Genomic DNA, 72,002 nt, shown 5'->3' on the forward strand with positions numbered 1-72,002 from the left:
TAACATTAGCCTTCAGCTATGTGGTTTCTGCCCAGGCAGGCCTCAGCAAAAATGTGCAACAGGTGATGTTTCTTCCTTAGACCCATCAGAAGCTACTGTAAATCCCCCTTCTAATGGTCTAGGTTGAACAGTGATGCAACAGATGCAATATGCCTCAGGTGCTATTTACTTGTAAAGTTGAACATATTCTTGATTTTAAATCTTGGTTTGGAAATTCTTTACTCTTCAAAGTTATGTTTCCAGTGCTTTGGCCTGGTAGAAATATGTGTCATGTTAGTTTTGATTTTTTTTTAACAGAAAACTGAGAGATTGGGTGACCAGTGGTAATGGCACATGTAGTTTGAAGCAAATCCAAGTCCATGTTCGTAACTACTCATTTCTTGGTAAGCATCCTCACAGGCTCTGGAATACCTAGGGGCAGCGTAACAGCAGTCTTACTGAGCAGTAAGAGGGAGGGAGAATGAGTAGGAACCTGTTTGAAGCTTTTTAACAAAATTACTTAGATTGTATAATACTGATCAATAAGAAGATGACATTTTTCTTAAGATATATTTAGTTACATTTGAAATACAATAAAGGAAATGGCAATTATCCATATCACAGAATGTTACTGTTTTTAAAAAGTGGGATTGTTTGGGGGGTGCTGGAAGCTTCTAAACCATCCCTAGCATCACCACTGTGGAAGAAGAAGTGCTCTCTTTCCTTTGGAAAATAAGTGTGACTTCTGCTTTGGAAAAAAGTCTAATCTCCAGTGCATTAGAAGACACACACACTGTACTAACTTAGTTTCCCTATTTATCTTCCAGAGAAGGAACAGTATTGTTTGTTTTGTTTTGAGAGGCAGAGGTGGTGGAGGATGCGGGGGGAAGGGGTATTAGGAGATGGGGGAGAGAATCTTAAGCAGGAACCAGTGCAGAATCTGATGTGAGACTTCATCTAAGGACTCTGAGATCATGACCTGAGGCAAAATTAAGAGCCAGGTGCTTAACCGCTTGAGCCACCCAGGAGCCCCAAGATACTGTTTATAGAAAGATTCTAGGGAGGGCACTAGCATCTTTGTTCTCTTTCTCAGCAGCACTGGGAGGTGGAAGCAAGTAATAGGCAGAGGGCTGGAGGGAGGGCTAAGAGGAAAGGCAGGAATGTGGTCCATTAGGGAGGAGGATGGGCTGGGCTGTGTCTCAAAGGCTCTTGAAGTGGGAGAGGGGGTAATGGGGAGCTCCTGGGGGTGAGCACCATAGTAAGTATGAATAGCGGTACCAGAGGTACTGGTACAGCAGAAATAGTGTAAGGCACGGATATATGAGAGGGGTTGTGAGCCAGGGATTCTGTACATCAGAGCCTGCAGTAGGTCAGGCTGGGCTTGTCCTGGAAGAGCAACATTTGACCTGGGTTAAGGACACAGAGGACAAGTTTTATCTGTTGATTTCTGGCAATGCGGGATGATTTATGGGTGCTTATCTTCATAAGAGCCCTGCATTTGCTCATACTTCTCTCTTGGGAAATAGTTTGCTGCACAACTATCTGCTAGTTCTTCCAAATTCAACTGGCACACCACCATGAAAACTTCCTAATATTAGACACAGATCACAGTACTACCAACTCTGTTAAGTCCCTGCCTCCTGTGTTCTAGATGGTGAAGTCCTCAAGTGTGAGACCATGCCCTAGTCATCTGGTGTTCCCACCATCCAGCACGGAGAGGATGCTCAACAATTGTTCTCAAGTGAATACATTGGATTTGGTCTTGGATTTTGTCATAAGCATTAATTGTGATGGCCATTTCTTGGCCCGAAGCTTCCCTCAGTTACCCTTCCTCCACTCCCCCCCACCACCCAGCAGCCATCTAATTTAGCCAGGAACACCAAGGAAGAGGGCCTGAAATCCTCTGGTTATACAAGATATGACCCATGATTTTCTTTTGGTATTGTTACCACAAACTTAAGATGGGCATCCCCAGCTGGAACCAACTGTCAGAAAGAAGTCCTTGAAGGATTTTTGATAACATGCACTGAGACCCATGTGATGGATACTGAAGAGAAGACAGAAAAAGATAAAATAATTAAAATGAAATGAGAGGTCAGAAAAAAAAAGTTACCACAAACTTTGCACCTTAAAGCAACACAAATTAATTTTATTTATTTTAGAGACAGAGAGAGAGACAGAGCCCATGGCAGGGTGTGGGGACAGGAAGAGGGAGAGGAAGAGAGAGAGAATCTTAAGCAGACTCAAGATGAGTGTGACACAAGGCTCTATCTCACGATCGTTAGATCATGATCTGAGTTGAAACCAAGAGTCAATCACCTAACTGACTGCCCTACCCAGGCAGCCCAGCAACACAAATTTATTATCTGACGTTTTAGAGGTCAGAAGTCTGATGTGGGCTGCCTTCAGGCAAGGTGTAAACAGGGCTGTGTTCCTTCTGGAGGCTCAAGGGGAGATTCTGGTTCCCTTTTCTGGCTTCTTGATCCACCCACACTGCTTCCTCATGGCTTCTCCCTCTTCCTGTTGCTTCTTCCAACAGTGGGTCAAGTCCTCATGACACTATCTCCCTGGTTTGCCCTCTTTTGCCTTCCTCTTACATTGGGCCAACCTCAAATGTAGGACAATGTCCCCATGTCAGCTGATTAGCAACGTTAAATCCATCCGCAACCTTAATTTCTTTTCAGCATGTAACCTATTCAAATATTCTGGGAAGTAGGATGTGGAGGTCTTTGTGGGGAGCATTATTCTACCTACCGGAGCCTGTGATACATTTTTAAAAAAGATTATTTATTGATTTATTTTTGAGAGACACAGGGGCAGAGACATAGGCAGAGGGAGAAGCAGGCTCCTCGCAGGGAGCCCGATGTGGGATTCGATTCCTGAACTGGGATCATGTCCTGAGCTGAAGGCAGATGCCCAACTGCTAAGCCACCCAGGCAGCCCTGTGATATATTTTTGAATCTCAAATGGGGAGTCTTTTGGTTACTTGCCTGTCTTAGTCTGTTCAGGCTGCTGTAGCAAAATACCACTGACTGGGTGGCTTATAAGGAACAGAAATTTATTTCTCACAGTTCTGGAGGCCAGACCAAGATCAAGGTGCTCAGAGACCGTGTGTCTGATGCAGGTCCACTTCCTAGTTCACCAGCAGCCATCTTCTTGCTGTCCTCACATGGTGGAAGGGGGAAGGGGGAAGGGAGTTCTGTGGGGGCTCTTTCATAAGGGCACTAATCCCATTCCTGGGGGCTTCACCCTCATGACCTAATCTCCCAAATGTCCTAACACACTGGGGGTTAGGTTCCAACATGGGAATTTGGGGTAGGGTGGGGATACAAAACAGTCAGTCCAGGTAACTACCCTTAGCTCTCTTTTATTCCTTTGAATAACAGAGTTACTTGCTTAAGGGTTTCCCATTCAAGCCAACACCAGTGTTTGATCCAGAGAGAACCAGCTGGGTACTGTGGTGATCACTTTCCTTCACAAACATGGGAGTGACTCAGGTATGCAAGGCTCTGGCTTCTCTGTTGTAAATCATCATCACAAGGATGTACTTCGACCACAGATGACTGTTCGTAATGACAGCCAAGTGGTGGACACTCTTTTGCCTGTATCATCTCCGTTACTCTCATCACAGAAGGGTAGGTGTTGTCCCCAGGTTCAATGGAGAAAACTGGGGTTGAGTCAAATGGAGTAACTGGCTCCAGGTCACATAATCAGTGGCAGAACTGGGCTTAGAGTCTGGGCATATCTGATTTTATTCCACTTTTGGACAGCTCTGAGGAAATAACTTCTCTTAAAAGTCCTCTCAAACTATTTGTTAGTCCTTAGGCAAGGGTAAGTAATACCAATGGTTGGCTTCAAACTGATTGCATCAGAATCTCTGGGAGTGAGGCTTGGTCATCTGTATTTTTTGGTTCCTTAGTTACTGTGACATGTGGTTAGGGTTAAGAATGGCTGCCTTAGGAAAATTCTATCTGCTTTCCAGCACCCAGTTTTGCATCATTCTGCACCCTTAACCTCTGCCCAGAACCGACCCCCTCATGTTCTGTGGCCAAAGAGGAAGAGTTCAGCAGGTGGGATTTCTCTGATTCTCTAGGGACCCCTTCTTGCTTGTTACCGGGCCCTTGGTTAAGGCTCCCATGTACAGGGAGTTTCTCTAAGTGCCCCTTTACCCTGTCTTGACTTGGTGGCCACAGATGGATGCCTTTGCCTGGGCGTCTGTGTTTACCCATGGTGAGCAGGGAAGCAGAGAAACAGCCCCACTGAGTGCAGGGGTGATGCCTAGACTTCATGAGAATGATGGTATTTCATTTCCCCACCCTTACTCACTTCTCCCTCATTGATTTTATGGTGGAATAGTTCTCAGTAGTAACAGAAATACAGTCATTTGCAAAGGCAATAATTTAAGTTTCTCCCTTGACTTCTTTTTTAAAGATTTTATTTATTTTTTCATGAGAGAAACACACACACAGAGGTAGAGACATAGGCAAAGGGAGAAGCAGGCTCCATGCAGGGAGCCCGATGCGGGACTCGATCCCAGGTCTCCAGGATCACGCCCTCAGCCGAAGGCAGATGCTCAACCACTGAGTCACCCAGGTGCCCCTTGGTGTACCAATATTATGGTAAGGATTTTTGCATCAATGTTTATCAGACTTTGCCCGTAATTTCCTTTTCTTTTGGCCACTAAGCCACCCAGGTGCCCCTCTCCCCTGACTTCTTACTGGTTTAGTAAATCTATATAACACCTGAGAGTGGAGATACCTTGAATGCTTGCCCAGAGTGGCAGACACATGCTGTTTCTAGACAGAGCAGGCAATTGTGGTGGATTGTAGCCCCACTTACGGCACAAGTTTGCTGACTGGCTTCAGGAGGATAATCATCATTCTGTGCCTTCACCACAAAAGTGCAGACCCTCGGAGGGTGATAGGGGGTAGGATACACTTGGGGATTGCTCAGCTTTCTAGTCCAGACAGTATGTTAATATGTAAAAAAAAAAAAACTTATTTATACAACACTGCAAAAATACAGAAGATGAGGAAATGATATAACAGAGCTTTATGAATCTATTGCCGAGTTTAAACAATGGTTATTATTTTGATACATTTGCTTTAAGAGTTCTTAAAAAAGAGAGAAAGGTAAGTTAATTCCTGCACAGCTATTGCCCTACTACATCTTTTTCTTTTTTCTCCCTCCTTCCCTAAAAGTAACCACTCACTTGAACTTGCTTGTATGTTATTCTTGTGAACATATGACTATAATCTGACTGAAATGGATGTATTCATAAATGGTCATGCTATGATTGTTTTGTATTTTTAAATTATAACACAGACAGGCCTTGATTGATGATTTTTCAACTTTATGATTGTGCAAAGGCAATAGGCATTCAGTAGATAGTGAACTTCGAATTGTGAAATGCTGTTATTTTCCCAGCCTAGCCATATGCTGTGCGATGCTCTTTCCTGATGCTGGGCAGTGGCAGCATGAGGACAAAGAATTGATATATTTACAACCACTCTGTAGCTGGCCAACCATTCTTTCTCACCTTCAGTGCAGTGGTTAATTAATTACGTGAGACAGTCAACACTTTTATTATAGAATAGACTTTGAGTTAGATGACTGTGTCCAGTTGTAAGCTAATATAAGTGCTCAGTTGTAATCCATATCCCAAATTTAAAAATCGTGTATCTCTCCAATTTACTTAGTTTCTTTAAATATATTCTTAAAATTTTAAAACATAATTTTGTCCATAAAAGTTTTCATACCATCTGTTAAGTGTATTTCTATGTTCTTTATAGTGTTTGTTGGTATTCTGACATGCATTTTTCAAAATCCCATTTTTTGTACATTTCTTGCTAGTGTGTAAAAAACATTATGGACTTTAGGTATTGTTTGTGTGCCAGCAATTTTATTGACTATTCTTATTAGTCCTATCAATTTGTCTATAGATGTTTTTGACTTTTCTGTGTTAACATTATTATCTGAGTTCAGACTTTTTTCTTTCCAATGATTACATCTTAAATTTTCTTTTTCTAGTCTTACTGCTTTAACATTGACAGTACAAGTTTGCATAGAAGCAATAATACCTGAAGTCCTTATATTTTTCCTTATTTTAAGCAAGAAATTCCAATTTTTCACTATTAATTCTCATATTTGCTCTTTGTTTTTGGTAGATATTCTTTATGTAGTAAGAAGAAGTTCTTTTTATTTCTACTGAGAATTTTACCTCAAAATAAGAATTTATTTTTATTTTATCATAGCCTTTTTTTTTTTTTTTGCTTCTGTAACTTCTCTTATTTGGTTTATTATTAGGTAGATTATGTGAATAGATTTTCTAACATTAAATCTTACTAATCTTGACATACAGTCAAGATATTTTGGTAAGTTACTAAACTTAATTTGCTAATCTGTTTATAAAAATTCTCTGTGCCTATATTAGTGAGATCACCCAATGGTTTTTGATTCTCACACTGTCCTGTCTGGGTTATCTAAGAATCTGACACTCATAAAATGAGTGGGGAACATTTCCTCTTTTTCTGTGTCTGAAACAATTTGAATAAGATTGAAAATATCTGTTCCTGTGATATTTGGTAAAACTTACCCATGGAATCATTTGAGGTTGGGGTTTGTTTGTTTTTTTTTTTGTCTATATTTGTATATGTGTATGCCTGTGTACATATGTACTTGTGTGTGAATGAATTTTAAACTATTCATTTTATTTACTGATTATAGGACCATTCAAATTTTATACATTTCTTGGATAGTTTTGGGAAATTATGATTTTCTAAAATATTTTAACTTCAATCTGAATATTCTGATGTTATTCATGGTATTTTCTAATGATTTCTGAAAATCTCCACTAAAATGTGATTAGTTTCCTTTATAAATGTATTTTTTGGTCATTTATAGGCATGTGTGTAATATTTAAACCAATCACTGTTTCTTTGCTTATCTTGAGAGGTTGTTTTTTTTTTTCCTTAGTCATTTTTTAAGTAGTAACTGTTGATTTTATTGATTTTTCTGTTTCATTTTTATTCTATTTTTGTAATGAGCTTTAGAATTTTTTATTATTCAGGTTTTTAAAAAAGATTTATTCATGAGAGAGGCAGAGATACAGGCAGAGGGAGAGAAGCAGTCTTCATGAAGGCAACCTGATGCAGGACTCGATCCCTGGACCCCAGGATCATGCCCTGAGCCGAAGGCAGACGCCCAACTGCTAAGCCACCCAGACATCCCTATTATTCAGTTTTTGATCAAAGTTTACTCTCTTGTTCCTTTCCCAACCTTGAGCCAGATGCTTAGCAGTCTTAAGCTCTAACATATGTATGATATAAAATTACCTGTAAGTGCTGCTTGAATTGCATCCCCCATGTTTTGATATATAGAATTTTCATTTACTTGGAATGAAGAATATTTCCTACTATTTATTAAAATGTTTTAATTGACCATGAATTATTTCCAAACATATGAGAGTTTCAAGGGTTATCTTTTTGTTATAGGTTTTTAAAAATGTAATCTTTACTCTCAACATGGGGCTCAAACTCACAAGCCTGAGATCAAGAGTCGCATGCTCTACCAGCTGAGCCAGCCAGGCACTAAAGATTTTATTTATGTATTTATTTGAGAGAGAGAGAGAGAGAGAGAGAGAGAGAGAGAGCGGGTGCATACACAGGGGAGAATAGTGTGGGATGGAATGGGGCAAGTAGATTTTACGCTAAACATGGAGCCCAATGCAAGGCTTGATCCCTTGATCCTGAGATTATGACCTGAACCCAAATCAGGAGTCAGAAGCTCAAGTGACTGAACCACTCAGTCATCCTCTTGTTATAGATTTTTATTTTTATTGTATTATGATGAGAGAGCATGGTTATGTGATATTTGTTGTTTGGTATTTCTTAAGATGACTGTGAGTCCTAATAATGTATATTCTTTAATTCTTAGGTACAGAGTTTTATAAATGTCTGTTAGATCAAGGTTGTCAGTCACACTCTTTAAAATTTCTACAGGCTGACTCTTATACTTTTATAAAGGTTTCTATTTTTCATTAGATATTTCATTATTTTAAATACTACCTTGTTAACATTTTTTTCAGATAATAATGCTATTGCCTCAGATTCTCAAGGTCTAATCTTGTATTTACAGTGTTTTCTGCCTTCTGTTTGTGGTAGATTTCTCCTTGTGGATTTTGACAATTTTAATAGACAATTTTAATATTAATTTAAATTTAATAGTTTATCTTAGGTTAACCTTTTCCCTTCCATGAATCCTTTGTGGCATTAATGGTTGTTCTTTTAGCAAGAGCCTCAAAGTTATCACTGGCCCAGGCACTGAGGAGTTCCTAGAAAATGTGGATAAATTTGAACTCCAGGCCTGTCTGGGATTTCTAATTCCTAAAGGAGTTGTTTTGGCTCATCTAGAATTCAGACACAGACAAGACTACTTGTTTATCTGTTCTGATAGACTTTGTTGTAGCCTATCTTTTCAGAAGGGTTATCAGATTTTAGAGTTCCACTTTGAGAGTTCTTCCTTCCAACTCTTTACCTTGCATTGGGTCCAACATCATGTCTCCTATTTTAAAATTCAAACTGTTAGGTTTTTCGCTCTATGGCAACCACAGCATTATCAGCTTCTAAGCCATCACTCTGTTCCATGCTCCTTTTTGGCACCTAGAAATTTCCACTTTTTTTTGTATGTGAACCTAATAAAATATTTAATACATTTTAAAATTATACTTTATCAGCAATTCTTGGTGTTTGAAGCAAGATGTTTTTTGTTGCTAGTGGTTGTCCTCTTAGTCTTATATTTTTAGAACTAGAATACATGCTTAGTCTTTAATTGTGAAAGATGGAGATATTTCAGGGCACCACAAGACAAATGCTTCTTAAAATATTTCAACTCTTGTTTTCTCGCGAATGCAGTATCCTAGCAATATTTAGATAGTTCCTTCATTGCTGTTAGCCTGAAGGAGCCAACCTCAGGGCTGGGTTGATATCTGTGGAAGACTGTGATGGGGGCTGGCAGCTATTGTGTGGCTGCCGCAGGGAACTTCCAGGCTGTGGTTCTTTTTATACATAGAGGAGATGTTTTATCTCTTTTTTTCTTTTTTAAAGATTTTATTTATTTATTTATAAGAGACACAGAGAGAGGCAGAGACATAGGTAGAGGGAGAAGCAGGCTCCATGCAGGGAGCCTGATGTGGGATTCGATCCCAGGACCCCGGGATCACGTCCTGAGCCGAAGGCAGACATTCAACTACTGAGCCATCCAGGTGCCCTGTTTTATCTCTTTGATTAAACATCTTTCCTACAGCAGAAATAGCAGGTCCATGGTGAAATTTACTTGAACTGCTTTCCTGGTGACGTTCATGGGGAGACTGCTATGAGATTTTTCTTCACTTATTCTAGAAAAAAAGAGTTCTCCCAGATGAGAAGCGAAAGCATGCAGATTCCCAAATGAAGGACCTTCAGGAGAGGATTTTTCTGTTGTTCATCCTTCTCTGTTCAAATATACAGATATACATATAGGGAAATGTACAGAGGCCTTACCAGGGCCGTCCTTGCTTAGAAAAAGTTGTCACATTGACTAAAACTTCTATTCCTTTAAAAAGGAGTAGTTATTACATAAAGATGCCAGGAAACTCAACGGCTCTCCCACAATAGCCAGGAGTAATAATGCAGCCCTAAGAACTACAATTTCAGTGTCTCTTAAGTGCTAATCATGGTCCTGTTGCTAGGACTCCAGAGATAGAAGAAGTTAGTTTTTGCCCTCAAAGAATTTATAGTTCAGTGGAGATGAATAGATCACTAGAAAATTAAAGGAAGGATACAACTAATTTAAAAAATTGGTGGATTAGTCTCTATCAAAGTTAAAACTTTTGCTTTTCAAAAGACAATGTTGAAAGAATAAAAAGACAAACCACAGACTGGGACAAACTATATGTAGATTTTATATCTGATAAAGGGCTTGTGTCAAAAATATATGAAGAACACTCAAAACTTAAACAACTCAATTTAAAAAATGGACAGAAGATTTAAAGAGATATTTCATCAGAGAAGATATGTGAATGGCACAAGAGCACATGAAAAGGTGCTTGACATCATTATTTCATTAGGAAAATGCAATTTTATACCACCATAAAGTATCACTAAAGACATAATAGAATGGTTAAAATAAAAAAGACCATCAAATTGTTCAGTTTATTTTAGGTGCCTTGGAAGAAGTAATCAAGGTGCTATCAACAGATGGTCCATGGGAAGGTCCTTTAATTGATACTACCTGGAAGTCAGAGAAGAGGAGATACTTGACCTGAGACTTGGAATTTGAGTCTGTGTTATTGAGGGAAAGGGGATGAGGAAGGGCAAGGAAATAGTCTTCACAATGAGGCTACACCAAATGCAAAGATTCCAAAGCATGTAATTGTGTGATCTGTCTAGAGACCTGCAAGTAGCAGAGGATGCGCATGGAGGGGAGAGGAGAGGCAAATAATGACTCCGATTCCTTTCTAGCTCATGAGTTTATGTAATTCTCATTATGAGATACCACTAACTTGTGTAACCAGCTTGTCCAGGCATCCCCATCCCTGAATACAATGTGGGGCGACATCTCCATTTATATGCAAATTAGAGTGGTATGACTCTCTGACCCCCTACTTGCCCACAGTACCCCCCAATTATTCTGGAGAATATCCAAGTGGGCTTTCATATATACATATATGTTCATCAAACAGTCTGTCATGTTCTTCCTTTCTTTCCCAAGACACACATTTTGACATCTTTTCCCCAGCAAGCTGACCCAAGAAGCTGCATTCACAGTCCTGGACCTGTCTTGGAGTTCAGTCACTGGGAGGACTCCAGAGTTCACATCACGCTTCTTGAAATGCTGGATGTGCCCAGAGCAACCAGGTACCAGAACAGGGAGAAAGTCTTGTGTGCATCTGCATTATCAGCTAAACTTAGCCAAGCAAGATTTTCCATTCACAGAATTCTCTTCTTTTTATAAGCACAGATTAGTTTTGCTCACAAGAGATACTTTGAGATCTGGAGGGCAGGAGTGAAGCAGCAGCCATATTTTTTCCACTCTGTTAGTCTATACAGCAGAGTGGCAACTTGCCCCCATTTATCACTGATTTGCTATTGGGCTGGGGCCAGTCCCACCACATTTGCTGCTTCTGTGAATTCTTGGCCAGGTTCATGTGCAACTTTGTGGTGAAGGGGCCCTTTGTCTCCTGCACATCACCTAAGGCATCAAGGGAGGAGGTAGTGGGAGACCGAGGCAGGTCCCAGGTTGTTCTTGCCATTGACCACATCCAGTTTTCTTTCTTGATGACTGATTTAGCTGATCTGTGGCAATGTCCTGCATAGACTGCCCTACTGCCTCTCACAGCCAGGTGAGATCTAGCTCCTTATTTCATATCACTCACAGTGGTCCTGCTTCTCTGATTGAACCTTGACTAACCCAGGTCTCCCACCCACCCTTGTGCTACCTGGATCCAAGAGCAACATTGCTTTGCCAAAACCTTTATAAAGACCTCTCCTGAAAGCAGAGTGTCCAACGTCTGACCATGCCCTCTATTATCAGACACTAAAACCACAGGACTGAGTGGGTGAGAGTTACCAACACAAACCTTCCATTTTTCCTCTCTTCTCCCAACCCTACCCCAACCAAATGCCTTCTTCTTCCCACAGTTAATAGAAATAAATCTCCCTGCAGTAGCCTGGGTGTGAACAGATGTTCCTTGTGGACGTGAGTGCTGGTGGAGGGCTCGTTGGCTCTCCAGCCCAACACCCTCAGGGTGCTGCTCGGACAGTTCCATTACCCTCAGAAACAAGATGAACTCCTCCCTGAGTTATTGATTCTCTCCTTCAGAGAGTCCCAACAACTTGATTCTCTCCTCATGTCTTTGTTTTCACTCATTTCCTTTCCATGTTCCTTTGCCAGAGATCTGGGATGGATTACAAGGCCTCCTTGAAGATGTACTTGACTGAAGGAACACAGCGACAGGGAAGAGCAGTTTCATGGTTTTTTTATGCCATGCAGTACTGTATCTGGTAAACTCGAGTCTACAAAGCCCACAGAAAGTAAGGGAATTCTGAACTAGAAGAGGATGAACTGGAAGCAGGTAATGAGAGGCCCTGACCCTGTCCCTGCTTGAAGCTTGAATCCTCCCACATGACACTCTTGGGTTCTAGGAAAATCTCTTTCTGTTCTTCCTCTGTAAGAAGATCCTGTAGATTCACCATGTTTCCTTCCCAGTGGTCCCACAGGACACTGTGAGTATGGTGAGAAGAAGCAGCTCTGAAGTCTGGAAAGGTGTGCTTCCTAGTGCAGCCTTTTCTGAACCTGCTTGATCATTGGAACTCCCTCAGGTGGGTTACTGTTCCCCACACATGTTGGAAACCAGCACAACTTTCCAGCTTTCTACCTCCTCAAGATTTTAGGTCAGTAGGTTGGGCAGTGTCATGGAATCTATACTTTAAAAATGAAACCAAAACCAAAGAAGACTCGACAGTTTATTCTGATGATAAGCCAAGTTTGGAACCAACTGTGAACAACTAGATGTAGTGAACAACTGACCTAGTAAATTGATCCAGTGAAGGAAAGAGCCTTATAATGTTTAGGGCTTCAGTCTCCAATGCCAAGGAAAATGGAAGGAATCATCCAGATAATTCTAGGGAAAAAACCCCACATTTTCATTAGGATTATGTGAAGCATGAGTAACTATATCTGAGACACTTGGGTGGAAAGCATATAAGTGAAGCAAAGTCTTTCCCCAAATAGATTTAAATTCAGACCAAGCTTCTGGAAGAGGTGACAATGGTGGGAGATTGAGCAAAGAAGGAAGAATTGCATTTTCTGAACAGTTTTACACTTATTGTGGCCACCCTACATTCTGGATGTGCTGGGAGTCTCTGTGTTTAATACATGCTTATTGCAAAGTAGCCTCATAGCTCATAAACCATAAATCCCTATTTTTGACATGGAAAAATAATGCCTATAACTTACAGTATACCGTACTTCGGCAAATCATGAGAGAATAGATCTTGGGGCAGTGTTCCTCTTGTTTAGGATCTAAAATTTCTAATGCATCTTTATATATAAATATATACACTTAAAAAAGATTATTTATTTGACAGAGAGCGCGCTAGTGTGCACAAGCAGGCGGAGTGGCAGAGGCAGAGGTAGAGGGAGAAACTGGCTCCCCTTTGAGCAGGGAGCCTGATGCAGGGTTCAATCTCAGAACCCTGAGATCATGACCTGAACTGAAGACAGAAAACTAATTGACTGAGTATATGGCAGCCCCATATACTTTTTTTAGAGTATGGTTGTCATATAATATTGTATTAGTTTTAGGTGAAGCATAGATGAAGCATTGAATAAATGCTTCTATACATTATAAAATGATCATAACGATTAGTGTAGTTACCATCTATCATTATCACAATTTTATTGACTATATTCCCTGTGCCATACTTTACACTCTTCTGACTTATGTATTTTATGACTGGAAGTTTTTGCCTCTTAATCTCCTTCACCTACTTCACCCATCTCCCTTCCCCTCTGGCTACCACCAGTTTGTTCTCTGTATTTATGAATCTGTTTCTGTTTTGTTTGTTTGATATTTTAGATTCTATGTATAAGTGAAATCATATGGTATTTGTCTTTCTCTGTCTGAGTTATTTCACTTGGCATAATCCCTCTAGGACTGTCCATGTTGTTGCAGATGGCAAGATTTCATTTTTTATTTTGTTAATGGCAGAGTGATATCCCTCTGTGGGCATGTGTATGGGGGTGAGGTGGGGGGAAGAGTATTATATTGTCCTTATCCATTCATCTGTCAATACACAGGTTGCTTCCGTAGTTTGGCTATTATTAATAATGCTGCAATGAACATGGGGGTGCATCTATCCTGTTGAATTAATGTTTTTGTTTTCTTTGGATGAATACCCAGAAGTGGAATTGCTGGATTGTATGGTATTTCTAGTTTTTAATTTAATTTTAATTTTCTAATACTGGTTTCTACAATGGCTGCACCAACTTACATTACCACCAACAGTACAGAGTTCCCTTTTCTCCACATCCTCGCCAACACTTATTTCTTATCTTCTTGATTCTAGCCATCCTGACAGGTGTAAAGTGATACCTCATTGTGGTTTCAATTTGCATTTCCCTGATGATTAATGATGGTGACCATCTTTTCATGTGTCTGTTGGCCATCTGTTTGTCTTCTTTGGAAAAATGTCTATGTAGGTCCTCTGCCCATGTTTTAATTGGACTTTTTTGGTGTTGTATGAGTTTTTGAATTTTTTTTGGATTTTAACCCTTTATTGGAGATATGATTTGCAAATGTCTTCTCCCATTTAGTAGGTTGCCTATTTGTTTTGTTGATGGTTTCCTTCACTATGTGAAAGCTTTTTAGTTTGATGTAGTCTCTTGTTTATTTTTGCTTTTGTTGCCCTTGCCTCAGGAGACAGATCCAAAAAAATATTACTAAGACTGGTGTCTAAGAGTTTGCTGCCCATGTTTTCTTTTAGGAATTTTACGGTTTTGGATCTCACATTTAGGTCTTTAATCCATTTTGAGTTGATTTTTTATTTCAGGTCAGCATCAGTTGCCTTGTAGCTAAGATGGCTACTTGTCCCAGACATTATGGGGGGTGGGAGGTGGGCACAGATTTGTCATTCTGCCCATTGTCTCCCATTAGTAAGGTATGACCAATTAACAGCCCTTTCTTTCCTAATTTGGGTGTAGGAACTTGAGGCTCCATCTTTAGGGACTGAATGGAATGCATGCAACTCCATTTCAGGTCTGTGTTCCATGGTCTGCATTTGCCGGACAAATTTCTTAAATGCCACCTTTTCTGGGAGGGGGGACTGTGGCTTATTTTTGTTCCATTGAACGTATTAGTCCATTGCTTATTGCCTTGATCTGGAAAGTCACCCAGAGAGAGGAAAGGCAGGGGCTCTGTGGGCCCAGCATAACATTTTGTGTGAACACCAACTTAGTGCTGCCATCTCATGGCTGGGTAAACTCTAAAGGCTGCCAGCAGCTTTGGAGCAGCTTTTGGAAAAGGAACCAGGTATTCAGAATGCGTGTTCTTTGCCTGCCCAGAAGAAAAATTGAGCACCAATTTCTAATAACTGTGTGCTATCCTTGTTTTTCTGTTTCTGGAATGAAGGAAGTACCTCTTGTATTATTGAGGTCGATTCCTGCCTGTTCCTTTAAAGAGAAAGGAATTCATTATCGTTTTGGTTTTAGTTATTCTGGGATCAGCCCTTAGGCAGTATTTTGAGTGAAGGTTTGAGAAGTTTGGAGAAAAAGCTTAAAAAGAAGTATACTACTTAAGTCCAGAAAAGGAGGCAGAAAGTGGAGACAGGTAATTCTTACCTCTGGGGCGAAGGTTCTCAAAGCATGGTCCTTGTGCCAGCTGCATTAGCAACAGTGAGGGAAACTTGTTAACATGCATGTTCTTGGCCCTTGGCTTAGACCTGCTGACTCGGGAACTCGGGTGCAGCTCAGAGAACTGTGTTTTTAGCCCATTCTGAGGCAAGCTCAAGCTACCATTTGGGGGATAGAAGCTACCCCTGGACAAATGTGAAGCAGGTGACATTGGCAGCCATTGGGTTCTTCATGATACTCATCCCTCCCCATCCCCTCTGTGTGTTATTTACCGAGTAAACAAGGCATCTGTACTCAGCGACTATTATGGGCAAACCCTGTTTCAGGTGATGTTGATACAGGGGTTGGTCTGAACAAGAGCCCAAGGATTTGCATTTCTAACAATTTCCCAGGTAATGCTGATCCTGCTGGCCTTGGGGGCTGGATTTTAGGAGCTTGGTTTTTAGAGGTGAGAGCAGCAGGCCCCAAAGCCTTTGTGGTTTTCAGATGGAGCACGTATCTCAGGCTTTTCAGGTTCTGTGTGGCCGTGAGATCCACTTCTCAGCCCTTCCTGCCATTTACCATGGGCACTCAGGAGACATGGTTATTTGAATTGAACTAGTCTGTTATAAAGGGATTAAAATAACATGCTGTGATTTCACCACCCGAAGTTGGGGCAATTGAAGAGCCAAAGCAGACATACAATTATTAAAAAGCTTTGTGAAAATTGTCAATAGTCTCGGAAATTTTGGCTGTATATTGAAAGGCCTGCCTGTGCTCTGTGTCATCTTATTCTGATCAATATTCCTTGCATGAAGCACATTCACCTCTGGTTTAATTTTCCATTTATAAGTTTGGTTGGTCCAACAAATCTAAACAATTCTAATGCAAAGAGTGAATAAGCAGGACAGCAAATCAAACTGGATTTGTGGGCACAATTATACGTAAGAAATATCAGAGCTGAGAGCCATACTCTAAAGGCAGATAATACAAATGTCTGCTCGTATGTCCTATGTAGTCTCTACTGTCTGCGGACTGTACACAGTTCCTCTGATAGACCTTCTATGACTCAGTCTACCCTCAGCTGACTTTGGGCTAAGCTGCTGAGGCAACCCCAGCAACTGGGACCTGATAGACCAGCATTGTCTGGGAAGGTAAGAGCTAGGCTTTGCTTTGTAAAATCTTAAGTCTTACTGAGAGAGTGGATGAGGCAGCTTAGTGTGGTGGTGTATATGCAAAGCTTTGGGGTCAGGCAAGACTGGTCCCCCAGATCTGTTATAGTTTATGGGAAGTTATTTGATCTCTCTGGATCTCATTTTTTTCACCAGTAGATTTGGAACACTGCAACCCACTTCATGCAGTGGTTTTAGGGATTAAACGAGAAAAGGTAGGTAAGGCACATAGTAGGTGTTCAATATAGAGTAGCAAACTCCCAGTCTCAGAGGGCTGGGGCTGGAAGAGGCTGTGAGTATCCACACCTGTAGTCTTTGTGGTCTAGGCCTTTTTTCTCCCTCTTTTTTTTTTTTTTTTTTTTTTAAGATTTTATTTATTCATTCATGTGAGGAGAGGCAGAGGGAGAAGCAGGCTCCGTTGGAGGGGGTGGGGCGGCAGGGGAGGGGAAGGGGAGCCCAATGTGAGACTTGGGCTGATCCCAGAGTCCTGGGATCACGACCTGAGCCGAAGGCAGATGCTCAACTACTGAGAGCCACCTAGGCACCCTTAAGGTTTCTCTGTGTTAAAATGTGAGTATACGAGCCCCCAGTGGAGGGTACCCACAGGGCTATAAAAGCGCTAGTATTCCCAGGGCAGCAGAAATGCTGGCCTAGAGCAACAGCATCAGATGACTACCCCAGAGAAGCAAATATAAGCCTTTCCTACAGAAATGATGGAACTAGGCCTTGATGATTTGGTTAAAATGGGATGTGCTTGAATTTGAAAGGTATGCCCCATGTATGTGGTAGGTGCGTACTCACTAAGTCACTGGGTTTGTTTAATGCATTTCTCCTGGAAAAGTTTGGTGGTGAAGCAAAGGAAGGAAAGGAGGCCGGAGTGAGGCTGCTGTGGAGGTATAAAGGGTCCAGGTTCTGATGTGGTTGGGAGTGCAGGAAAGAAAGGGTGTCTGGAGAAGTAGAGAGGTTGGAAGCAGGATACTGGAGTTTAGTTTTTAATTTTTCTGAGGGAAGATTACTCTGGGTGAGTCCTACTCTGAAATACTTCTCATGAACCATGGACCAGTTCTCCCACAGCGTGACCCCATTGTTGAGGGAGTTCATAATTGAATGAGAGGGAAAAATGCATCTCATTATCAGTGTGATGAATATGTAGGAGACTGAGTTCAGGCCACGGGGTCAGATTTGGTCCTGAGTTAGAATCCCGATCTTCTTTAAGCTGAGTGATTTGGGGTTATGTAACTAATCTGTGACTCAGGTTTGACTGTAAAATGGGATTAATAATCTACCTATCTCACCCGACTGTTGTGAGGATTAACAGGGATAATGCAAGGGAGCATTGAGCAGAATTCCTGGTCTACCAGAAGCACTGGATATTAAAACTAGGGTTATGAGAAGGAGTATTTTTTAGATTCCTTTGCATGGACTTTTAGCTGTGTGACCTTCAAGGGGTCACCTGTGCTTTCTGGGACTGTGTTGCCTCAGCTTTTAAAAAGCAGGAGTAGCCTGAGGGACCTGCAGCTGGGGGGGCATGGGTTAGACACCTCTGCTCCCTGGCTTTGGATGTGCACGGAGGAAGCCTCTCGTTATGAGATGGAATCAGAGGCAGGATGCCTGAACTGGTGTGTTGGGGGTGGCTGGAAGGGGGGTCTGAAGCTCATCAGGAGAAGTGGTGTTTGGAGAGGAGTGTGTCTTCCGTTTCGGCGGAGAGGAAATGGAGAGGGCTGTGGTGTAGCACACTCAAGGCGGGGCTGGCTGATGAAACTCGGTGGTTACATTTCTCAAACGGTAGGCACAGGTCCAGATTTGCTGCCAGGCTCCGTCTGCACCTGTCACATATACCCTCAGTTGACTTTGGGCTAAGCTGCTGAGGCAACCCCAGCAACTGGGCCCTGGAAAGTGGCCTCCGTTACACGGACCCACTTCCCAAATTTGGCCGATTTTCATTTATGAATTCATCGTACACGTACTGAACATTTAGTGTACTGTAGGTGTGGGGGATTCAGCAGCGAACAAAACACATGGAAGTCTTGCTCTCCCGGACCTTGCAGTCTTGTAGGGGACGAGTAATAGCCTATGTACATGGGTAATTACGACTTTTGCCATGTAGTGAAAGTTCAGAATGCTGTGAGACTGAACAGTAGGATCAAACCTAATTTAGATTGGGGGGGTTGGCAGCCAGGAGAAATGAAATGGGTGTGCTTTTGGATAGAGAGGAAAAGACACTGACTGAAGTGGAGACAGGCTTTTATTTATTAATATTAGACACAAACCTCTCTTTCACGAAGGCATTGACCATGGAAATGCAGTTCCCCTGCTTCCTGATACTGTGTCGTCTGAATGCACATTTTGTGCTTCCCGCACCTGGACACGTTGGCCTCCCCCCTTCAGTTTTGTGTATGTTTTAGCCCTGGGCTCAGCTCTAGTCCCACGTGAGTAAAGCTTCTTACCTCTTCCATGTTCCAGGTGCTTTCATCTCTAGACTTTTCTCAGCATGCGTCTGAACTGCTCTTTCCACCTTGACTCCCTGTGGCAATAGGGCAATTTTTTGGTAACTCTTTTGTGACCCGTGTCTGCTGGTTTGTATGTCCTACATCTCTGCAAAAGTATGTGTAGTGTCTCCCCAGCGAGAGCATTGATAGAGGTAGTAGAGTGTTAGAGCTAAATGAGCCATTATAGATATTATCCTCCAAACTGCTATTTCTTAACAGGGTAAAACTGAAACCCAGAGAAGTTAAAGGGCCCCACTAGTCACTGGATGGACGTCTAGGACTTGCTATGGGCATCTCGTCTTGTTATTTTATGTTTTGTGTTTATCAGGATGCTTGTTCCAGAGTCAGAATCCAGCACATATTTTCTCATTGATTGTTTCTTCTTCTAGTTGGACCATTCCATTACTCACTCCCAGCAGTAGATGTGGCACATAGTGTCACTTAGCCCCTCTGGTGACTTGATTACCTTATTTGTCAAATGGGTATAATAATTCCAATGAACAGACAATTATTAAATACTTATTATATGTCAAGAACTTTGCAAAGCTTTGGGGATATAAAGCTGGTAAGATAGAGCTGGTCCCTGTCTTAGGGGAGCACATGATGGTAGAACTTGGTAAAGGAGATGTTAGAGCAAAAAATACCTATAATAAAGGGCTATGTAACATAAGGGAACATGGAGCAGACCAACAGATTTTTCTTGGAAGAATTGCAAAAATTCATTAATCCCTTCTCTACTCATTTCAACCTTGTATCATGAGATGCCAGTGAAAATGTGGGGGAAATTAGAAAAGAATATATGTGGGTACAATATCTACATGGATGTATTATGATTTGGGAGTTTTGGTGGAGGGTCAGAGAAAAGAATGACAGCTGGGAAGAGAAGAGGAACAGGTTTTCTGATGAACCAGCACATTTTACACAGAAAAATTCAGGTCCATGGATATAGGCCATCTAAGCTATAGCCATCCAGCTTGTAAACTGATCTTTTTGTCACAGGAATGACCAAACCTATTCATTCTATTATTTTTTTTCTATTTTTTTTCCTATTCATTCTATTAATGCAGTTGAAAGCTTTCTGTGTCCTAGGGTGTTAGTCACCATTATCTGCCCACTGGAAGAAGATGGCTGGGAAGGCCAGTGGTGGAAGAGCAGATAAGATATTGGTGGGGATTGGATCTTTGGAATGGGTTCCCCATTCCAAATCCATATGGGAAACCCATAGTGGTGTGCTATGTCTTTGTCAGAGTGATGAGTCCTGATGGGCTGGTGAGAGATTCCCCTTTCTCCCCCTGTGCCCTGCGTCCTGGAATCATGGGTATTAGAATAGTGTGTTGTTTTGAAATGAGTACTTTGCAAACATGAACAGCTGTCATAATGAAAACACAATGTTCAGGGAACTATTGCTTGGTTAAGATGTTCACAATAGCATGGGTCAAAGGACGTTGTCCAAAGCAAAATAATTATGTATGGTAAAAGTCTGACATCATCCCAGCAGGCATTCCTAAAAACAATAACAGTGACAAAAAAAAAAAAAAAAACAAAAACCTTGGTATTAATTTGTGTGATGCACTTGACACTTCATTCTGCCCCCTTTCAGGAGGGACATCCAACTTGGAGCTGAGAGGGAAAAGTGACCACAGGGCACCCTCTGGTGGTGAGGCAGGCCCACTACAATTCATGCCCTGACTGTGCTCCTGTGGGAAGGAAACCTGGATATCTCAGGTTTTTAGCATCCCAGTTGTGGAGGGACATCTTCTGTCTGCTAAAAAAAAAAAAAAAAAAAAAAAAAAAAAAAAAAAAAAATGTTCTGAGGGTCTTCTTGCTGGGGCTGGGTAGCAATAAAACAGACAAGCACTTTGGAGTCTTGGATAAATAGCTCATCTCATTATTAGAGCGAAATGTTGCAAGAAGAGCCCCGCTGTAAATCATTGTGACACATGGCTAATTCAACCAGAACCAGACCCCCGCGTCTTATACGACCGTCTCTCCTTCCTTCTTTGCTTCCTCTGCTTTGCCAACATTAACCGGCAAGGGGTACTCTTTCTTTGAAGTTGAATCTGTGTTATACTGCTGTGGAAACAGCAGTAATTGTGGTACCCCCAAACCGTTAGTGGGCTCTCTTCTTTGTGACACTGTGAGCCTTCAGGAAGGAGGGATGGAAGCAGGAAAGTTGGAAAGGAGATCATTCAAACGACCTGTTGTCCTCTCACCCCAGGAGGGATGCCTTCGGTACCAATCAATGCACAGATGTCGCATTGTTTTTGGCATAACCTTGGGTGACAAAGGGCCTGTGATCTCAGAGATCATGACTGGAGCTGTCCTCAGCTCAATTTCACAGTGGCGCCACCTGATACTTTAACTGCAGCACCTTAAAAATGAGGGGAAATATAAATGGTAGCACCTCAGTGCTGCCTGGTTTTGTCTCTGGCTAAAGGCGACTGAGATGCCCCCAGCCAGGTGGCAACATTGGCAGTTCAGCAGGACAGAGATTCCCAGTCTGTGCCCGGATGTCCTTTTAGGCTGATCATTTGTGTGTCATGACACAGCAGCTAAGCCAGTTCAGAAAATGTAATATCTGGCACCCCGACTTTGCAAACAACCGGGGCAGACTTGTGTTTATTGGAGCAGGAGTCTGAGACTACAAGTACTGGGTCACTTGAAGCTAGAATCTGGGTGTGTGTTGGGGCAGTTTGCATGCCTGTGCTGTAGCCACTAGATTCATTGTCACCTAAAGAGTCCATTCTTTTGTGATGGCAAAGAATGCCTAGTGGCTAATGGTAGATTTGCTTTCACACAAGCCTTGCTGTCACAACCCGTAGATCCTCTGAGTAGCCCTGAGTGGACTGGGGAGATATGGAGGGGGTGGGGAGTGGTCCCAGCTATTCCTGATGGTGGCATCTCCTGCAGCAGAAACAAGTCCAGGCAGTCCATGGGTCCCAGAGGAGTCCTAGCTGGCTCCAGCTTGCTTGAAGCAGAGTGTTAGGTGTATGTCTCTTCATAGGCAGCCTGGAAGGACCTACTCCTAGCCCATTTTGCTCAGGGCCAGTGGCTGTTTTGGGGCAGTAGAGCAGAGGTGGGCCTCATGGACCGATGGTGACCTCCAGTTAGGAGATACCCCACAGGGAATTAAATCAGCATTTTTTCCACAACCAATCCAAATACTTTGAACATTTCACTAATTTGTATAGTATACATTTTAAACTAAAACATATAAACCCGGGCAGCCCGGGTGGCTCAGCAGTTTAGTGCTGTCCTTTGGCCCAGGGTGTGGTCCTGGGGTCCCAGGATCGAGTCCCACGTTGGGCTCCTTGCATGGAGCCTGCTTCTCCCTCTGCCTGTGTCTCTGCCTCTCTCTCTGTGTCTCTCATGAATAAATAAATGAAAAATCTTTAAAAAAATAATAAACGTGTAAACCCAATGTCAGTGGTTGTCACATTGCAAATCATTTTTATAACCAATAAGATTTTACATTTTTTATATTTTCATATTCAGACAACTCCTGTCCAGTATATACTGGAAATCCCTATATTCAAACACTAGTGTACTGGTCTTCAAAGGGATTTTCCCACTGTGTTTTTGAAGAACATTCCATTATTGAGAAAGATCTTTCCCTGGAAACCTTCAGGAGAATCACTGAGAAAATTCCTTAATCAATGCCCATGGATGGTGTGGGGGGCTTGTACAGAGTATTTTGTGTGAGCTGCTCTGTGCCGTAATCTACTGTAGACATTTGATTATCTGTAGTGTAGGCATTAGGCGGTCTGGTAAAGTTGTTAGCACCTGATGACAACAGTTTCTTTTGACTGCCTGATAAAGATTCTCCTGTGGGTAGATTACTCGTGTTAACACCTCTGAATGCTGCTGTTCAGCTGGGAACCTGGTCTACACCCATGGTCTACACTACGGCATATTGTGAAAGTGTGCACATGATCAGTAAGAAGAGATGTTCATTTAAAAAGAGAGAGAGAGAGCGATGCCCTTTTGATGTTGAAATTTCAAGTTGACAGAGCATTCAGTATTGCTCTTCTAGATTTGTAATAATCGAGGCCCAGATTGAGAGTCCAGGGATGCACGTGTAGGTGCTCTTGAACCATCTTATCTGAGAAAGCCTAAGGGTAAAACACAGCTCTGTAACATACTTAGCTGGGTGCTCACCAGCTGCTCTTATTTGGGACATTTCATAGATTTAATCAACAAATTATCGAATACCTACTACCTGCCAGGAAGGGGGGATACAATAATGGACAATTATTTAAATTGATCTTCTCAGATACTTTGTTTTAAATGTTTATCAAAGGGTAGGGATGCCTTGGTGGCTTAGTTAGGGGTCTGCCTTTTGCTGGGGTCATGATACCAGCGTCCTGGGGTGGAGACCCACATAGGGCTCCCTGTTCAGCAAGGAGTCTGCTGCTCCCTCTTCCTCAGCCCCTCTCCCCCACCACTCCCCACTTGTGCTCTCTGCTGTCTCAAATAAATAAATAAAATCCTTGAAAAATTAATGTTTATCAAAGTAATAAATAGTAAAGAGCTTAGTGATGGCAAGAAGCAGTCTTTTGCTGGTCATTGCCTCTCCCCAACACCTGCTTTGATCTATTTATGATTTACTTCTTCTGATGATTATCTCCTTATTAATATTCTATACCTCTATTTCTTGATTTATGAGTGTTGGATAATACTTTTAAATTTCTACTATGAAAAATGAGGAATTGGCTCATTTATACATGGTCACCTATTCTTATCTCTCTTCTTCCTACTTCCCCTAGAGATTTGATAATAATTCTTACTAAATTATTATTATTATTATTCCTTTTCACCTCAAACCAAGGGAAAAAGGTCTTTATGATAAGCACTCAGAAAAAGCAGGGATCTCTGCCAGAAAGAGAGGCCAGGAAATTTTTTGTCCTTTAGGTACCAAATTTCTCTGAGTATCCTTCTTGTGAATGTTGCTTGTAGTTACTCTCTGAGCCCTGGATCCCAGATCGGTGGCTCCCATTTCACTTTTCTTGTGGAAGTTGATGACTGATTTAAACTCCTTACCTGAAAGTGTACATTGGCCTAAATTCTTGCCCATAGTATTGGAGCACAGCTTCCCCTGACATGGATCATTTACTGAAAACCTTTTCTTCCTCATTTTAGATAAGTTATTATAGGTCTTTGGGGATTGGGTGTGGGGCATGGATTTCTCCTCAACTTCAAAAACATGAACTCTTGAACTCTTTCTTAAACAAAATAGCTTTCCCTCTGTCTCTTTACTCCCTCACCCTAACTAAGTCATGCTCTCTAGTTCCCAATGGTTGACTCTTCTCTCAGTCCAAGATGGGCAAGAGATTTATCTCTGATGCCAATTTATTGTTGTTGTTGTTTTTAAAGATTTTATTTATTCACAAGAGACATACAGAGAGAAGGCAGAGACATAGGCAGAAGGAGATGCAGGCTCCCTGTGGGGAGACTGATGCGGGACTTGATCCCAGGACCCCAGGATCATGCCCTGAGCTGAAGGCAGACACTCAACCACCCAGCCACCCAAGCACCCCTTTGGTGCCAATTTGAACCGTAGTTAGTAGTGGGCACCATGATGCTGTGAAGAATGAGAACTTCTTAGGGAACCATTGTGTAATGGTTAATTGCCTAACATCCATTCTGGTTAAAATGGATGAGTTTAAAGCAGCCAGGATCATCTCCTTCCCTAAATAATTTAGGAAAAGGCAAGCAGTCTACCTTTGAGCACTGTGACGTGAGAAGAAGCCTGCTGAGGGTTTCTGGGAAAGGTAACTTTTCTCCTACAAGTGGTCTTGTATCCTCTGTATCTTGTCATCCTGGATACGATTTTTGCCACAGCCACCTTGGAACCAGAATGAATCCTAAGCCAACTTTAAACATGGCAAAAGAGACAGATGGAGAGAAACAGGCTCCTTGACAACTTCATTGACCACTGACTCAACCAACCCTCAATCTACCCCCAGTCTGGCCCTCTAGGCTTTCTGTTATGTGAGAAATATATTTCCATATTGTTTAAGCCAGTTTGAGTCAAGGTTTCTGAAATTAAACCAACTGATACGATTTCTGAAGTCATTTTTGGAATCGGTGCCAAAGGGAGCTGTGATTGACTACTATGTCAAGGATGGAGGTGTAGGTATTTGTGAACCTTTGCTCTTTAGCTCCTCCTGTTTTGCTTTCCTTAGTATGCAGAGTTGTATTTTTTAAGTTGAAGTATAATCGATGTATGACATCCTATTAGTTTCAGGTGTATGATATGATGATTTGCTATTTGTATATATTAAGAAGTAACACCATCATAAGTATAGTTAACATACATTCCCACACAGTTAAAATTTCTTTTCTTGTAAACTTCTAAGATTTATTCTCTTAGCGACTTTCAAATATGCAGTATAATATTGACTGCAGTTGCCTTGCTCTACATTATATGCCCAGGATTTAGTTATTTTATGACTGGAAATTTATGCCTTTTGTGCATCTTCACCTATTTTGCTCACCTCTAACCCCTGCCTTCACCTATTTTGCTCACCTCTAACCCCTGCAATCACCAGTGTATTCTCTACTCTGTGCCTTTGAGTTCACTTTTTACTTTAGATTCCACATATAAGTAGGATCATACGGAATTTGTCTTTCTCTGTCTAGCTTATTTCGCTTAGCGTAACACCCTTGAAGTCCATCCATGTTGTTGCAAATGACAAGGTTTCCTTCTTTCTAATGACTGAATAATATTCCATTCATCTTTATCCATTCATCACTAGTGGGCACTTAGATTGCTTCCATGTCTTGGCTATTGTAACAATGCACCCGGGAGGGGCAAGTGCATATATCTATTTGAGTTAGTGTTTTTGTTTCCTTCAGATAAACACCCAGAAGTGGAATTGTTGGATAATATAGTAGTTCTGTTTTCAATTTTTTGAGAACACTCCAAACTGTTTTCCATAGTGGTTGTACCAAATTATACTCCTACCAACAGTGCACGAGGATTCCCTTTCCTTCACATCCTCACCAACTCTTGTTCTTTCTTTTTGATAACTGCCATTCTAACAAGTGTGAGATGATATCTCATTGTAGATTTGATGTGTTTCCCTGATAATTAGTGATATTGAGCATCTTTTCATGCACCTTTTGGCCATCTATATGTGTTTTCTTGAAAAATGTCTGTTCAAATCTCTTACCCATTTTTTTTAAACAGACATTTTTTGGGGGTATTGCGTTGTATAAGTTCTTTATGTATTTTGGGTATTAATCCTTTATCAGATATATGATTTGCAAATATTTTCTACCATTCAGTAGGTTGCCTTTTCATTTTGTTGATCATTTCCTCTGTGCAGAAGCTTTTTAGCATAATGTAGTCCTACTTATTTATTTTTGCTTTTGTCGCTTTTGTTTTTGGTGTCAAATCTAAAAAATCATCACCAAGACTAATGTCAGGGAGCTTACTGCCTATGTTTTTTTTTCTAAGGAGTTTTATGGTTTCAGATCCTATGTTTAAGTCTTTAATCCATTTTGAGTTGATTTTTGTCCGTGGTGTACAGTAGTGGTCTAGTTTCATTCTATTGCACGGGACTGCCTAGTTTTCCCAACTCCATTGAAGAGACTATCCTTTTCCAAGTTGTATATTCTTAGCTTTTTGGGGGTCATAAGTTAGTTGACCATATAGGTGGGGGTTTATTTCTGGGCTCTCTATTCTATTCTGTTGATTTATGTATCTGTTTTTATGCTAATACCATACTGTTTGATTACTACGATTTTGTAGTGTAGATTGAAATCTAGGGGCATGATACCTCTGGCTTTGTTCTTCTTTCTCAAGATTGCTTTGTCTCTGCAGGCTTTTTGTAATTTCAATACAAATTTTAGAATTATTTATTTTAATTCTGTAAAAAAATTGCCATTGAGATTTTCATGGAGTTTGCATTGAATCTGTAGATCCCTTTGGGTATTATAGACATTTAAACAATATTAATACTTCCACTCCATGAACATAGAATATCTTTCCATTTATTTTTGTTGTCTTCGATTTATTTCATCAACATCTTCTAGTTTTCAGTGTATAGGTCTTTCCCCTCCATGGTTAAGTTTATTCCTAGATATATTATTATTTTCGCTGTAATCACAAATGGGATTACTTTCTTAATTTTTCTTTCTGATAGTTCATTATTAATGTATAGAAATACAACATATTTTTGTATGTTGATTTTTATATTCTGCAATTTTACTCAATTCATTGATTAGCTCCAACAGTTTTTAGTGGAGTCTTCATAGCTTTCTAAATTTAATATGTCATCGGCAAATTGTGGCAATTTTACTTCTTCCTTTCTGATTTGGATGACCTCTATTCCTTTTTTTTTCTCCTAATTGTTCTGGCTAGGACTTCCAATACTATGTTGAATAAAAGTGGTAAGAGTGGGCATCCTTGTCTTGTTCTTGACCTTAGAGGAAAAGCTTTCAGATTTTTGTTGTTGAGTGTGGTGTTAGCTGTGGCCTTGTCATATAAGACCTTTATTATGTTGAAAGTTTTATCATAGTTGGATGTTGAATTTTGTCAAATTCTTTTTCTGTACCTATTGAGAGGACTGCATGATTTTTACCCTTCTTTTTGTTAATGTGGTAGATGACATTGATTTGTGGTTGTAAAGCCATCCCTCTATCCCTGAAATAAATCCCGCTCAATCCTGGTATATGATCCTTTTAATGTACTGTTGAAGTCTGTTTGCTAATTTTGTGTTGCAGATTTTTGCATCTGTGTTCATCAGGGATATTGACCTGTAATTTTATTTTCCTGTGGCGTCCTTGTCTGGTTTTGATATCAGGCTAATGCTGGCCTTGTAAAATGAGTTTGGAAGGGTTCCTATGCAGTAATTATTGCATAAAATGAGTTTCCTGCCTTTATATCTCATTCTATGCTTTAGCTTCCTGAACTCCCCAACCCATTCTACACCTTATTTTTTCTATACCTTTTGACTCCCATGGGTACTGACCTTTTGCTTATTCCATTCTTATGACCTTCCTCTTCCTCAGTATAGGCATTTAAAAATCCACCTGGGGGATTAAACAGGAAGACAACACATTGCAGCCTATTGGAAGCACCAGATGTGTGGTGTGAGAAGATCACATGTGAAACAAATCTGATTGCCTAAGTGTGGCTCCGTCGATTGCTAGGGCTGAGCTGGCTGACCTGAGGGTCTGAATGTCCCCCCAGCCGCCGTCTGGACTTCCTTGATCTATGGGTTGCCCTCCAGAAACCATATGAATGCATCAAAGAGGATGCTCTTTCTGGAGAGGAGGAGCTTTCCTTTGGTCAAGGATACACAGTATACTGATGACCTGAAAAAACACAGCTTTTGAGCTTATCTGCTGACATTGTACTATGAGCCTTTCTTAATTTCTGGAGTCCTCAATACATTTCCTAGGTCTATAAACAAAGAGGGTAAGGGGTTGTATGGAAACAATGGGACTTCCATTTCTCAGCTTTCATTTTTCATCGAACTTGGAAACAAGCTGTAGAGATTCAACCTGTGTTGCTTGTAAATTCAACCAAGAATAAAGTGGATAATACACATGGTGTAGCCTATGAAGGAATTCATGGTGCCCTCAGCAACAGACTTATACTGTTTTTTCCTGCTTGCTAATTGATTAAAAATATGTATGTATTGCAAAGTTCATTTATTGATTGAGAGGAGAGTGAAAAGGATAGCTTCTCTAATTAAAACCGATTGGAGCTGTGAAAGTTTAATTAATTGGATGCATGTCACTTCATTTCCATGTTATGTTGTGCACAGCTCTCTGTTTTCATAATTAACGTGTTGTGTCAGGGTGGTGGGTGTCTCTCTAATTAACAGTCTGAGGGAAAAGTGATGTATGGGCCTGCTGAATAGGCAGAGTGGGTGGAAAGGGAAGTCCCGGCCAGAGTCCACAGTTTCTGTTCCCTGCGGTCGGTTTCTTGCCATTTTATCACCCTTTGTTCAATAAATGAGGTTTTGGTGGATCTTCCCAGAGACTGTTCTTTGTTTGTTTCCTAGATGTTTCTCCATCAGAGGGCAGGGAGGCTGGATGACACTTCCAGAGACTGTAGGGTGAAGACTGTCACCAGGTGGGCAAGAGTCACTCTGACCATTCTCTCCTTTGAAATTCCTCACTGTTCACTGCATTTGCTCCTTGCTGGGCAACCCCCTTAGCCAGGACAGATGTTTACTGAGTGTGCACTCTGGGCAAGGTATGGTAATGGGTGAGTGGCTTTGAGTCCAGACTCCAGCTTCTTACTAGACATGTGGCCTGGGGAAATTACCTAAATTGTCTGTGCCTCAGTTTCCTCATTTATAAAATGGGAGCACTAACACCTTCTTAGTAATGGTGTTGTGGGGCTAACATGAAATAATGTTGATGGGATCTATAGCACACAGTATTGTCAGCCTACAGTTATTGGACAGTTTTGTCTCTTTCTTATATAGTTTTTTCCCCCTCTTTTTAATCTTTATTTGAACTGTCCTTTTGCAGATTGTAACTCCTAACTGACCTCACCCCTGTGTCTTACTCCTCAAACCATACCCTATTTTGGACACAGAATTCTTTTTTCCAAAGTGAAAAGTTGATTATAGGGATGCTTTACTGAGACCCTAAAGGCACCCTCTCACCCAGAGGATGTTTTGACTCTGCAGTGTAGGAATTCTCAGCCCTGCATAAGCCAGCCCCACCGTCTACTTTACCAGCCTCACCTACAGCTCCTCCTTAACCCTCCAGCCACTGCCCACCCACCCCAATGCCTCGTCTCCTTCACAGCTGAGCACAGCATGCTCTTTTCCTCTTCTGCCTACAAGTCTCCATTTCTCAGGAAAGCAAATATCCTATTAGTTTTTTTTAGCTCAAATGTCTCCTTTTTGGTGAAGTCTCCTCTCCTTCTTCAGCATTACTTTTGTTTGGAGTCTCTCTTCCTGCCTAGACAGAAGTTCCTCCAGGCTGGGGGTGTGTCTTGGTCATCTTTTGTGTCCTAGTGCCTAGCAAGAGTGTATGTAGCATGAAGCAGGATTTTAATGATTGTTGAATGACGGATACAAAGAGCAGAAATTTTCTTCGTGCAGAATTACTGTTTAATATCTGCCTCCCCACAAGACTGTTCACTCCCTTCAGGCAGGGGACATTTCTGTTTTGCTCAACATTGTTTCCTGTTGCCTGGCACATGATAGGTGCTCAATAAATAAAATTGGCACATCATCTGGTCTATATACATCATAGATATACTTCTATGAGAAGAAATTGATGAAAATAAAGTTCTTAGCTTAAAAATTATTTAAAATACAGCAAGATTATTTGTAATAGAATAACAGTTGCTACTGATGTTATTACTATGATACACGTCATTGCTGGAAGGTGTGCCCTTCCCTTTATGGAGTAGATTTCTTGAGTTCCACAGCCTCTGGATCCTTCTATATGTCATCATCACAGCTTGGGGTGCTCTCTTAATTGTCAGAGAGGGATCCTGAAGCCTCTGCTCAGCCAATACTACAACTGAGCTGCTTGTGAGTCTCACCCTGTCCTTTTAAAAAAATTCTATAATCCTCACTTTTTCCTATAATATGCTATTATCCTACCTCAGTGACATATATAATAAATAATGCATTCTGATAATTTTAGAAAATCATTTTATTTCCAGGCACTTGTATAGAGTCTAATCAATATTTATGCTTATTCAAGGAATTTTTTCATTTCTATTTTTCATGAAGATTTTTAAAATCTTTTTATAAATGTTTGACTTTGTATCAATTAACATGTCTTTCCTCTAGTGTAAAACCAGAAAACAAAACCCAGCTGTGAAGTTCATCTTTAATGCCCCTTTTCACTAATCCAGGAGTGTTTATAGGAAATGAGGCCCAACCCCATGTTTCAGTTTTGCTAGCTCTTCACATATGAATGTAGCTCAGGAAATTGGATTACACTCTAGGCCTGCCCCCTCCAGCCCAATATCAGTGCTGTTCTATCAGCAATATTTACAGCCCTGGGAGCTGGAGATTATAAAGACCCAAGGTGATCAAAAATAGCTTCACATTGAAATGATTTTTTTCAGAGACCCTCTTCCTCCACATCAAAATTTAATATTAATTAAAACAAATTCAAGCCCTGAACTATTTCCCCAAGTATATCTTAAATCTCATAGAAAAGCAAGGAGTGGGGCCATAAGGAGTTTAGCTGGAGTAAAAGCCCTGGGAGTCTGAAGGTCTGGGTTCTAGGTGGGCTCCCATTTGTTGGCCGTGTGTTAAGGGAAGTCACTTAACTTTTCTGGGCTTCAGTTTCTGGGTCAGTTGAATGAAGAGGCTGATTTCAGTGATTCCAGTGAGTTTGCAGCTTGCAGGCAGCCGGTACACAAGGATACTTACTGCATTCTACCTTGCCCCAGTGCTGTGCTAGGTGCTGCAGACACAGCCATGAAGAAGACTCACCAGGCTAGATGCTGATGCAAGGCTCCATGTGCTCAGTCCCAAAGCACAGCCTGTGGGCCTGTGTGACTGGCTTGGGCCAAAGTCATCTTTTCCTGCCGACTTTTAGGCCTGTGAGTGAGTTGATCCCTGATCACCAGTTCAACCTCCTGCTCTGCATGGCATTGGTTTCCCTTTGCCTGGTTCCCTTTCTTGCTGACTGACTTCATCCCAACAAAGAATAAGGGGAAAGTTATAAAAACATTGACTCTGAAGAAGAGGAAGTGGGCATAGTCTCCTCCCTGAGGCTCCTTGACTCTGCTCTTCTGCCAGAGATAGTTTTGGGTTCCCAGGGTCTACATGGGGAGGAGGTTGAAGCCGGTTCCACAGAAGGCCCTTTCAGGGCAATGGATGCCTCCTTCTTTAAGTTATAGATGAAGAGGAGCCTTTAGCCTTCAAGGGAGAGCCAAAGAAAATACACTTAAATGATTAGATGCTGTGCACACTCAGAATTTGGAAGCAGCTTTTCTTTTTTTTTTTTTAAGATTTTATTTATTCATGAGAGACAGAGAGACAGAGAGAGAGAGAGAGAGAGAGGCAGAGACACAGGCAGAGGGAGAAGCAGTCCCCATGCAGGAGGCCCGATGTGGGAATCGATCCTGGGGATCCAGGATCACACCCTGAGCTGAAGGCAGACGGTCGACTGCTGAGCCACCCACGTGTCCCAAGGAAGCAGCTTTTCTTATTAAAAAAAGTTCTGCTTTGTCTTACCAGGCAAAAAGAATAGCAGCTAAGAAGGTCTCAAGACATACTAGAGGAGCAGAAAGAAAGCCTGGGGTGGGGTGGGGTAGGGCTAGATGGTGCAGACCTGGGGGGTCATGCGGTCCACTGTTGTTACCAGGATGGAGGGTCTCAAACTCTAGCAATGCCAGAATCACCTATAAGGCTTGTTCAAACTCAAATTCATTGTTCCTGATTCAGTAGGTCCGGGTGGAGCCTGAGAATTCACTTTTCTAATTCTAACAAGTTTCCAAGTGATGTTGATTCTGCTTTTCACACCACTGCACTAAGGGGAACGCTTCAGGGGAGTACAATCTTAATCAGTGCAATATTGGCTCGACCAGCCTCTTCCCTAGAATATTAATAAGCTGAGACAAAAGCCCTGGATGTATTGCATGCAGCAAGCTCTATAGCAGTGAGACTTCCGAGGGATGTTTCTCAGGTGTGGTTCCCTAACCATTTCCATCAGAACCATGTAGGACCCTGATACTCAAAATGGTTTACAGACCAGCGACGTGGACATCACTTGCATATTGGTTAGAAATGCAGAATCTCAGGCCTCACCCCGACTGAGTCTACTTTTTTTTTTAATTTTTTAAAAATTTATTTATGATAGTCACACAGAGAGAGAGAGAGGCAGAGACATAGGCAGAGGGAGAAGCAGGCTCCATGCACCGGGAGCCCGACGTGGGATTCGATCCCGGGTCTCCAGGATCACGCCCTGGGCCAAAGGCAGGCGCCAAACCGCTGCGCCACCCAGGAATCCCCTGAGTCTACTTTTAAGTAAGGTCCCCAGTGATTTGTAGGCACGTTATAGGTTGAGCAATAGGGGTTTTTCAGATGTGCCTCTAGAGTGAGTGGTATTGGGGGTGGGGCAGGGAAGGTTGGAAATGACATTATTATAATCCAGAATTCTTGCACACTAGCTTAGCCTGAGTAGTGAGGGGGGTGTGGCCATGGGTGAGGACTTCCAGGGACAGTGGCTTCAGCCTTCACAGAGCATATATTCTGAAAACCAAGCCTACAGAGAGGTAGGGTACCTTCAGTGTGTAGGCAGTCAATAGTGACAGTGTATTTTTGAAGATTGATATGCAGTGTATCGTAGTTTCCCTTTATCCATCGGAAATATGTTCCAGGACCCCAGGTGGATTCCTGAAACTGTGGATAGTACCAAACCCTATATATTTTCCCACACATATATACCTATGACAAAGTTTAATCTATGAACTAGGCACAGACAGAGATTCACAACAATAACTAATAATAAAATGGAATAATTACAGCAATATGCTGTGGCAAAATTTATGTGAATCTGGTCTCTGTCTCAGAGTATCTTATTGTGCCATACGTACCCTTCTTGTGATGACTTGAGATGATATAATGGCTACGTGATGAGATGAAGTAGGTGAATGATGCAGGCAGCATCAGGCTACTGCTGACCTTATGACAACATGTCAGGAGGAGGATCATCTGTTCCTGGACCACAGTTGACTGTGGGTAACTGAAATCACAAAAAACAAAGCCATGGTTGGAGGGGAGCGACTGTTGTATTTCATGGTAGCGAATGTATGGAAGGTTTTGGAATAGGTCATGGCTAAAGGGGAGGAGCAAGGACGGGAAGCATCAGTCTCAGATCAGGCTCCGGGAATGTATAGATAACTCCAGCAGAATCATCCACTTTCATATTTCTTAGGCTTCGGGGGTGGGTGAAATGAGGGAATGTGTTCAGATATTATTTCTTGCCAGGCATCACAAGAGCATCTCTTCAACAAGGCTTAGAAAAGGTGTTTTTTTTTTTTTAATGGCCTTATTGAGATAAAATTGACGTACCATTTACCCATTAAGTATACAATTCATTTGTATTCAGTATATTCACAGAGTTGTGCAGTGCTTACCGTGATCTAAGTTTAGAACATTATCATCACCCCCACAAGAAACCCCACGCCCGCTAGCACTCATTCACTCTCCTGCTCCTTTCTCCCGTTGCCCAAGGCAGCCACTAATCTGTCTCTGTAGATGTACCTATTCTAGACATTTTATGTGAATGAAATCAAACCCAACAAGGCTCTGTCTAACTCAAGGTCACAGAGATTTACTCCTGTCTTTTCTTCTAAGGGTTTCTATAGTGTAGCTCTTACACTTAGGTCTGTGATCCATTTTGAGTTTGTGTGTGTGTGTGTGTGTGTGTGTGTGTGTGTGTGTGTGAGAAAGGGGTTCAACTTAATTCTTTTGCATGTGGCTATCCAGCTGTGTCAGCACCATATTTTGAAAAGACTATCTCTTCTTAATGAATTGGTTTGGCACCTAGGATGGTAGATTTTTTTGTAAGCCTAGCTTTATATTAGACTTGCTTACAGAATGTTAGAAAATATACCCACACCTCGTTGGTCCCTCCTCGGTCCAATTGGATCAGAGTCTCTGAGTGTTAGGATCCCCAGGCGATTCTAATGCACAGAGCTGAGAGCCATGGGCTTAGGGTGTGGTTCTCAAAATGTGGTCTCCATAATAGCAACATTGGCAAAACTTGTTAGAAATGTACGTTCTCAGGCCTCTGTTCAGACTTGCCGGAATCAGACACATCAAGAGTGAGGCCCAGCAATCTGTGTTTCAACAAATCCTGCAGGTGGTTCTGGTGTACACTGACATTTGAGAACCCTTGGCTTTGACCAGAGGTTTTCCCCTACTTTAAGTGATAGCAAGCTGCCTTCTGGCAGCAAACTTACCTGCTCCTTACCCACTGAGGGCCCAGAATGGGGCAGAGCTGATAGTCTCTCCCTTAGGGTCCAGTTGGCTGATGAGAGGACTCAAAACAGGGGTTCCTAGATAGCTTCAGGATGGCGCTGGTTACTAGAGAGACCAAGCCTTGGTTATAGGGTTGGAAATTTCAGCCCCACTTCTAAACTCTAGAAAGAGGAAGAGGGCTGGAGATTGAGTCTAGTCATCAACCATATGTATAATGAAATTTCTATTAAAACCCCCTAAATGATGGGGTTCAAAGAGCTTCCAGGTTCGTGAACACATCCAGGTGCTAGAAGGGTGGCATCCCCAGAGAGGACATGGAAACTCTATGCAGGCCCCCTATACCTGCCCGACACATCCCTTCCATTTGACTGTTTCTGAATTGAATCCCTTATAATAAACCAGTAATAGTAAGTACAGTGATTTCCTGAATTCTGTGAATTTTTCTAGCAAATTACTGACCCTGAGGCAGAGATTGTGGGAACCCCTGGATGTATATAGCCAGTCAGCCAGAAGTAAGGGTGGCAGCCTGGGACTTGTGCTTGGTGTATGAAGGGGGAGCAATCTCATGGAACTCATTCCTTAGCCGGTGGGGTCTGCACTAATTCTGAGTGGTTAATGTCAGAATTGAATTGAATTGTTGAATACCCACTTGATATTGGGAAATCAGAGAATTGGTGTTGGAAAAGGCACCACATATTTAGTGTCAAGTGAAAAAACCCTCAGGTGGATCAGTGGAGGCTGGTGTTCAGAAAGCACATGCCCACTGTTTTCCTCCTCCCACACTGGATTCCAGATCTGCTAAGGATTCAATCTCCTAAGGGATTGATGAATCCCGTGGGCATTACAGTCTGATAGAATACCACCTTCCTTCCAGTCCCGGATATTGCAGCTCAGCAGGGAAGTGGTTCATAGTTTGACAGAGAGAGTAAAAGTTAAAATCTGCAGTGGACTGGAGGAGTATAAATGGATATAATTTTCTTTGCAGCTAGTTTGGTGCTATGTATTGACTTAAACATTTTCATTCACTTTGGCCTAGTAATCTTAAGTTTTGGGAGTTTTTCCTGTGGAATGACATATGTGTTAAGCCTTAGGTGAAACATTATCTCTCAAGCACTATTTATATTAGGGAAAAAAAGCCATGAAAAAATGTCCAACATTATGGAATTGATTAAATAAATTTCAACATATCAGAAGTCCCTTGGATAGAATATTATATTACCACTAAAAATTATAAAGAGTTTAAATCCATGAGCAAGTGATATATGTCAAGTAAATAGCATATTCACTTAATATAGAATATTTCTGAATTATACTAGCCAGGCTTTAAAATTTTTTTTTTTTAATTTTTATTTATTTATGATAGTCACAGAGAGAGAGAGAGAGAGGCAGAGACACAGGCAGAGGGAGAAGCAGGCTCCATGCACCGGGAGCCTGATGTGGGATTCGATCCTGGGTCTCCAGGATCGCGCCCTGGGCCAAAGGCAGGCGCCAAACCGCTGCGCCACCCAGGGATCCCCTAGCCAGGCTTTAATAAAATGATTGGAAACATACCAATACAGTAACGATAACCTGATTAGTAGGATAATTGGTCTTTAAATTCTTTTCCTTCTATTTTTCTTTGGTATTTTTGATTTGTCTAGAAGGATGCTGTCACTGTGTCTAATGTCAGGGTAAGACCCAGAAGGGCAAGAAATATAGTTCTCCTTTTATAATAAGGAAAAAAGTTAAGGCAGTTCCTCAGCAGTACCTTCTACATATGTTGAATTTTAGACTCTGCTCCGTGGAGCTGTCGGGGAGGTGAGGGAATGAGAGTTTATGAGCTGCATTGATTTTGTACTCCTTTCTTGCTTGTAATGTAGCCACATGAGATGAGTCCTTTTAGGAAGTGCCAGTAGGATTTACAAATCAAAGGCTGGGACAAGAGGGACAAGGCCTGTCTGCTCTGTGAAGGAGGGCAGGGGAACTGGCAATTCCCCTGGGTAGGCTCAGCGGGGTTGAAGGACCTCATGTGTCTTTGAAGTCTGGGGGGTGTAAACTTTCACCATTTGAGCAATTGAATTTAAATCACTGCCGAGGACAATGGAGCCTGAGAGGTTTTTGTGCAGTGGTTCTGTGCAGCCTCCAGCTTCTTCGGAAGGCCAGTCTCTTGAAGACCAAGGCTAGCAGAGGGTGAGCTTGGGGTTGGGGGAATGCATCCCTGTGTTTCCTCCTTTCCTGCCCTCTCTCAGTGAATGCTCGGGACTCCTTGTCTTTGGGATCCCACTGTGTTCCCTCTGCCCTGTTACTCTTCTGGCTTCCTTTGGGTCCTACAGCTTCAGCAGTATCCCTAGTCCCTGTGTCCTGGCAGACTTACACGTCCACCTTTAGTAGCTCTGATCTCTGCCAGTCTGGCACACACAATGGTGGTTCTGGGAATACTGGCTCATACACTGTACTCCCTTCCTGGACAGTGCTTGAATTTGCATTGAAGTCATGGCCCAATGTCCAGTGGCAGGCAGGGACAGCAAGTGGGACCTCCGAGTCCCCTACAGCCCTTTCCTCCATTCCACACTCCAGCCTTGACTGTTCCTGTGTTATCTGACCTATTGTGAGGGAGGAGGACTACTTCCCAGAGAATCCAATCCTATCCCTGGGCTTCTAGGCTCTTCTAGATATCCATCTTTCACTGCTTCTGGAGAACTATAGATTTGTCTTTTTCTTTCTTCCTTTAACTCTTTAAAGTATATAATGGTTTTGAGTAGGTTCAACTTCAAAAATTACAAAAGCATGGAGAGAAAAGTCTTTGGCCCACCTCTGTTCCTTGTCTGGGCACTTCTTCACTCCTTCCTCATCAGAGAGGATGGAGGTGTAGAGCCGGCTTTTCCAGATATCTGCTGAGTGATCTCAACTCCCATTTTCTCCACTTGATATGAGAGGATATTATAATGTCCTGTATGTTTGGATCTGTTTCTGGACTTTGTCTTCTGCTTCACTATCTATTTCTATGCCAATATCACTGAGAATGGAGAAGAGGCAGCAGCTCCTCAAGCCCAGGGGAAGGTGGGCTTCTCTTCCATGTTCTTTAGTTCTCCTTTCAGACTTGATGCTGGTATTACTACTAATATTCATAGTGAAGCCTGTAGTACATACATTTCTCCCCATTTGATGGATAAAGACAATGAGGAACAGAGAGGTTGAAGTTACTTGCTCAAGGTCACATAGCTAGCACGTAGAAGAGCACCAGGAGTCCTGAAACAGACAACTATCTATCATAATATCTGTCCTCTTTTTCAGGATATTATTATTTTAATAAATACTAATAACTACTGTTTATCGAGAGCTATCTCTAGGCCTTGTGCTGAGTACTTTGAATTCTGTGCATGTATGTAGTGTCTCATTTAGTTGGCTCTCCATAATAACTCCACAAGGTAGGTATGACCACCAGATTTACACAAATGGGAAATTGAGGCCCTGAAGGGTCATCTAAACTGCTAAAGGCCACCTGGCTAGTATGTGTTGCTCTGAAGACCTCCTGTCTTTATAATTACACTTTACTGAGTGTGGATCTTCACATTCATACTCAAGAATTTTTTCATATTCCTTCAATATTGCTTCCTTTGTCAGTCACCAGACCTCAGACAGTTTCTAAAGGCATAGAGGCAGGGATGTACAGGCGTGTAGGGCTCCTTACGGCTCTCTTCTCTGAATTCCTGAGGTGAGTCCACTCAACATATTTTTGTACACACTTTGCTTTCTTAGGCTATGAAACTCTCTCAACACACAAACTCTTAGAGCAGGGTCTTCGTGTTCCAAGGCAATCAGTCAATGTGTTGATGTTGAGAAGAGGGATATAGAAGTCTACATTAGATTTAAAAAAAAAAAGAAAAAGGGAAGTCAGCTAATGGAGGATCTTAAAACCCCAACAGTGAAATTCAAACTTGTTGGCACAGGTAATGGGGAGCCTTGGAAGGTTCTTGAGTGAAGAAATAAAACATAAAAAAATGGTCTTTAAGGAAAGTAGTGAGGGCTCATAAGCACCCAGTATAATCCCTGCACAGAAAGGAAAGAACCAGGAAAACTAAAGCCAGTTAGCCTTCTCCGTAAAGGCCTCGATCTTCAGGACACTTTGCTTTGTCCATCTGATCTAAACACTATCATCTGAATATCCCGACACCCCCCTTATTTTCCTCCGTGGATCTTTGGGTCCTTATGTCCTGAGTCTAGAAGGACAGGGCAAGGCTTTTTATTTTAGACTAGTCTCTTTATCACAAAGACTTGGAAGAACCTGGAGCGGACTACAGAACCCTTAACTCAGATGACTGTGTCCTTCATGGTCTCACTCTTGCCTTATCTCTCTGGCCATCATCTTCCATCTTTTTTTGCTATGCTTGCGTTCAAACTGAGCACTTTCAGTCTCCAGATGTGCCATGCCCCATTTGCTCCTGGAATGGTTTTTGCCCCTTCTTGTTTAACTTCTCCTCTTCCTGAAGGTTTGGCTGAGATGTCACCTCCTTATGAAAGCCTCTTTGGGGCCTCTAGGGTGGGTTGGGTGCTCCTTCTGTGTTTTCTGACTGCATCCTGGTGTTTCCCAGTCCTTTTTGCTGCCTCTGTGATGGTTGAATAGCTTACTTGTTCCCCTGGCTTCAGAGCTCCTAACAGGAGAGGGTCGCTTCTCAGTTTTCCCTAGCCTGGCACACAGCAGCTGTCCAGAAGATCTTGGCACATGAATAATAAAGGAACATTGCCATGGGCCAGCTGTCCCCATCTGTTGCACCAACTGACTACTTGGGGCTCTCAGCTCTATTAATCTCCTCCTTGTCATCCCAACAGAAAAACCTTTGCTCCCAACTAAGAAGCAAAGGAACTCTTTCTTTCCTAGGAAGAACTTTCCTTCTGGATTTCTGATCTCATGACCTCCTAAGTCCTGGCTTTCCCAAGAGATCCCATCTCCCCAGCACCACCAGCAGTACCCCTCACTGCCTCTTTTCTGTGGGCCAGAAAATCAAAATGCAATACTTCCATTGGCCATGTGACTTCCTAAAGATACCCGGCTACTCTGAAAAGACTCTCTCTTTGACCAAAGCTGAGTGAGGCTCCTCTGAGGCTTCCTCTTGACTAAGCCTTGAACTTGGACTATGTCCTTGGCTTGCTTAGTCCACTTTTAGCAAGAATCCCCCCATGCTTGGTGTCTGATCATCCTCAATATCTGATCAAATTCTTTATCCCCCACCTTTGATACCTAATCATCCCGGCCTGCCCTCAGCGAGAATCCCCCTCACCCTTGATGTTTTCCCTTAGTGCTCTTCCATCTACTGACCCCTATCCTGTCACTTTGCTACTAATCTTCACTTGACCTTGTATTTGGTGTTGAGCCCCATCTCTCTCCTACTCCAAAACCCCTTGCATTGGTCCCTCTTGAAAAAGTTGTCCTTACTGCCTTTAACAAGCATCATGAATCGTTTTCCTGAATAGCATCCTCACTCCCCATCCTGACCTTGTAAACCTCTGCTCTTGTGACTCTGTCTTCTCAGGCACTGAAAGTCACTTCTCCCTAGTGATCCCTGCCCTCATATCTCCTCCTCCTCCTCCTCCTAACAGCACCTCGGACTTTATTTACCTTCTATGTTAATTACTCCCTTCTTTAATCTCTGTGATTTTTTAAAAAAAGATTTATTCATGATAGACACAGAGAGAGCAGAGACACAGGCAGAGAGAGAAGCAGGCTCCATGCAAGGAGCCCAATGTGGGACTCGATCCCGGGTCTCCAGGATCACGCCCTGGGCTGAAGGGGTGCTAAACCATTGAGTCACCGGGACTGCCCAATCTCTGTGATTTCTCAGCATTTGTCTTTCCTTCTCTTCTATTTTCTCTCCAAGCTGGTACCTGTCCACCCATTTCTTAAATAGATTTTTTTTTTCAAATTTGTGTTTTTAACCCTTTGCTCCCCTTGTTCTTCACACAATGCCTTTCCAGTGAGTGACCCCCATGACCTCAAAATGGATAGTCTCAGGGTGGTTGGAGCCTCTTAGAAAATGCTCATGGGTTGTCTAGTAGTCCAAGCACAAGAGTATCAGCACTGCCCCCCACCCCCACACGAGGATCCTTCATCCCTTGGGATGGTAGGCCTGGCCTCAAGTATCTCTCAGAGCTCATCTGCATGAATGGAGGAGAGTCTGCTGATATGGCCCACAGTTGTGCTCTGAGCTCATCTACCACTTGCCTCACTCTGGACATCCTTCTGGCAGCTAGTTATAGTGACCACCACTTCCCATTGAAGACAAAGGCCCAAGGAACAGTGGAAGGAGCTGGCATTCCAGGTGCTCATGTTAGAGCTGGAAAAGTTAATGTCCTAGGAAGCCAAGGAGCAGGGGTTGCTTATCCAAGGTGTGGGCCAGTCAAGGTGTCCTGGTGGTACAACTCTAAGTCTCTTTACCTATGCTGGATAATTATTTTTGTAGCTTCTATACCCTTATAGTGGCATCCAAGCCAGTTGTAAGCTGATTGTCCTAACAGTTCCTGTATATTTTGAAAATATACATATCATCATTATGTTGAAATACTTGGCATGAAAAATTTGATTGAATTTGAAATTTGCTTACATTATCACAAAAATGTCACTATTACTTGTCAATGAAGGAACAGTTACTAGATTTATTCCAACATAAGTTTTCACTGTAGATTTTTGAATGGTTATAAAAATGATTTAAAAATTTGTATTGCCTCCTTGTGTCAACAGATTTACTTGTTGATGGAGATCATCCAGAACTTGAAGAGATTATCATTAAAAAGTGTGATTGTAGAGTTACATGTAACAATTTCCAACCTGTTCCCCGCAAGAGAATGGGCAGAGGTTATGAAAAGTTTGTTCATTGATACAGATTCAAGTGTTTCACTGAAATACTTGAAAACATTTTATTTGGAAGTCTTACATAAGTTTAATATTTAATATCTTTCTGAAACTTTTGTATTTTATTGTTCCTGTATTGAGATAAACAAAGTATAGTGATTTTTTTTCCCCATTAAAGTCTAAATTTCCTTCAGTTTACTCCAGGGCATGATATAAATGCTGTCATTTTCTCTATGTTCTCACATAAAAAAAGTTGGGAGTTTTTATTTTTTATTTATTTATTTTTTTGTTGGGAGTTTTTAAAAACAACTTTATTGAGGTGTAATTTATATGTGAAACTGCTCACCCATTTTCAGTGCACAACTGATGATTTTTAGTTAATTTATTGAGTTGTGCAACTGTTGGCATCCGTTTTTAGAACATTTTACTCATCCTGATATGATGGGATGCTAGTTTTGAAGGGTGGTGAGCGGGACCAAAAGGCATTCCTTTGGGTCCTGAGCAGCCAGTGGGCAAGTGTGAAGGTGCTGATTCCCAGGAGAAGCACCCCCGAAGGAGGACAGAGAAGACCAAGGAAACAGCTGTTGCTCTAGGGATGAGGGGGGTAAGGGGTACTTTGGATTCTTCATGTGTGGACCTGCTGTCCCTGCTAGACTGTGAGCCCTGCCCCTGCCTCTCAGTCCTCGTAACTTAGCTCCGTCTCTGGCACAGAGAAGAGGCTCACAGTCAATGTTTTCCCCATGAGTAAGTGTGTTCCAGCTCTTTATCTTCCCCTCCAAGGTTGCTGGAAGCTGACCAGAGGCACACGGGGGAGCTTCCTTGGCAAATGACAGTGACCAGAGCCGAATCAAGCTGTCTCAGCAGGTGGGACAACAGAGAGAGTGCAGGCCCCGGGGCTGCAGCCCTGGCTTCTTATCTGGCTCTGCTTCTGACCCTTTGTTCCTCTCCACTGTCCGTTGCACCTTTCAGCTGTTCCATCTCCTTCCAGGCTGCCGGGTGACCACACTGTCCCAGTTGCCTTCCAGCTATAAAGCCCCATGATCGCGATGGTGCGTCCTTCCCCTGGTGTCTAGTGGAACTGCCTGTATTTGAAGGGGCCATTTCAGGGGAGCAAGGAGACCACTGCAGGGGCTCTAGCCCCTGCTCTGCCTGAGGACTCGGCGTGGCATTGCCTGAACTGCTGCAGCCCATCCCCAGATACCAGTGAAGGCAGCAAGCAGGAGAATTGCCTTTGCCCCCTCATGAAGCAGGTCTATTGGCAAGACGGCTTCTTTGGGCACAAGAAGAATGAGGAGATGTAAAGCAAGCACATCAAGCTGCTTTTGAGTGCACTTAATCGCTGCTCGGACCCGCAACCCCCTTTTGAAAAGCAGAGTTACCTTACTACTAGAGCTCCATTATTCTTTATCACTAACTCTCAATTCCGCTCCATATTTCCCTTTGGTGTTCTCCTCCTCACTATAAACTCAGACTTACACCCCACATCACAGCTGTGATGCCATGGGAAAGCTTCCTGGTGGTGGCCTGAGCTGGCAAAGTGGCTGTAGCTATGACAGAGAATGCTTCCAGAACTGGTCTTGTTCTCAGGTGCCTCAAGTGGGTTTCTGGGTTGGGGTTGGAGCTGCTTCTTGACTCCCAGTTGAAGGAGTTTTAGAGTTTCTGGTGTCTTCTCCAGGCTCCCAACCCCTTGGCGTTGGGGCGGCAGAGGCAGCCCCAAGGGGAGACAGTCAGTGTCCCTTCCCCCAGGCCCCCAACTCCCTGGGCATTACCAGGACCAGTCTGGGCTTCCTGGGACTGATCAGACCTGACTCTGGTTTTCCTGTCTAATCATGTTGTTAATTAACATCACAAATCTTCGCAGCTGGTGGCTGCTTTTTGCATCTCATCCCCTCCTCCTCCTTTCTGTGCACCAATTAGTCTAAAAGCGGGGAACAAATCTTCAAGCATTGATTTGCCTTTGTAGTAATGATTATTTTGGGAACAATCCAACCCCTTCCAAGCAGATAAACTCCCCCCACACCCTGAGTTTGAACCGCATGCTTCCTTCCTCATAGATTTTTGGTTTTGCTAGGCCAGGACTGGAGAACCCAATTATTGAAGAGAATTATGCCACATTTGTCTCCTCTGGTTTTAAAAGACAAAAGGGATTGTGAGGAGAGAAGGGGAGAGCACACCTCCAGAGGATGTGGCTCATTTAAAGGTGTTGGCTAGTTTTTTCAAAAAGTCAGTTCCTTGAAGGTGGAAACCTAGTCTAGCCAAATGTCAAGTGGAGCAAGGTGAAAAAGCCTCCACTACCACCTTTCTGTTAATGAAGTGGTTCCTGCTTCAGACACTTCAGCTCCTGCTGGTGCATCAGGTCTTCAGGGGTCAGGGACCAGTGCGTGTCTGTGCCATGAGGACTGTGCACAGCCCCAGCCTGGAGAGGGATCTGGGGACAGAGGGGTGGGTGCTCCCTCCAGTGGTCCAGGGACAGTCAGGCCTTGAACCCGTGTCTCTGTCCTCCCTAGAGCACTTGCCAGTAGACCTCTATGGCAGTCCCCTAGAAAGGCAATAGGGTCACATGGCAAACGAAAAGAAGTATTTGGTCTTGTGCTCACTAGGCAGTGTTTACAAGAATAGATGGTGCATAGTGAGTTTGAGGGGATTTCATCTGTTGTGTCCTTTTACCTTCCCTGTACTCCCTTCCATCCATGCAGTATCCTCTCCTTTTTGCTCGTCCACTCTCACTCCCTCCCCAAACACACAGATATGTGACCTTAATCATTTCACTCTCATCCTGTTCTCTCCTGTGTGGGGTATTGTGAAGGCCTGGGCTCTGTGTGGGAGCAGTGTCAGCCAGGATGGGGATGAGGGCTGCAGAGCAAGCTATGCTTTACCATCCCCATCGTTTGTCATTTTTAAATTAAAAAAAAATTATCTTTTTACTTCAGAGAGAGCAAGCAAGAAAGAATGAGAGCAAGAGGGAGCACAGAAAGAGAGGGAGAAGCAGACTCCTCACTGAGCAGCGAGCCTGGCATGGAGCTCAATCCCTGGATCCTGGAATCACAACCTGAGCCGAAGGCAGATGCTTAAGTGGCTGAACCACTCAGGTGCCCGCATTTAGAAAATTTTAATCATAGTAAAATACAGATAACATAAAATTTATCATCTTAACTGTGTTTAAGTGTGTAGCTCAGTCGTGTTAAGTATATTGATACTGTTGTGGAGTCTGTCTCAGGAACTTTTTCATCTTGCAGAACTGAAACTCTCTATCGTTAAACAACCCCCATCTTCCCCTCCGCAAGCCCCTGGGCAACAACCATTCTACTTTCTGTTTCTGTGAGTTTGCTATTCTAGATGAGTGGAATCATACAGTACTTGTCTTTTAGTGTTTGGCTTATTTTACTTAATGTAGTATCTTTGAGTTTCATCCACATTATAACACGTGTCAGAATTTCCTTCCTTCTTAAGGCTAAATAATATTCCATTCTATGTATATAGAACAGTTTGGTATATAATTTAGACACTTATCTGTCAATGGACATTTGGGTTATTTCCCTCTTTTGGCTATTGTGAATAATGCTGCTGTGAACACGGGTATACAATTTTTCCCCAACAACTCAGTGATCTTAGTGTTTTTCAACTTTGGTTACATTAGAATCACCTTCAGAACTTTTTAAAAATACTGTTCTTTGAACCATTACTCCAATTAAATGTCTAGGTGTAGAGTCCGTAGGTCAAAAATCAAAGGTATTTGTTAAAAAATGCAGATTCTCTGGAGGCGGTGATTCAGTTGGTCTTGGATGTGGTCCAGAAACCTGTACTTTTAGGAAGAGCTTCACGATATTCTCATGATTGGATATTTTAGAAATTACTGTCTAAACCATCAATTAAAGGCTACCTTAACTTTTCTGAAGCCGTATCCTTTGGCCATAAATGGTGTCAAACTTTTCTCTAGTTATCTTATGTGTCTTTGTCTTATAGCCCCACCTGGATTGTAAATTCATAAAATTGTAGAATTTTTTAATTCAAAGGGGGCCACAGAGACCTCATAATCTGTTCAACCAAGGCTGCACCTTAGTTGATTTTTTGGACTGGGTCTAGAAGCAAGTCGAAATTCTCTCCACTCAATAGTAATTTAAAATTTTTATTTTTCCACAATGCCAGCGCCTGTTACTTTTAAGAAAGACTGTGTGTGACTACTGTTGTTCTTGTGAAAGTTTGGGTGCTTACGTGTATGCTTTCTGCTGCTCTGAGGAACCTGTCAATCAATGAGTAGGACAGTGTCGTGACATATAAGGGACTGAATGGAAAATGATTTCTAATTGTGCCTATCATGGCATGTGGTGCCCACATAACTGACTTGATTTTTAGGCCAGTTTCAACTCTACATTGGCTGTGAGACCCTTGACCAGGATGGATATAATTTTACTTTCTTCATTGAGTCGTGAAGCATAAGAGCTTACATTAATTGAACATTGCTTATTCACCAGCTGCTATTCTGGATGGATTGCATGGATTATTTGAGAGGCCTATGAGGAAATAAGAACTCAAAAATGTTGAATGACTTTCTGGCAACTGACAAGATGTGGATTTGAAGTCAGGCTGGTTTGTCAGCCCATTCTCTTAATTTCACATTGATGAAAAGAGAGGAGGTAAGTCAAATGGTTAGCAGAGTTTCTAGTCCATTATAGTAGCTCAGTAAGTTGGCCATCATCATGATGATTATCACAACCGTGACTAAACCCTACACGGCTCTTGTGTACCAGGCACTGTTTTATGCACTTAACACATATCTATATACAAAATAATCCTATGAAGCTGTCCTATTATAACAGATTTTACAGATGAGGAAGCTGAGAAATGGAAACTAAATTTAGGAAACTAAATGCAGAATACTAGTACTACTACTGATTAGTAATAAACTCTTCAAATTTGTTTCAACATAATGTTTTTCTACATGCTTTCCTTGCAAGCATGCCCTGAAGATAAAAATAAATAGGTGAATATATTCAGGTGTTCTTTTTATGTCTCCCCTTTCTGCCCTCACAAAATTCTTTTTTTTTAAAGCTTTTATTTATTTATTCATGAGAGACACACAGAGAGAGGCAGAGACAAAGGCAATGGGAGAAGTAGGCTCCCTCTGGGGAGCCTGATGTGGGACTCGATCCCGGGATCACATCCTGAGCTGAAGGCAGACGTTCAACCACTGAGCCACCCAGGTGCCCCTGCCCTCACAAAATTCTTATGCAACTCAATCTGATACTATTTCACAGCATCTGATTTCTTAGCTATTTTGGGAGTAATCTATGGGGAAGGGACATTCATGGGGCCATTACATTTTTTAAATTGAAAGGAACCTTTGGGCTCTTCTAGGACAGAAGTCTCTAAAATAGAGTGCTTGTGCCTTAAGGGGTGTACAAGGTTATCCTTTGGAGTTGGTGAAGAAAATACTAGTGTAAAACCAAAGAGATTAAGGGCCAAGTGATTTTCCTGTCTTGAAGTTCAGTGGACACCTCCTAGACATTATCATAGTGACTCTGGCTCCCACTGTCCCTGTCAACCCTCCTTTTCTGAAGCATTAACCTCCCTTAGCTGAATGAGGTCACACGCTTGTCCCTTTCTTCCTCTTCCTCTTTGGCAGCTCTTTTTCAGCCTTCTTTATGGGTTTCCCACTTCAGGAATCTAAAAAAATTGATAAATGGCTTGACATGACATTCTTACTTGCTCTATGCATCAGAAGGTCCTGGTTTTTCTATACAATGTCCCCTGAGACAAAGGTGGAAGGTCTATAGCATGGACAAAGCTGCCTTCCCTATTTCATTTCCTTTCAGCATATTTGTGCTGTTATAGGTGAAGTTGGGTCCCATAAGAAGATTCATTGAGGTCTCAGTCCCAAGTACCTCAGAAGGTGATTTATTTTGAAATAGAGTTGTTGTAGATGCATTTAGTTAAGTTAGATGACTTCATACTGAATTAGGATGAGCTCTAAATCCAATATGGCTGGTGTCCCCCTAAGAAGAGAAGAGACACAGAGACTGAGATATTTGGAGAGAAGACAGCCACGAGATGGCAGGGGCATATATTAGAATGAAGCATCGCAAGCCAAGGAATGCCAGGATTGCTAGCAAACACCAGCATCTAAAAAAGGGAAAGATTCTCCTCTACAGGTTTCAGAGGGAATGTGGCACTGCCTAAACCTTGATTTTAGATTTCCAGCCTCCAGAACCGTGAGAGAATAAATTTCTGTTGTTTTAAGCCACCTAGTTTGTCATGGCAGCCACAGGAAACAAATAGATGTGCCCACATAGGTAGATTTATGAATTCTATTTCCTTGTTTAAATGAAACTATCCCTCACCAAATGGACACTCTGCAAATATACCACCATTTGAAGATAACATGTCTCATGCAATGCAGGGGGGCCACGGGGACATGGCAACACTGCACCTTTCATCAACCGCCATCATGAGGGATAAATGAAGATCGTTCCATTTAACCAGGTAAGAAGATAGCTAAGAATGTCTCGAAATTACCAAGATATTTGGTCTCTGGATTTCTATCTACTATTATTATGATGAATCAATCTTACCCCAATTCATGTTTGCCTTGGGGTATTAGCTAATGAGAGTATCAAGACATCATGATCGATAGGACATTTAATATTCCTTATTTCACCTTTATCTCACCCTTTTAAATATTTTATTTTTATGCCTTTTAATAATGTGTGCAGTATTTCTTCATTAAGATGCACATTTCTGCCTTATAAATGAGAGGATAAATAAAAGCATATGTATTGGCAGTATGTATTCATATATATTTTTTATTGGTGGGGTATATGACCAAGTCACTATCTCCCCTACTATTATGCATGAGGAAACAGGTGAGGTCCAGGGTAGTTATGTGAAGTAGTCACCCAAGGTAAGAACTTGAACTGGGTTCTTCTGACTCCAGGCCAGGATCAAGCTCCTATACTATTTTCTCTCCCTCAGAGATATTTTTTAAAAAAGATTGTATTTATTTTTTCATGAGGGACAGAGAGGCAGAGACATAGGTAGAGGAGTAAGTAGGCTCCGTACATGGAGCCTGAGGGTAGGACTCGATCCCGGGACCCCAGGATCATGACCTGAGCCAAAGGCAGATGCTCAACCACTGAGCCACCCAGGCAACCCACTCCCCCACCAACCCTGAGATTTAATGAGTTGCACAGTTTGCCCTATTTTAGCACCATGAGGCCTTGGACAGTTTTGAGTAAAATGCTCCTGTTATCAAGCCTTGTAGGAAGCAGAGGTATTCCAGAATGCCAGGCAAATGTGTTCTTGCATTCCGGCTCTGCCACCCAATAGCTGCATGGCCTGGAGTGAGTACCTTAACCTCTCTGATCTTTACTTTTCCTCTATTACAAGGTGTGGATATTTGTGTTACAAACATTGGATTGTTTTTAAAGAATAAATAATATAATGTTCTCGAAGTGGAAACTACATGCTCCTTCAGGTCTAGTTATATAGTAATAGTTGATGTTACTGTTGAGATTATGAAGATGCAGGCGACATAGTTCTGGCTTAAATATGGAGAGGTTTCTGAGAACCAATGGATAAGACACCCATGTCCAGATGTGAGTATGATTTGCTTGGCCAGGTGTGTGGCACTCTAGTGGCACCCCAGCCTGGGGAGACCAGTGATAATTTCCGTGGGCTGAGACTAGCTGTGGGGGGGGGAGGGGCGGGGAGCTGACATGCAATTCCCACTACCTTTCCCTGAGCCGAGCTCACATTCCTGGTACTAAGAAATTCACATTGCTAATTGGGAGTCACATTATTTCTCTTGTTTTGGTCACAGACCAAAACATAATGTTTTCTCCATAAATGTCTTAATGGAGGGTGTTCTCTCTCACCTGTCTCCACTCTTCAGTCCACTGTAATCTGGCTTTTATCCATCAATTGCCTAGAAGCTGCCCAACCAAGGGCCATAGTGACCTCCTTGTCAGGTCCAATAGACATATCTTGATTGTTACCATGCCATCTTGGTACTATTTGTCACTGTTAGGGACCACTTAACCCCTTCCTCCTTCTTAAAGGTTCTCTCTTAAGAAACACCATACTCTCTTGGCTTTCTTCTCTCTGGTGCTCCTTCTCACTCTCTTTTGCTGGCTTACCTTCTTCTACTCTACATTACATGCTAGAACTTTGCCCACTTCTACCCAAGCCTCTATGCTTCCAGAACAATTCCATCTCTGGGCTGGGCATCCACTACCCTTGGCATCACTGATTACCATTATAGAGGGAGGCCTGGCTGTCAAACTTACCTGTCAGGAGAAAGGGTTTTTCAAACTGCATATGGTTCTGAATACACCATATATCTCTGTCACAGCAGTCCTTTCTAGAGATGGTGGTTACATGGTGGGGAGGGTGTGTGTGTGCATGTGCACACACTGAGGACCTCTTATTTAATGCTCACACACCCCAGTCTGTCACCCTGTACATGTAGGTACTACTATACATATCCACTTAGATGTCCTCTAGTGACTTCACACTCATTCTGACCTAAGTAACAGTTAGGTCTCCCATAAACTTCCTCCTTTTCTTTCATCTCCGGTTTGAGTGAGTGCACCACCAAACCAGCAGTTGCTTAAGCCCAAACCTGGTTATCATCCTTGACCCCTCTTGTTCTATTACCCCCGGCCTGATGCCCACCATTGATTACCAAGCCCTCATGAATTTACCTCCCCAAATCATATGCACCAGGTCATTTCTCTTCTTCCCCGCTGATGCTGCTGTCCTCACTTCCATCAGGTCTGGCCCCCTTCAGGCCATTGACCACACTTAGCTGCCTTTGTTTGCAGTCTCATCAGGGGACTGACTCCCTTGCTTGAGTGCTTTCGTGGTTCCCTTTTGTCCTCGAGATTTAGCTGGACTCTGCCCACCTCTTCAGCCTCATTTCTAGCTTCTTCTCACCATACTCAACATTTCGGTCATACTTGGGGAGATCTCTAGTTGATTGTCCAGACAGAGTATACTTGGGATGAAAGAAGGTACCGTCAATTATTACCCCGGGAAAATGAAAACTCTCATGAAAACCAGGAGGCTCGGTCAACCCAAGTCATACTGAACCTTCACATGTGGTTCATGTTCTTTCATCTGTAGACCTTTGTTTTGAAGTCCCCTCTTTGCATTTTTGCACCTCTAGCCACCTGGGTGTTCTTCTAACAGTCTGTACCTTATCCATGTTATATATAAAGCACTCCATCAAAATTTTGGAAGCATTTTATTTTTTTATTTTTATTATTTTTTTGAGATTTATTTATTTATTTATTTATTTATTTATTTATTTACTTACTTTATTTATTTATTCATGAGATACACAGAGAGGGAGAGGCAGAGACATAGGCAGAGGGAGAAGCAGGCTCCATGTAGGGAGCCAGATGTGGGACTCGATCCTGGGAGTCCAGAATCACGCCCTGAGCCAAGGCAGATGCTCAACCGCTGAGCCACCCAGGCGTCCCTGAGCTTTTTATTTTTAATTGAAATACAGTCAACATTACAGTATTAGTTTTAGGTGTACAACATAGTGATTTGACATTTATATACATTACGAAATGCTCACCAAAGCAAGTGCTATTACCATCTGTAACCATACAAAGTTACTACCATATTATTGACTATATTCCCTATGTTGTACTTTTCATCCGTGTGACTTATTTTATAACTAGACATTTGTGCCTCTTAGTCCCCTTTGACCTGTTTCGCCCATCCCCCCACCCATCACCCTCTGGCAGCCACCAGATGGTTCTCTGCGTCTCTGAGTCTGCTTCTGGTTTTGTTTGCTTGCTTGCTTGTTCATTCATTTGCTTTGGTTTTTACATTCTATATGTAAGTGAAATCATATGGTGTTTGTCTTTCTCTGTCTGACTTATTCCACTTACAGTAATACCCTCTTGGTCCATCCGTGTTGGCACAAAATGGCAAGATTTCCTTCTCATCACTCCATTTTAATTGTCTTTATTTTCAACCTCACCTGAGAGAAAAAATGAAGTCACTTTGTATCTTGAGTTACTTTAATGCTTTTACCACTCCCTAAACTGCTTTCTCCAGTACAATCCTGCCCTTTTAAATTTTTATTATTTATTTATTTATATTTATATATTTTTTACTCTACCCTTTTTTTAAATGAGAGAATAGGTTTCAGTCTCAGATTCATGGTGTAAGTAATAGATTTTAGCCAGAAACTTAAAAACATCATCTTATTTTCATTTGTCTATTGATTTTTATCTTCTTTTTATAATAAGTAATGACAATTTTTTATTTGTGCTAATGACATAACATTTTCTTTCAAAATTAATTTAAGTAAAAGAAAATGAGCCAATTGAAATAAAAGTATTAAATTAATAATAGTCCTGTTGATATATGAGTATGGAGAAATTTCATGACAGCTGGTACATCTCCTCAGAATATGGGCATTCTCCTGTACTAAGACAATAAATACCATTATCACACCTAAGGAAATGAGTATAATAGAAAGTATAATGCAAAGTATGTAACTTCTGATATTTCCAAATATTGACATTTAAAAATAGATCACCTACATTATTCTTTTGAATTTAATGAAATCTAAATACCATAGGTTTTCTATACCCATTGTTGTCTCTTTTTGAATACATAAACAAGCTCTGCAGGAGCATTTGGACATTTTACATCTTTACTTTCTTCCTTTGAATTTCTATTCTGCTTACTCCACAAAATCTTAGTATATATATTTTTTTATGCTTCTAAGTTTTTTATTGAGCATTCCAGCATGTTCTTCCAAAACCAAAAATTCGCTGACTAAAGCTGAATTCTTCCTTTATAGCCTGTGATAATAAAGCCCTAAGTATTAACAAAATCTTTCTGATTGAGTAATCATTATAATTATTAGTAGTACACAAATACACCGTTAGTATGCTGACCATAATATCATAACATCACAATTTTGATATTGGTCGCAAAATGTAAAAACGTTTTGGAAATATATCTGCTAAATGACATGATTGGGGCTTTAACAAATAGTTCATGTATTCATGGTTGATTATAGCTTCTTGTCAGAAGGAGATGGAGGGAGCATCAATTCTATTCCCATTTTTTTATAGCTGCAAATTAAAAAATTCATTTGTGAAATAGTTACAGAAGGAGATCTATTATACCAGTTTGAATTTTTTTGTGCTTATATAACAACAATTACATAGTGATATATCACAACACTTATCCAGTGATTTTAGTAATGACAGATCAGTTGACAATGCAGTTAGGTTTCCTTTCAGTTTTATTAAAAACAAAGAATTGGAGATAGCCTGAATTGCAAAAGATTTCTTATCCAGTTGTTAGGCTTATTCACTCTCTTGATTTCTTGGAATTGTATGAAAAGTATTTATTAATCCTGATCAAATTATTCTTAATTATACTTATTTTTTCAATGATAGGTATACTAGGTATAATCTTTAACCTGATATATTTGTAAATGGTTGAGAAAATAAAACATTGGTCAACACAACAGAATTTTGCCAGTGCAATATTTTATATCAAATGCAGAACTTCGAATGCATTTATATGAAACCATAAACTTAATTTGTGGAAAATGTTCACCATGGTCAAGCCCATCAGCCAAATCTATTTGCTTCCTGTCAGAAAATATCTGATTTCATTTTCCAATTCCAGTAGACATCTCTGTGATAATGCTTTCACTTCTGGTTTTAATTCTAAGAAAGAAAAAGAGAGCAGTGGGATCTGAAACCTTGCTAGTTTACTGCCTGGTAACATAAGGCCTATGCCAGATTCTCTTCTTTGCTCTTGGCCTCAGGAGAATTGCTTTCTTTGATGCAAGTCAGAGATAGAAGAGAAGAGGATGTTAAGTAGAAATTCTGAATAGTTGAATTCAGAACTTCCTAACATGGCCAGAATACTTTGTCTTTAATGCCATTGTTGGTCGTTAACAGGACATGCTTGACATTGGGAGAGAGGGGCGGCCCTGCCAGGTGCCTTGCACTGATGTCTCCTAATTTGCTTTTGTTTAGGGTCTGCTCAGGAACACCTGCGTCAAGTCCTGTGGGAGGAGTCAGGCTGGGTGGGAGGGCTGGTGTTCATAGAGAGCCATGGGTGACCTTAGCAGGGAGGTGGCAGAGGGGATCAACAGACTGGCAGGAAGCCTCTACTTCAGGAGTAGAGTTCAACGTTAGAAAGAGTGGAGATGGGAGTGGGAAGTCCAGCATTTGATTTTCCTAAAATTATCCATGATTGTGGATCCCTTGGAGAGGTGTCTAGTTGCCTCCAAGCTGGGGTGTACTTATCCCTGTGAAGCCTTCGGGGCTAGTGAACTAACTTTGCTGGAGTCTGGGTTGAGGGTGAAGTGGGGGAGTGGGAAACAGGAAAGAAGGACACACAGTGAATGTCCCTGGAACATACAGAAGTGTCTGTATCCCCAGATGTTGTCTTTCTACATCTCACTGCCTCAGGGCCTTTGCACTTGCTCTTTTGTGCATAGAGCTATTCCTAAGCCATATTTGCATGGCATATTCCTGCACCTTCTTTAAGGTTTAATTTAAATGTCTTGGTAAGCCTTTCCCTGCCTATTGTATTTTAAAATCGTACCCACCCACACTTGGTGTCTCCTTCTTTGTTCTTTTTTCTTCATAGAACAATCACCTTCCAATATTTCCTATAATTATATGTTTATTGTCTGTCAACCCACACCAAAATATGAACTCCATGCTGTCAGGGATTTTTGTGAGTTTAGCTCGCTATCGTAGGCAATCGATGAATGGTTTTTTTTGGCACAATGAACAAACTGCCACAATAAATCCTCATTCAGAGGTCACAAGTCCAGTTTCCTATGAAGAACAGGCAGGAAATGTCAGGGGTGGAGTGGGGATTATGGCAAACCAGAGAGCTCATGTCACCATCTAAAGAGGACAGCCACTCCTTGGCATTGCCATCTGACATTATGGTTTTAATTTTGATTTTTCAAGAAAAACCTGAAATTTGAGTTTTGGGATGGGAAGGTGAAATCTGATTTTTACATATGAGAAAACTTGGAAAATGAACATACTCTTCAAAGTGAACAGATGGTTCAAATGGCACCTGCTTATGACCGCTCCTTGACCTGAACTGGCACATGGCTTGTCGGGTGGGGCAGAAGGGACACATCAGAAGAGCTCCTTCTTTGTCTTCTCTCTGTCCCTGTGCAGCTGAGAGAGAGAGGAACATGCTTGGGGTTTATCATGCCTAAAAGGGCACGAGATTAATTGAATAGCTGGTTCAGGGAGGCTGAGAATAGATTATTTATTGCACATCAGAAGTTCCCCAAATATAACAGGAAGTCTTGCTCTCAGAAGGGAGCAACTCAAGAGGCTCTTTAGTAGGCATTTTGTGAAAACCACTCTGTCTCCACACAGCCTTGGCTGGATTTCCATGAGGTGTTAATGGTTTGATTAACAACTTACATGTAAGACCTGAAATCACGAAACTCAGAGAAAACAGGAAAAAATTCCTTGACATGGGTCTTAGCAATGATTTTTTAGCTATGAAGCCTAAAGCAGAGGCAACAAAATAAATAAACAGGCAGGACTACATCAAACCACAAAGCTTCGGCACAGCAAAGGAGACCATCAGTACAATGAAAAGACAACCCTATGGGATGGGAAAAAAATATTTGCAAACCATCTGTCTGATAAGGAGTTAGCGATCACCTAATATACAGGTGATCACTAGCCCCCTCTGAGCCTTAGTTCTTCATATGAAAAATCAAAATTTGAGCAAGGAGATTTCCAAGGTCCCATTCTACAGCAAAGCCCTTCTCTTAGGAAAAGCAGGCCAATGGGGATGTGCTCTTGGAAATAAAGAATCTTTTATTATTTCCCTGGGGAGAATGGAATTTGAGAAAGTTGGCTTTCACTCCAGATTTCTCACAGAATGGAAAGAAAGGTCGTACTGGGGTTTGACAGCTGAAGCACGCACACTCTTGCTCTCTGCAGGCTGAATTTCCAACAGGCCCGGGTGCAGATGGGTCGGAAATGAATGGAATTGGCAGAGTTGATTGCTATCTTTTTTATTACTGTTCAGTGTTTGATTTCTGCTATGACCCTGGCAGATGACAACAGATTGCTAGGCTTGACCAGAAGTAGATTATTTTTTATCTGATCATTCTTTGTGTGTATTTGGGGTGAATGAAGGTTTTTAATATTGAAAAGTCAAACAGCATGGACCATTTCATCCACTCTCAGCTTAGCCTGTTATTTATAGGCCCATTCCCTTAACTTTCCAATTCTTAAAAAAAAAAAAAAAAAAAAAAAAAAAAAAATCAGCCATCAGCAGCTCAGCCTGATAATGTCAGAAGATGGAGTTTGGAGATAAATATACATCCTTCTTGGTTCTTGGGTCACTTCTGGGCAGCACTGGGTTTGACATGAATCTCTTTTTCTCTGTTGTAGGTGGTTGAGTCTCATGAGAAACATCCACTGCCATGAGCAAGTGTGGTTTAACCATGTCATGCCAAGGGTTTGGCCATAGCAGGGAACTAAGTGCTTGGATGGATTTTTTTATGCAACTAGAAAGTTCTTAAAAATATGCAGAGCATTATTTTGAGATTTCTATGACTTAGTCAAATGTGTTAAAAATATTTCTGTTTTCTGGGGGATGATTGGGAGCTAAGGACCCAGTGTTTACATTCAGGAAGTAGACTAGAGAACTCATGGGGGAACATGGTGATAAAGAGGAAAAAGAGATGAAGATTTTAAAGGGTCTGGGATTTTACCCAACTTGTACCTCGCAAACCAACCAGTTACCCTGGTGCAGTTTTATGGATGCTGGTGGACTCCTGGTTCAGGACAAAGAAGTTTGTTACTTCACACAGTAGCAGTAGCCTGAGTGTCATGGTTGTGCCAGTTTCCTGAACCCCATTTCCATAGGGTCATATGGAGAGGGCCAGGTGACCCCCACAATTACAGGGAACTGTGTTACAGGAGAGGCATCCTGAGTTGAGGGAGCCTGAATCTTTTGTAGTGGGAAACAAGCATGCTTGCCCTTAGCTCTGGAGGGAGACATTATCTACGGGCAAGCAAACTTATCCTTTGTTCTGGAGAGAGATACTATTTTTGTCTTCTTAAGGCTATTCTCTATGTAGATAGTCTGGAAAAGATAGTGCCTCCCCTTGCCACAAGTGCAGAAACTCAAGAGATACATGAAGAATTGTCTTCCAGCAGGAACAAAGACCTGTTTTTGCCTTAACGTCACAATTTCTCCCATCCTCCCCAGATGCCTCAGATGAGTGCACCCCTGGCTTTGGCTCCTGGTAGTTTCTCTTCTCTAATTTCTAAGGAAATACGGGTAGACAGATTCCTGACTAAGCTTACGGCACAATTCAAATTCTTCCTGGGGCCAAGGCTAAGAACTGTAAGAGTTCTGTTCACTTTATGGCCAATGCATCTTTTTTTTGTGGTCTTGCAGTGCAGTTGGACACTTCATCTATTGGAAATGTTAGTTCTATACTATCTTTGACATAGATGGGACTGTGGGTTGTTACCTCAGCCAGTCCTTGTTGATTGAGGCAGATTTTACATTTTTAGGATTGGGTATCTGGTTCAAAGCATTCCACAAAGATGTGCTGGAACCACGATGCCAAGTCAGGTCTATGGAAATGGACACTTTTCTGTCATTTTCTTCATAATCAGAGTTTTTAAAACTATTTGAGAAAAGATGAGTGAGAATCCTCAGAATATCCTTCTGAAGCTTCAGAAATTTAAAATTGAATCATTTTTTTTTTATTTGAGAGAAAGAGAGAGTGACAGAGGGAGACACTGGCTCCCTGTTCAGTAGGGCTCAATCCCAGGACCCTGAGATCATGATGTGAGCTGAAGGCACTTACCTGGCTGAGCTACCTAGGTGCCCCTAGCTGCAGCAATTTTTGAGAAAACAATATTGAAAGAGATTGCTGGTTGCCTACTCAGTATCCATTCTCTCCTTTGTAGGATAGGGCTCCTGTATATTTGAATAAGGAAATTTGCCCAATTTTTAAAAAACTTCATTTGCTAGGTTTCCTTGAGGTTGGGCCAAAGAAGTGGGTAGAAGTAACTTCCAGCATAGTTTTTTTCAAGAACACTCACTTGCTGCTGGGGGACCCTTGCCTCTTCCCTGTCCCTCTGTCCTACCTGGAACATGGCTGAGATGACTAGAGCCACAGTGACCATCTGTGATCATAAGGACACCCCATAAGTGAAAGCATGAGTTAAAGATATTGGAGCAGAAGCATAGGTGGAGCCTGGACCATGTGAACATCGTACCAGCCCTGGAGTCCCTGTCTCTGGATCTTTTCATTGTGAGGGAAACTACCTTCCCTTCCCTCCCCCCCTTTTTTTTTGCCATTGTGTTTTTGGATAGCAGATGCATGTATCTCCTTGCAGATATTAGGTTGCTTGGTGATACCTAGTTGTAATCTCTGAGTGTTCATTGTATCTAGTTGCGTTTTTTAGTTGCAAGCAACAGAAACATTGGCTAATATTAGCATAAAAGGGCTAATTATTTTTTAGGAAGGTTGTGGGACTGCTCCCAAGAGTGAAGTGAGAGCTGAAGAACTGGGTAGGAGCATCTGGGCACCAGATTGCTCTAGAAGATGCGGATGGCAGGCTCTGCTCATTGATATCATTGGAACTCTGGTTCCTTGTGAGACCTTGTGTCCTTCAGCCAAGATTCAGCATCCCAGGGAGGCAAGGATTTGATCAGCTAAGCCAAGGTGACGTATTTGTCCTGGGTGAAGGTCACATGACCATCCTGTGCCAAGTTGGTGAGAGGAGGAGCAGAGCAGGGACTCATCCAGCTCCCAGTATTGGGTGGGGTGGTGCTCACCACCATTGGTTAGGCACCTTGATTTCTTGTCCCACACAACAGAGGCCAGTCCCTCCGGGGCAATCAGAGTGCTGTTGAGAAGTGCAGAGGATTTAGACTTTCTTGCGATGAGGTGAGTTGGTTAAGATAAAAGGCAGATTGTTATGCCATGAAAACTTCAGGGATGAGCAGTTCTGGACAGGTCTGCCCTCATTGGGGACCCAGGCTTACAATGATGGCCCTGCCTCTGAGGAGGGCAAACGCTTTATGTAAAAGCCCGAAAGAGCTCTTATAATCTCCAGTTCATGCAGCCGTAAGTGCCATTTCAAGGTAAAATACTAACACATCTATTTCGTTGGCTGCCTGTTATTTCCTTAATCGGGTTGCAGTTTCTAATTCACACTCATTAACCCACCTGCAGCAACTACAGGTCCGTGCAGATCTCCCTAAGTGGGGGCAAGTAATCTTGTCCCCCTGTGGTGGGAAATCAGAGCTCTGAAAAAATCAAGTGCTGTTCCCAGGGCCTTGGGGTGTGATGATAGCACGGTGAGGTAAAAGCAAATTACAGTCTGTGGTTAAGGTGGACGTAGGTCATCAGTTAAGTAATGGTTGCTGAGGAGAGCTGGCCTCAGTGTGAAGATGTTCATGGATGTGACGCGTGAGCCTCAGAGATTCTAATCACGTGTAGAATATTAGTGAAATCTGTCCAAGAATGAAGAAACTCAGAAACTTGGACTCTAAGGTCCCCACCAGAATTTGGTTTCTTGTTGCAACCGTGTGTAATATATATCACCAAAGCAAGCTATCGGAAGGAAAGCAAAAGCTGGTCTCTCCCAGGCTTAAAACTCTCCAGTGGCTTCCCAGAGTCAGTAGAATAAAATCCAACCTCCTCATTCTGGTTATGAAATCTTTAATGATCTGCCCCTGACCTCCCATGTGCTCTTTTCCCCTCTGATTATACCTGCTGCTTCAGTCACTTTCAGTAGTGGAAGCAGGTTCTTGCTGCTTCGCATTTGCTACCTGGGAATGTTCTGTCCCAGAACTGTGCATGGCTGACGCTTCCTTGCCATTCAGGCCTCAGCTCAGATGTCACCTGCTCTCTGGAACTCCAGAGGCCTCCTCCCTGGCTTCCATTCTTGGCTCTGTCCTGTGCGGGCTGTGTAATATTCAGCAAGCACTCAACTGCTCTACTTCTCCTTCTGCTCAGCTGTACGTGGGGATGGTGATGTCCTTATATCATTAAATGGTTGTACAGTTGATAGAAGATAATACAAATGAAGCCCTTAGGACGTGGCCTGGGGGCACAGTCGGTGCTACATTAAATATTGGTGTCACTGTTAGAGGAGCTGCCACTCCGAGTCACTCTGCCACTGAATCTGCTTTGTTTTCTTTGCAGCACTAATCACTGTTTGAAATTTATTTGCCTAATTATTATCTCTTTCTTCCAGGCTATCTACAGGTTGAGTCCCTGGAACAACACAGAGCTCCAGGTTTATTCCTTCCTAGGGGAGGATGGAGCAAGACCTCGGGAATGGCATTCTCACATTCGCCCCGGGTAGCTAAGGAGCTGGACCTCCTCAGTAATTCTGTTGTGTATCCCAGTCACCGACGGGGCCTGTGAAAATGAAAGGTGCCAAAGAGGACCACTGTATGATTCGGCAATCCCACTCTGGGTGTTTATCTGAAAGAATGGAAAGCAAGGTCTTGAAGAGATATCTGCGCACCCATATTCATGGCAGCATTATTCACAGTAGCCGAAAGGTAGAAGCAACCCGACTGTCCACTGACGGATGAATGGATAAACAAATTGAGATATAGAGCCATGGGACGCCTAGCTGGCTCAGTGCTTGAGCATCTGCCTTCGGCTCAGGGCGTGATCCTGGGGTCCTGGGATCAAGTCCCACATCAAGCTCCCTGCAGGGAACCTGCTTCTCCCTCTGCCTGTGTCTCTGCCTCTCTCTGCATGTCTCTCATGAATAAATAAATAAAATCTTAAAAAAAAAAAAAAAGAAAAAGCTAAGAAATTAATGCTCACCCAGCTTGGGCTTTGGAATGATTCCATGTATGTGATATAAACTTTCCAAGATGTGATTATCTGGAGGGGATGCTGACAGGACCATAATTGTCATGTTACCTGGAGAAGTACAACAAAATCTGGCTTTGGCTTTGTTAGGAAGAGGAGCCACTGAGCTTGCCTAGTTCCTGGAAAACAGAGTAGGAACAGTTGTGTTGCAGGCTTTCTGTGTTTGAACATACCCTAGGTCACCTTGGCCTGTGGGGTTTGTATGGTCTCAGTCCTCGTCAACAAACAGAAATCTCTCAATAATCCTGACTTTGAAAATGAGTAGAAAGAAGGTCATGTCAGATTTCCCAGTCCCTTCCAGTTGGTACAGGTGATTCCTGGTGGCCTTCACACATGTTCCGCACTGGTCCCTGGTTTTCCAAGTTAGAACTAAAATTCATGGGATCTTTGTGGGAATTAGGAAACATCCCCACTTCTAGATTTACACAGGCAAAGTGGGTTTTCCTGCAGGAGACAGAGTCTTGAGTCAGGACAGCTGGCAAGGAAAGTGGAAAGCAGGCTGCACTTCTCTTCCTCCACTTCCTGGGCTGGTGCACTTACGGAGGCCAGAAAGGACGCCTTCATTCCTGGCAGCCCAGGGCCGTATCCCATGCACCGTACTTCACTGGATGTTAAAAAATTAGATAAGGTGGTAAATTTTATATTATGTGATTTTTACTGCAATAAGAACAGATACATAAATGATGCTTGACCTAGATTTTGAGTAAATAGATTGGAGTGGGTGGGGTATTTGCATTTTAAAGATATCCCTGGAAGATTCTGACCTCCACACCAAACTTTAGTAACCGCTGGGCCGCGCATTCATCCAAGATGCATCTGTGGCGTGGACTTGGAGCGTTTAAAACTTGCAACCATCCCTCCTACAAAGCTCTGATCATAGGGAGGAAGAATGATCCGCAGACCCCCCTCGTGGGTTCTCTTTAATTTTGTCGAATCAATCTGCGGCCGCTCTGCATTCCCATCCCCTGCTGCCCTCTCCAGAGCAGAGGGGTAATCCGCAGGCCGGGCGCTCGGGGCCCGTCTTCCCCGTCGTGCCCACCAGGTGGCAGGCCAGGCACTCGCATTTGGGCGGCCGGCTGCGGACTCGGACGTCGCGGGGCTCCGGGAGGGTGCCCGCAGGAGGTGCGGGGGTTCCCGCTGATGGCCAGGCTAGAGCCGGAGCCGAGGAGCGTGCGTGCTCAGGGGGAGGTGAGCAAGCCCCTGCCCCTGCCCCCTGCCCCCCCACCCCCAGGGCGTGGAGTCCCCTAGGGCTCCAGGGCATCTCTCCTGGGGATGCGGGCCTTGGAGCGTGTGTGTGCACCTGTCTTCAGGAGTAATGTTGGCAAGCTGTTTTGCTTTTTTGCTTTTTTAAAAAAGATTTTTATTTATTTATTCATGAGAGGGGCAGAGACACAGGCAGAGGGAGAAGCAGGCTCCATGCAGGGAGCCGGATGTGGGGCTCCATCCTGGGTCTCCAGGATCAGGCCCTGGGCTGAAGGCAGGCGCTCAACTACTGAGCCATCCAGGTGTCCCAGCTGTTTTGCTTCCCCCACCCCCCCAGAAGGAGAGCAATGTTTTGGTGATATTTTTCTTTCAAATAATTAAACGGCCTGAGGCAAAAAATAGGAGATGTTCTGTGTTGTTGGAAAACTCCTGAGCGATGGGGGAAGGGTGACTCCAGTCAACACGCACCAGCTGTTGGATATTTAATAGGCATCTTAAAATTATGGGTTTGCTCAGCCGTGGCCTAGCAAGGGGTCACAGTTCACAGCGGTAAGTAACCCCGTGGATGGCTTGGTGACACGTTGAGCGCGGAGTGGAGGACTCCTGATGTGATTATAACGTGCTGTTTGTTTGTATCTTAAGGCAGGGCTGTGGCTTTCAGCAGGTACAAAATGTTCATAAGTGAACTGCTGGTAAGTGAAACATGACAGGACAGGAAGCGGTGCCCTTGCAGCCCTGAGAGCACAGGCTTGGGGCTCCCCGGCCGTGGGCAGAGATTGGGGGTTTGGGACAAGTCCCTCACCCAGTCCGAGGCTCGTTTCCTCATCTGTGTGATGTGGGTGAGAACACCGGCGTCGGGGGCTGTGCTGGGGAGTCGGTGAAATGTGGGCAGGTGCAAGCCAGGTCCTGAGAATGGGCAGGTGCAGGTGCAAGCCAGGTCCTGAGAGTGGGCAGGTGCAAGCCAGGTCCTGAGAATGGGCAGGTGCAAGCCAAGTCCTGAGAATGGGCAGGTGCAAGCCAGGTCCTGAGAGTGGGCAGGTGCAAGCCAGGTCCTGAGAGTGGGCAGGTGCAAGCCAGGTCCTGAGAGTGGACAGGTGCAAGCCAGGTCCTGAGAATGGGCAGGTGCAAGCCAGGTCCTGAGAATGGCCAGGCAACAAGAACAGCCCCTTAGGGTCCAGGCCGAGGGGCGTATGGCTAGGACTCTCCTCGTGTGTGCGGCAGGAGAAGCAGCTAAAGTTAAAATGAAGCTGGTGTGGGTGCCCAGCAGGGCCTGTGGGGTGTTCAGGGAAGGAGCAGAGAGGCGGGTGTAGCCAGCAGACATAGCGGATTTCCCGTGGGGGAGCCGGGTATCGTCCAGCCCAACACACTCGTAGTTTGGAATGTATAGTGTTTCCACTGTATTTTTCCTAAAAATAGAATTCTTTACCATCATTTAAAAGTGGAGTGATTTCACTTTGAATTCCATGTTTCCAGCTTCTCTGAAAAGATCTACATATGGCTACACCGAACCAATTTTACTACATGAAACAGTGGTTTAAAGTAGTGGCTGCCTTTAAAAAAAAAAAAAAAATTATGTATTTGAAAGAGAGAGAGAGCATGAGCAGGGAGAGGGGGAGGAGTGGAGGGAGAGAGAGAGAAGGGGACTCCCCTCTGAGCAGGGAGCCAGATGTGGGGCTTGGGGCTCCATCCCAGGACCCTGAGATCATGGGCCTAGCTGAAGGCAGACACTCAACCAGCTGAACCTCCTAGGCGCCCCACGAAGTAGTGGCTCCCTTGTCTGGCTGGTGTGCACCCCCTCCCCCCCTCCACTGCACCCTATTGCACACCCAACTCAGCTTGCTTGCTTTCCATCCCTAACCCTGTGGACATCAGAGTGGAGCGTGCAACCTCTACCTTAAAGTGTCCAGAACGGTGGCACATTTGGGGTACTTAAGCCTGCTGCTTCCTTTCCTTCTTGATGGCTGAGCTGGCCTCACAGGCTGTTGTCTCAACAGTGACCCACATCCAGGAAGGACTCAACAAAAAAATAATGGAGGAAAGAGAACACTTGGAGCCACAGAATGTAAAGTCAGGATTTAGTCCACTGGGGCTTCTGTTTTGGGGGTTCCTGTCACATTCAGAGTGAAGTCCTGGCCATAGCCAGGGGCCCCTGGAATGTCTGGGAGTCTGGCTCAAGTGACGGTTTATCTGCAGGCTCCTGATCGTCTGCCATGCTTGGCTCATTGTGGAGAACAACATGCAAATCCCTCTCCAAAGTACCATTTCCTCACAAATAATAGAGGCCTATTGTTGGTAGGACTGTCAGCCCGCAGTCCTGTAATAATGGCATTTTCATGAAGGAAAATCACATCCCCACTGTGAGCACAGCTGAGAACATGAAACCTACTATTGAGACATTCTGGTTAAAATGAAGCATTATCCGGTAAGATGTGCCTGTCCGTGGGGGTCTTCGGGAGGCCAGGTGAGAGGGCTTTGCGGGTCCTGCTGGAAATGAGTAGGTAAAAAACATCCGTCCATCCGAGGATGATTAATCTCAATCATGGGGCTGTTAGGAAGCCCTGGCCTCCCCTTCCTGGCAGGAGGTGAAAGTGGATAATTCATGTCACAAAAGAAGGAGCAGAGGGAGACCAGTGTGCCGGTGGCCAAGTGGAAGGGGGCGGGTGGAGGGGGGAAGGAGGCTGCATTATCAGAACCAGACATGAAAACTCGGGAATGGCACACTCGGGGGCTCCTGCCTTTTAAGGGAGCGAGGTTGGGGCCATTTGTAGGCGAATGATGTGGTTGATGTGGTTGTGCTCTCGTTTGCAGGTTCCCTCCCTGTTTCAGGAGCCAAGAGATGCAGAGACAGCTGTGGGCAGGGGGTGGCCTGAGACTAAGGCACTGAGAGGGGGACCGGTGGTCCTCCATCCTCAGATGCTTAACTACCTTTTGTCCTCAGTCCTCATTGCATTAAAAAACACTTTCATTTTGCAAAATGTCAAATACACTCAAGAATATAGAGAATAGGGGCACCCGGGTAGCTCAGTCGGTTGAGCATGGGCCTTGATCTCAGCTGAGGTCACCATCTCAGGGTCATGGGATTGAGCCAGCACTCAGCCTGGAGTCTGCTTGTCCCCCGCCTCCTCCACTCCCTGCCCTCCCCACGCAGGTGCTCTTTTTCTCTTCCAAATAAGTAAATAAAAATCTTAAAGATAATATAGAGAATAGTATAACCAACCCATTGGTTCCTGCATTTGGAATCACTTAGGAATCTTATCCCAATGCTAACATCCTTCCCGACCATTAACTCCCTGTCTCTGGGGTTGGAATGAAGATATCCATATTTTTTTTTTAATTTTTATTTATTTATGATAGTCACACACAGAGAGAGAGAGAGAGGCAGAGACATAGGCAGAAGGAGAAGCAGGCTCCATGCACCGGGAGCCCGACGTGGGATTCGATCCCGGGTCTCCAGGATCGCGCCCTGGGCCAAAGGCAGGCGCCAAACCGCTGCGCCACCCAGGGATCCCGATATCCATATTTTTGATGCTCCCTGGCTCATTCCCATGTACTGACAAGTCTGGGAACCTCTGGTGTCCTTGTCACCTGGCTGCCACAATTGTCAACAGGTGGCCAGTCTCCCCGACCCTGTCCTCCTTGTGTCCTGGATCCCCAGTTTCCCATCACCTACAGATTATTTTATTTATTGATTTATTCATTAATTTATTCATTCATGAGAGACACAGAGGAGAGAGAGAGGGAGGCAGAGACACAGGCAGAGGGAGAAGCAGGCTCCATGCAGGGGTCTCCAGGATCAGGCCCTGGACTGAAGGCGGCGCTAAACCGCTGAGCCACCCGGGCTGCCCCCTACAGATTATTTTAAAGCAAATGCCAGGCTTATGTGATTTCATCCTTACATGCTTCAGTATGCATTAAGAACCTAAAAAAAAAAAAAAAAAAAACCCATTAGCACAATAACTTTATCACTCCAAAATTTTAGCAACGATGCCTTAGTATCATCAAATAGTCTATCTTTGCTCAGTTTGGCTTTTGAGACACTGACTTCTCTCCTTTACCTTTTTTTTTCTCCTTTACCTTTGATTTTAATTTGCTCCCAAGGGAATAAATCATATTTGCTCCCCTTTTTTGAAACAGTGTAGTTGGTGAAAGGGGCACATAGTTGACTCACCTTGGTTACCTGCCTCTTTCCTTAGCATGACCTTGGGTTCTGAATCCCTTCAAGGACAGCCCTGCCCACGTCTGAGGGCGGAGGGGACCCCCACCGAGGTAGAAATGCTGATGTATTCTTTCAGTGAATACATTCTTTCACAGCTTCCTATCTACCCAGGCACCGTGTTGGGTGCTGGGGGACTGGGTCTGTCTTTGTCACCATTATATCCTATTCTGCTTAGCGCAGGGTGTAGTACACAGTAGGGACTGAGGATACATTTAGTTCAGCTATGAAAGTGTGTGTTTTTATTACCACCACTGACCTGTTGGCTCCGAGTATGTAATAGCACTTCATGAATCACAGCTGCACAAAACTTCCACATCATCCCTATTTTCCTTGAGGATATCTGAACATTAAAAAAAATAATTTTCGCTACAGCATCATGTGGGTTCCCCAAATGAGATGAAACAGAATTGCAGAGTTAAATCTTAGGAGTGGAGAGCCAGGGCAGCCCCAATAGTTGAAATGCAAACATGCCCTGTGAGCCTCATTTCAGCTGGGAGGTTTCTGCGTTCTCTTGCTATTGAATTCTTTCAAAGGAGTGCTAAGGTGCAGCAGCAATCGACTGGTTTGAAGCTGACCTTCTTTTATTTCCTTTGCTCAGCCTCTAAGTGAAACACTTAGAAACAAAACAATAAAATGTCCAGAATGCAACTAACATAGCCAAGCAAGATCTCATTGACACTTTTTTTAATGGAATATTTTTCTAATTATCACACTAATTGTTACTGAAAGTTTGAAGAAAATAGTATAAAAGTATGAAAAAATAAAAATCACCCATATCTCACCATCCAGAGGTAATGACCATTGTTTACCAGAGACGACCATTTTGGTATATTCGTTCTAGTCTTGGTTATTTTTGTTTTTTTAAGATAGATAGATAGATAGATAGATAGATAGATTTATTTATTTATTATTATTATTTATTTATTTATTTATTTATTTATTTATTTATGAGACAGAGAGAGAGAGAGAAAGAAAGACACAGGAGGAAGGAGAAGCAGGCTCCATGCTAAGAGCTTGATGTGGGACTTGATCCTGGAACTCCAGGATCGCGCCCTGGGCTGAAGGCAGACGCCAAAGCACTGAGCCACCCAGGGATCCTAGTCTTGGGTTTTTATTTTTCCTTTTCTCTGCCTGTATTTTCTATAGACTAAATTCTGATTTGACTGAAGTTATTGTTAACTTCTTTATTTAAATGCATTTAGAACTTTAGGCTTTTATTTTTTTATTATTTTTTCAGATTTTATTTATTTATTTGACAGAGGACACAAGCAGGGGGAGTAGCAGGCAGAGAGAGAGGGAGAAGCAGGCTCCCCTTGGAGCAGGGAGCCTGATGCGGGTCTCGATTCCAGGACCCCTGGATCATGACCTGAGCTGAAGCTCATGAACTGATTGAGCCATCCAGGCACCCTCACTTTATGCTTTTAAAAGCAATTTTTAATTTGTTTCCACTTTTGTTTCTCTTTATAATTCTATAAAGGATATGGGGAAGATGTTTTTCTCTTTACAAGTAAGAAATGAAGGTTCAGAAGGTTAAATGATTTTTCTCAAAGTCACTCAAATGGCCCAGGACTCTCATTTGTCATCCAGGGGTCTTCGTGCTGGATCCCAGTCCTCACTGTGCATGGAGGCATGACCCATCATGGGGACAGCCCTTGGATTATTCTCTTTTTTTCCCTAAATATTTTAGTTATTTATTCTGTAGAAAGCGAGAGAGCAAGCGGTGGGGTGGGGGCGGGGAGCAGAGGGAGAGGGAGAGGTAGATAACCTTCAGCAGACTCCACACCGAGTGTAGAACCTGATATGGGGCTCGATCCCAGGACCCTGAGATCAGGGCCTGAGCTGAAACCAAGAGTCAGGGCGCTTCACCAATGGAGCCACCCAAGGGCCCCTAGCCCTAGGATTATTGATGGCTATGGGACTCACTGCAGCTTTTTTCCCCATCTCCAGAAGACTTAAGTGAGAGGTTAAAGACTCATGCACCCCCTGGTACAGTCTAATTGTGGACTCAGGAGGTCGGGTATGGGAGATTAAGTGCCATCACTTGTGGGGCAATCCAACCTGAATCCCGGATAACATGCTTTGTTAGGCACTTTTTGACTGTACCATGTATCAAGACTTTTGGTTTCCAAATCGCCCACTGTGCCCCCCCTCTGAGGGAAGCTGCCTGGCCATCACCTCTGCTGCCTCAGCTGCCAGGCTTAGTACTAGGCATGGCCTGCACCCCAGCTCCATCATGTCCATAGCCTGGGCATAGGGCCTGACATAAGCATGGCCAGGCCATATTCGATTATGATAATGATCTGACGTAAAAAAATGAGTGAGAGATGTCTTTTCTCAGGAATCTGAGCTACTGAACTTGAGGGGGATTTATTGGGGATCTGCTGAGGCAGAGAGCAGGATAAAGCCATGGCTAAAGGCACGTGTAACGTGAGATTACGAGGAGCCAGAAAATATGAATATGTTGGCAGACAGAAAAGAACTGTGTCGGTCACACAGTGAATCATGAGTGCCAGAGAGGAGCCCCCAACCTGCCTGTTCTTGGGGTTTCTAGGTTCAGGTCCAGCCCCTGTGTATCTGACGACTTGCCTCACCCATCCCTTCCCTGGAGGTAACTTGCTTGGGTCTCTTTGTCCTTGCAACCGAACAGGGCAGACTGTCCCAGTGGCCACAGATGCACAGCCTGATAGACTGGAAGAGGCCTTCCCCATTTTGCAGATGGGAGAGCTAACACTGCAGAGGCGGAGAACTTGCCCCTGGTCAGCAGGTCTCCTGACTCCAGGTTCCCTGCTGTCTGCAGGCCACATGCTTCCTTGATGATGATGATGATGATGATGATGATGATGGTGGTGATGATTTCTTCTTCTTCCTCTTCTTCTTCATCCTTCTCCCTCTTCCTCTTCTTTTAAAAAGATTTTATTTGAGAGAGAGTGAGAAAGAGGGCACAAACAAGTGGAGGGACAGAGGGAGAGGGAGAAGCAGACTCCCTGCTGAGGAGGGAGCCTGACTGGGGGCTTGATCCTGGGATCCTGGGATCATGACCTGAACCTAAGGCAGACACTCCATTGACTGAGGCCCACCCAAGCACTCCATTCTTTTTGCATTTCAGACATGTCATTAGGCTGGAGGGCAGGGCTTATGCTTTTTATATCCATTTATTCCACTTCCTTTTGCTTTGTGTATTGCTAAGCACCGAGGAGGTGCTCAATAAAAACTTGTTAAATTGAATTGGAGGATCCTTGAGGTTTGAGTCAGTAATGGAGGTGGCCATTGGTGAAAGCTCCCCTGACTGATGGATAGGTGGGCATTTTGGATAAGTTTGAGACAGGACCCTTGGTTCCTGTGTGGTTCCTAGTCTTTCAGGTCGGAGGTGACTATACTGTGGATTTGCCACAGTAAGACTGAACCAGGAGGATGGTTCCTTTTGTGTCTGATGGGTCAGAATCTATTGCCAGTAGCTGTGTATCCAAGAGAAAGCAGGTTCAGAGAATGCGCTCACATCTGATTGGACTGGACATCTGGGAAAAAATGGACATGGTGCATTGCTGTGACTGGTGGTTTGGATTCTCCAAATCATTTTTTCAAGAATATAACCAGGATTTGACTTGAGTGGAGTAGGATGGAAGGGAAGAGTAGTTCAAAATCACATTTCGAACTGAAGTTATGTAAGTCTTCACATTCTTCAGCAAATATTGATTGAGTGCCAGTTCTCTACTAGGCATTATTTTAGATGCTGAGAATATGGCAGGAGTCCAGACCTACAAAACTCTGAGGTTTCCTGGAGCTTACATTCTGGTGGAGTTGCAAAGTTGATTAAAGGAAACATGGCATGGATGAGTTTGTCAGGGCTGCAAAAACAAAGTACCTCAGACTGGGTCTTACACAATGTAAATTTATTGTCTCACAGTCACGGAGGTGAGAAACCTGTGAGCAAGGTGTCAACAGGATTGGTTCCTTCTGGGGCCTTTCTCCTTGGCTTATAGATGGCCATGGTGTCTCCTGTGTCTTCGTATTGTTCTTTCTTTGCATGTGTCTCTGTTCAAATTTCCTCTTCTTAAAAGAACACCAGTCACTTTGGATTAAGGCCCACCATGGTGACTCCATTTTTAACTTAATTGGCTCTTTAAAGTTACTGTCTGCAAATGAAGTCATGTTCTGAGTGAGTCACATTTCCTCATATAAATTATGGGAGGGACACAATTCAGCTCATAACACGGCATGAATAAAAAAGCGATATTGATGCATGATGACTCATTACATTTAAAGCATAAAGATTTGGTGCTGCTTTTCCAAATTGGGGAGGGGGTTGCTTGTCCACCCATGATGCTGGTAGCCAGTAAGACTTGGAGGGAAGACTGACTTCAGGCAGCACAGTGATCTGGGCTGTGAACTGAGTTTTTCTCAGTGAAACTATGTAGGCTACATGAGAGTTGAACCACTAACCTAGACTGAATTAATATGGAAATCTAAACAATTGAGAGAGAAGCCCAGGCCTTTTGTATATATGCATTTTTAGCATAGCTTGCTGGAAATAAGTGAATTTATTTTCATAAATGATGACTCAGGGAAAGACTGCAATCATTCCATGCGAGAGTGTTAAAGCTGTTTGTTTTCCCCCTTAATCACCTCCTATTTTCCTAATGGGATTGGAGTCTGTGTGGTGCCTGCTGTTTTATAGACTTTGTTGCCGTGTGGCCGTTGGTTTCTCTTTTCATTTATGCTTTTGTGGTTTTACTGAACAAACGACCTTCTGTGTCATAATGAGTTCCTGGATCTCGACATGCTGAGCATAAATCCGCCAAATCTGGAACTGCTCTGGAAGATTCAGTCTGGCTTTTGACATAAGTAAAAGGTGCTGAAATAGTTGGTCAAGCACATAGGAGGAGGGCTCAGCCTCCTCAGGCTTTGATGCAACAGATGCCCAGTGGTGTGTGGGTTTGGTCCGTCTGTCAAATCAGAAAAACCATCCATCTGCCAGTCTGCCAATGGGGACTTCTTTCATGGGCACTTGGGGACTAATTTGCTAGTGAAGAGTTTTGCAGGCCACTGAGTCCCAGGGAGAGTTGGTGAAGCAATAAGAAGGGTGCAGAATCTATGTCAGGGTTTTTTTTGTTTTGTTTTGTTTTGTTTTGTTGCCATAGCAGCTCATTGAAAAATGAAGGATTTAGATAAATAGGGGAAGCTGTTGGACTGATTAGAGACAAGGAAGAGAAGCTTTTTTTTTTTTTTTGTTTTTTTGTTTTAAGTAGGCTCCATGCCCAACTTGGGGCTTGAACTCACAACCCTGAGATTAAGAGTTGCATGCTCTAACAGCTGCACTAGCTAGGCCCCCAGGAAGAGAAGTTGTTTTTTGTAATTTCTTTGCTCTTCTTTTTTATTGCCTTAAAACTGTAGGGGCTTCTGTTTTCATTGATTGATTCCCTCATTTTGTATTTATTAATTTATTGAACATTTGTTGTATAACAGGGACTGGAGTAATAATACGATTCCTTCCTTCAGAAAGCCTGTGTTAGAGAGACGATGTTGTCAAGATGGAGTAGGAGACCCTGTCCTCCATCCCACCACACAGATCAACAATTAGACTGCTATCCATGAACAAAAATAGCCCAGGAGAGCTCTGCAGTCCACTTAAGAAACTTCAGCAGCACAACACCTGAGAACAAGACACTTGAGAATAACCACACAGAAAGGGAAGGAAGAACAGCTTTATTTTGTCTGTATCATCTCATCTTGCAGGTGGAATCTGCTCAGTGTCAAAAGACAATCCCCACCTGGAAAGAACTCCCTTCTCTGGAAAAGGGAGAGCAGGGTGTGTGCCAGCTTCCCGAGGCTTCTCAGGCTCTGTACACAGGATTCATATTGGTTTTAACTCCTCCCAGAAATCAGCAGACCTGGGAGGTACAGAGATGGCTCAGAAC

General features: G+C 42.9%; 1 long non-coding RNA gene across 1 annotated transcript; it reads left to right on the forward strand.

The window, feature by feature from the left end:
- The first annotated feature begins 42,424 nt into the window (after positions 1-42,424).
- LOC112648793 (uncharacterized) lies at positions 42,425-60,545 on the forward strand. The gene is made up of 5 exons (XR_007403930.1): positions 42,425-42,628; positions 44,695-44,853; positions 46,237-46,398; positions 48,162-48,244; positions 60,034-60,545. It is a non-coding gene; the product is annotated as an uncharacterized LOC112648793 (long non-coding RNA).
- Positions 60,546-72,002: the final 11,457 nt, after the last annotated feature.

This window comes from Canis lupus, chromosome 19, assembly GCF_003254725.2.
Source record: "Canis lupus dingo isolate Sandy chromosome 19, ASM325472v2, whole genome shotgun sequence".
Taxonomy (NCBI): Eukaryota; Metazoa; Chordata; class Mammalia; order Carnivora; family Canidae; genus Canis; species Canis lupus.